The sequence below is a fragment of the Monodelphis domestica genome, chromosome 6 (assembly GCF_027887165.1).
Source record: "Monodelphis domestica isolate mMonDom1 chromosome 6, mMonDom1.pri, whole genome shotgun sequence".
Taxonomy (NCBI): domain Eukaryota; kingdom Metazoa; phylum Chordata; class Mammalia; order Didelphimorphia; family Didelphidae; genus Monodelphis; species Monodelphis domestica.
In genome coordinates this window covers 7283361-7334390 of record NC_077232.1, presented here as the reverse complement: position 1 = coordinate 7334390, position 51030 = coordinate 7283361, and the positions used below count along the sequence as shown (strand labels likewise).

Here is a 51030-nt window from a genome sequence, read left to right as displayed (position 1 = left end):
TCTGTGCCCTGAGAGTCTCCTTGGAGGGGTGAAAGACCAAGGGAGACACGGGGTAGTTCTTAGCATTGACATCTCTGGCATAGGGTAAGTGGCTTGTGGTAAATGTTTGAAAACTTGACCTGTCAGGGACTCTCTCCTCCAACTCCCTCGGTGTCTCTGGAACAGATAAGAAATTCATCTTGGCCCGGAACCCTGGATCAGACACAGCAGCGACGAGGGTTTCACTTGGGCCCCTTCACACGTGGCCCTCTTAGTCCTGCTGGCCCTCCCTGCCCTCCCAGCCACCTCTTTTTCCCTCGCTTCAGCTCCTCTAAGGGATTTATGGGGTCCACATTCTGTGGAGGGGCTTGGTTGTCTCCATGGAGACCCTTCTGTGATGTAGCAGCTGGACCCTTCCACCAGGACGTTCCCAGAACCCCAGAATCTCAGGGGCCCTCCAAGACCACCAGAGCTTATTTCCATCCCCAGCAAACTCTCGCCTATAGGATGCTCACAGCCTCCCAGCGACGGGGAGCTCAGCGATCATGGAGCGAGAACACTGGGTCCTCATGGCAGATCATGTGGCCTTAGACACTTATTAACTGTGTGTCCCTAGACAAGTCACTTAGCCTTGTGTATTCTCATTTCCTTATTATCAAATGCTGGGGAATAATAGCTTGTCCCTCCCAGGGATGGTATAAGAAAAATAGGAGATAATATGTACAAAGTGCTTTGCAAACCTTAAAGCACTGTACAAATGTTGGTATTATTGTTGTTGTTGTTATTACCTCTTGAGGCAGCTCTTCTAGACTGTCACCTGGCTGCCTGGGCTACCTCTTGGTCTCCCTTCCCCTCCTCCTCCGGGGAGTTTCTCACCCCATCAGCCTGAATCTGCCCCTTGGCAACTTCCTTCCATTTCTTCTAGCTCTGCCCTGTAGGGCCAAGCAGAAGCCTGCTCATCTCCCTTTCTCTAGGACAGACCTTCAGACTGTTGAAGAAAGCCATCCTTTTGGTCAAGGGACACCGATAGGCAGTTTTCAGATGAAGAAATCAAAACTATCAATAATCATATGGAAAAGTGTTCTAAATCCCTCCTGATTAAGGAAATGCAAATCAAAACAGCTTTGAGGTACCACCTCACACCTAGCAGATTGGCCAATGTGACAGCAAAGTTATAAATGTTGGAGGGGATGTGGCGAAATTGGTACACCAATGCATTGCTGGTAGAGTTGTGAATTGAGCCAACCTTTCTGGAAGGCAATTTGGAATTATGCCCAAAGGGCTTTAAAAGAATGCCTGGGGGGCAGCTGGGTTGCTCAGTGGATTGAGAGCCAGGCCTAGAGACAGGAGGTCCTGGGTAGACACTTCCCAGCTGGGTGACCCTGGGCAAGTCACTTGACCCCTATTGCCCTAGTCCTTACCATTCTTCTGCCTTGGAGCCAATACACAGTATTGACTCTAAGACGGAAGGTGAGGGTTTCTAATAAAAAAATAAAACTAAAAAAATAAAATAAAAGAATGCCTGCTCTTTGATCCAGCCATACCAACTACTAGGTTTGTAACCCAAAGAGATAAAAAAAAAAATATTTGTACGAAAATATTTATAGCTGTGTTTTCTGTGTTGGCAAAAAATTGGAAAATGAAGGGGGTGTCCGTTGATGGGGGAATGGTGGAACAAATTGTGGTATATGTTGGTGATGGAATATTATTGTGCAAAAAGGAATAATAAAGTGGAGGAATTCCATGGAGACTGGAACAACCTCCAGGAAGTGACGCAGAGCGAGAGGAGCAGAACCAGGAGAACATTGTACACAGAGACTGACACACTGTGGTATCATCGAACGTAATGGACGTCTCCATTAGTGGCGGTGTAATGTCCCCGCACAATCTGCAGGGATCAAGGAGAAAAAAACACTATCCATAAGCAGAGGACAAACTGAGGGAGTAGAAACACCGAGGAAAAGCAACTGCCTGACTACAATGACTGAGGGGACATGACAGAGGAAAGACTCTGAGCGAACACTCTGATGCAAATACTAACAACATGGCAATGGGTTCGAGTCAAGAACACATATGATACCAGTGGAATCACGCGTCGGCCACGGGGGGTGGGAGGGAGGAAAAGAAAATGATCTTTGTCTTTAATGAAAAATGCATGGAAATGATCAAATAAAATACTATAAAATTAAAAAAAAAAAAGAATGCTCTCTATTTTATCTTGTTCCCTATAGAACAGGTTTAATCCCCTAAAAATTATCAAGGAAAAATTCAGCAGAGTGAGATGAAGTCTGTGGAAAGTATTAAAGACTAGAATAATTAAGCAATAGAAGAAAGTAAGAGAAGTTGTGGATAAGGAAACGAGAAAGATAAGAGCCCACTGGAGAGATCTAAAAAGGAAAAGAAGGAAAGAAAATTTAATCAAGAAGAGAGGAGAGAAGAATGGATAGAAGTTAAATGAAAGTTGGAGTCATTGCACTAAAACCAGACTGAAAATTGTTTGGAGATCGTATCTTAATTCATAAATATTTATTAAATAATCAAAAATGGGCCAGAAAAAAAGCAAAAAGCACCGGTCACATGTATCTGGCCATTCTCTTTGCACCTGAGCTGGCAACGGCCTCCCCAAGCAGGTATCACACACGTGTCAGTTATCCCTTGGCCACCTCTTCTCTCCGTGATTCCAAGGCAAGAAGACCTTGCTTCCTTCCCTGACCCAATGTGTGCTCCGTCAGTTTCCCTTCCCAAGTCTCTCTGCTTTGGAGGACCCCCACTTCCGGCCACACCAAAAGTTGGTTTTCTAGACAGTAGGAGGGCCCCCCCCAGTGCTGGGAAGGCTTCTGCTAGCATGGCAAGGAAGACCATCGCCTCAGAGAGCTCTATAGTTCAGAGGTTCAGAAGGAAGAGCTTTTGCTTTGAAATCAAAAGCGTGTCTAGGGCTGCCACAAAAACGAGGCAACACGCACTGGAGCCTATTAAATCTCTACAACAACGTGAATGAAGGGTTTGGATATAAATGCTTTTAAAATTTTGAAAAGGGAAATTTGAGGATGGTTCTAAATCCCTCTGAAATTAAAAAAAAAATTGAGGAATTTTTAGAGAATCTTTCAAAGAATCTAATGACCCTGCGGTGACTCCTGGCATCTGGAAGACCCACTTATTGTCTAGACTGAGGTCAGAGTTGGCCAATTGGTGGGCAGCTTCCACGACAGCAACAGACTTTGGGGGTGGCTGAATCGGCAGCCAAGGCTCTTTCCTACAGATGGCAAGGCGCGCCGGACAACTGCTCAGAAGGAGATTACAGGGGTCCCTATGCAGGGTCTGGGTGCAAGACTTTTATCACATTGACTGTTCAAAGATCCAGGGCCTGGTCTTGGGTAGGCCATGGGCTCAGGGTGAGCACTAGCACACACCAGCATTGTGGCCAACCGTGGAGCAGGCGAGCCTGGTTGCAGGTCCCAAACCGAAAAGAGTATTTGGGTTACTCACACCCAGAGTACAGGCCAAGAGAGTATTAAACACACCTCTCCTTACATCATGGAGCCTCAGAAAAACTGAAAACTCATAGATACCCAGTGCTTGCTCTGAAGGCAGCTACACAAAGAATCTGTAGCTTGGAACAGTGTACCCTTCCCTACAGGTACAGAGCCCAACATTATGAAAGGGAAATTGCCTTTATTACTTTTATATTAGTGATTATATAAAATATAAAAATTTTATATAAAATATAATTTTATATAAAATATAAAAATATAAATTTTAATATAAAATTTTATATGAAATATAAAAATATAAAATTTTATATAAAATATAATTTTATATAAAATATAAAAATTTTATATAAAATATAATTTTATATAAAATATAAAAATTTTATATAAAATATAATTTTATATAAAATATAAAAATTTTATATAAAATATAATTTTATATAAAATATAAAAATTTTATATAAAATATAATTTTATATAAAATATAAAAATATAATTTTTAATATAAAATTTTATATGAAATATAAAAATATAAAATTTTAATATAAAATTTTATATTAAATATAAAAATATAAATTTTATATAAAATATAATTTTATATAAAATATAAAAATTTTATATAAAATATAAAAATTTTATATAAAATATAAAAATTTTATATAAAATATAAAAATATAAAAAATAAAAGGTCCTAGGTTCAAATCTGGCCTCAGACACTTCCCAACTGGGTGACCCTGGGCAAGTCACTTGACCCCCATTGCCTAGCCCTTACCACTCTTCTGCCTTGGAACCAATACATAATATTGATTCTAAGACAGTAGGTGAGGATTAAAAAAAACAAGGAATCACATATAATCCTTTAGGTAGGTGACTACAACTATGATTTTACAAAGAGTTAGACATAGTAAATCAACTGGGCATAAGATATCCATTTTAGTAATATAATATTAATAACTGTAGAAAAGATCAATACAGGGTGGAGTTGTAGGATATTATAGCTTAGCAAGAAAATTAAGAACTTCTATTATGAACTTTGGAATGTTAAGTGTACAGCTTGACCGAATCCAGATTATTGAGAAAGATAATGGAAAGAATCATTGTCAGTAGTAGATATTAGGAATATATACAAAGATAAGATGGTATTTGCTTTTGGGAATCATTTATAGTCACTCCAGAGTTTATGGTCCAGAGAGGCACCTTTGGTTTATCTTTAAGATTGAATTAAATCAGGCCTAGAGACGGGAGGTCCTAGGTTCAAAATCCGGCCTCAGCCACTTCCTAGCTGTGTGACCCTGGGCAAGTCACTTAACCCCCATTGCCTAGCCCTGACCACTCTTCTGCCTTGGACCCAATACACAGTATTGACTCCAAGATGGAAGGTGAGGGTTTAAAAAAAAAAAAGAAAAGATTGAATTAAGTCTGATTATGTCAGTCTATTATTTGTACTATCAATTAGAGATGACTGAAAATTGTATCCTGAGCAGATTCATTCATTCCCATATTTTCTGTTATTATTACTTTCGAACTGCAGTGATGAACGGTCCTTGTGACACCATGAACCATACACTCTAGATACTGTTATGGGGAATATTGATCTATTATTAAAAGGCATCGATAGTTAATGATAAGCTACTGCTTATAGGGAGATTCCATTGATGTCAGCTGAGGAACTTAGCTGGAGATTGGTTATAAAAAAACCAAGACAACCCTATTCATTTAACTATAGAAATTCAGGGAAAGGAGAAGGAAACAGAAAGGCAAGAAATACATTAATTATGGGTCTGTGTACCCCGATTCTAAACCCCAACCCCAATCTTTTCTGCAAGGAAATTCTTCTTCTCTGATGAAATCACATCTAACCTGACTTCCTACCTATCTATAATTAATTTCTCTCTTACTAGACTAAGCTAATTCAAACTTATAAGTAAATTCCTTTCTTTATATTATTCATCTTCTCATTCTAGGTTATCAACTTCACCTGAAGAATCTTCAACTGATGTTAATATCTTCTCCTGATGACACTTTCTTCACATGTGTGCAGTGAATCCAAGAAGCTTTTTTGGCTATCTTTATAGCAGTAGGTGTTGTTAATAATATGTGATATGGACCTTCCCAGGCCAGTTCCATAACTCCTACTCTGTTAAAGTTCTTAATGTATATGCTATTACCAGGATTTATATTGTGTCGTATAAAGTCTATAGATCCTGCTTGCACTAGTGTCCCTAGTTCTTGCAGCTCTTTGATTCTTATTTGTAAACTTTCATGTACTCTGTTATTATAGCGTCCCCAGCTAACATGGAATTATACACAGGGGTGAAACTTTTAGATTGTAATGGAGGGTGACCAAATAGCATTTCATACAGTGAAGTGTGCAGGTCACCACTGGGTCTGGTTCTTATGTAAAACAAGGCTAAAGGTAAATTTTAAATGTTAAATTTGACCATTTTAAATATGTTTCTGTGCAAATATCCCCTAGCATGGATTTGATTTCTGTTTAACTTTTCCACTTGCCCAGAACTCTGTGGATGATAGGGTACATGAAATTTTGGTGTTATTCCTAGGTTCTCATATAGCTGTTGTAATACAGTGTCAGTGAATTGTGTCCTCCTGTCAGAATCTATCCTTGCTGGCAGGCCAAATCTGGGTATGATTTCTTTTAATAATACCTATGGCACAAAATTTGCAGTATTCTTATTGCATGGAAAAACTTCTGACCATCTTGTTAATTGATCCAACATAATTAAGCAATATCTGTAGTTTCCTGCTTTTGGCATTGTTATAAAATCTATTTGCAAATGCTCAAAAGGAGTAAATGCTAGTGGCCTTCCTCCAAATGTTTTTTGCCTGAAAACAGACTGATTATACTGTTGACATACCTGACAAAATGAACAGGTCTTAGAAGTCATATTAGTAATACCAGGGGCTATCCATGACTTCTTCACTGAGCCTACTATGCTTTGTGTGTCAAAATGACCCTTCCTGTGTATAGCTTGACAGATTTGGCTGTAAAAAGCTCTTGGCAATATCAGCCTTCCATGGGATGCTATCCATAAACTATTTATCAGCTGTGCATTAAAATTTTGTCTCCACTTTTTAACTTTTCCTTCTAAGCTTTTGCCAAATCTGTTTCATCTATTACTGAGAAAGTTAAAATCAGTGCAGGACCTTTTGTTGCTGCCAGTTTTTCTGATGTGTCAGCTCTGTGGTTTCCTCTTGCTACAAAGTCTGCACCCCCAGTATCTGCCTGACAGTGAATGACAACTAACCTCTATGGCAACTGGAGAGTTGCCATTAATGATCTTTGCATTGGCTATATTTTTTCATGAAGATGTTAAAAACCCACACTGTAACCATAAACTTCCTACAGTATGTATATGCCAAAGGCATACTTAGAATCCATGTAGATGGTGACATTTCTATCTCTGGATATAAGATAAGCTTGCTTCAATTCAATGAATTCTGCTGCTTTGAGCACTCAGGTTATTTGGTAGGGAGGTAGACCAAATTACAATTCTGTAACCACCGCAGCACCAGTATACTATATTCCATCCCTTATGAAAGATGAGCCATCAGTGAAAACTATGAGAATAGCATTGTCTAAAGGTATGTCAGATAAATTTTCTCGAGGTCTTTCTACAATTTGCACTTTTCCCCAGTCACACAGAGGTTCTTCATTAGTTGACAAATCTGGCAATAGCATGGCAGGATTTAGAGTACTACATTTCCTTAGCAGTGACCATGAAGGCAAGTTCATAGGATCCTTTACAACTGAAATGGATTTTAGAGTATCTCTAGTCCCAGGTTTTCTCTCCCTCCCCCTTATAGGGCCTTGTATTTCAAGGTCTGAATAACCCACAATATTTTTCTCCCCACACCCAACTGCATTTATCTTTAAATTTTGATATAAGGGTACTTTTCTTGCTGTTAAGTATAGGACCTCTTTTAGGATATTTGTCCCAGATGCTGAGACAAACAAATCTGAACTAATATAGGGAGTTGGGCAAAGCAAAGAATATTATTGTAATGAGAAGAAAAGGAGATGAGAGAGAACAGAATCTACTATACCCAAAGATCATGTAAATCTGGCAACTTCTCTGTTACAATGGCTCCCTACCACTTATAGTAAAAAGGCCTAATTCCTTAGTTTAAGGATTTAATGCCCTCCAAAATCTGCCTTGTATCCTATCTTTCCTCTCCTCTCCTACTGAATGTTCTGCTTCAGCCAAATTGGTCAGCTTATTGTTTACCTGAAGACTATCTGGGCCTTCTTTCCTCCCTAGTATGTCTAATTCCTATTTACTTATAATTTACTTATAATATTGAGACATTTAACAGAGGCCCTGATCTTTGTAAATCCATCTAATGTCCAAATCAGATGCCTTAATTGGTGCCAAATCACCAGAAGGACAAGAACAAATAGCGGCTCCTTGTCTTAAACCTTTACTTGGAGTTTATTAACTCTTTTAGCAAATATTTCCTAAACTTTAGTAACATATTCTATACATTTGATTTTATTAATCACGTATACTAATTGCCTACAAAATAGATTGTTGTAAATCTAAACAAAATCTTTGCTACAGTCTGAGCAAGGTGAGACCTCCAGTTTGAATTTCCACAATTAATGTTTGGACCCTTAGTTCAGAATGAAGGGCCAGAGATTTATTTCTTACATTATTAACAGTTTTTTTTAATTAAAAGGAAAGAAAAAGGTTGGGAAATGAGCAAACAACCAAAAAAAGAAAAGAAACTCAACAAAGAAAATCATTTTGGAGATAGGGAATAACAAAACACAGAAGACAAGAAATCTATACTGCTGTATCTGAAGCCTCCAAGAAAAATAAAGAATTAATAGAGGAGCTAAACATTTTTAATTAAATAAGAGAGGTGGAAAAGAATTGGGAAAAGAAATGAGAATTATACAGAAAAATCAGAAAAAGATCTACAGTTTAGTAAAGAAGATACAAAAAATTACTGAAGAAATTAATAATTTAAGAAACAGAATAGGCCATTGGTAAAAGAGGCACAAAATCCAATGACCTATGAGCAAAGGGGTATAAAACAGTACAAAGCCTTTGACACAGCAATAAAATTATTAGGTTTGTATCCCAAAGAAATAAAGAACAAAAAAGGGAAAGGATCTATATGTACTAAAAAAATTAAATCAGTTCTTTTTGTGGGAACAAAGAATTAGAAAGTGAGGAGATACCCAACAATTAGGGAATTATTAAGTTATTGTATATAATTATATGCATATGATTATAATGGAATACTATTGTCTTGTAAAAAATGATGAGCAGGAGGAACTCAGGAAAAAAAACAACAACCCGGAAAGTCTTACATGAACTGAAGCAGAGTAAAATAAGGAAAGCAGAACAACATTGTACACAGTGACAGGAACACTGCACAATAAATAACTATGAAAAACATAGCTATTCTTAGAAATACAGTGATTCAAAACACTCTGAAAGGACTCATGTGAAAAAAAAAATGCCATCTGTTTCCAGAGAAAGAATTGATAGAGTTCTAGAACAAACCAAACTCTTTTCACTTTCTTTATTAATTTTTTTGAGTTTCCTTCCACAAAAGGATTAATATGGACAAATGTTTTACTAATTGCACATGTAAAATCTATATGAAATTACTTATCATCTTGGAAGGGATGGGGCAAAGAAGGGAGGGAATTCAAGATTAAAACTATTTTTAAAATGTTGGAAACTATTTTTCCATATCATTGTGAAAAAATTATATTAAATTTTAAAAAAAGAATTAGAATTGGACAAGGGGGAAACTAATGACTTTCTGAGATAATAAGAAATAAAAAAGCAAAATCAAAAGACTGAAATAGAAGAGAATATGAAACAGTTTATTACATAGATAACTGATGTGGAAAATAGATCAAGGAGAGACAATGTAAGAATTGTCAAACTACCAAAAAGATAGTCCAAAAAAGAGTTTAGACACTATACACCACGAAATTATTATTATTATTATATTTTTATGACTATTTTTCAAACCCTTACCTTCCATATTAGAATCAATACTAGGTATTGGTTCCAAGACAGAAGAGTGGTAAGGGTTAGGCAATGGGGGTTAAGTGACTTGCCCAGGATCACACAGCTGGGAAGTGTCTGAGGCCAGATTTGAACCCAGAACCTCCCATCTCTGAGCCTGGGTCTCAATCCACTGAGCTGCCCAGCTGCCCCCACACCAAGAAATTATTAAGGAAAATTGTTTGAATGTTCCAGAACTAAGGGGTTAAATAGAAATTGAAAGAATCCATCAATCACCACCTTAAAGAGAACCCTAGTTGAACTGCACAGAAATATCATTGCTAAGTTCTATAATTCCCAGGCTAAGAAGAAAATTCTATAAGCAACAAGAAAAAAAACAATTTAAATACAATGGAGTTATAGTTAGAATAACACAAAACTTAGTAGCTTTAGTATTAAAAGAAGGAAAGGCATGGAACACAATATTTCAAAGAGCAAAGGAGCTAGGTTTACAACCAAGAATAACATACTCAACAAAGCTGAGTGTTAGTAAACAAGGGGGGGGGAAGTATATATTTAATGAACTAAAGGAGTTTCTGCTATTCTTGGGAAAAAATAGAAATTAGTGGAAAATTTGAACAAATATCATAAGAAAGTAAACATAAAAAACAATTATATTAGACTGGACAAGGTCTAATTATTTATTTCTTATGTAGGAAAATGTTATCTCTAACTTTTAAGAATGAAATCATTTCCCAGCTGTGTGACCCTGGCCAAGTCATTTAGCCTCTATTGCCTAGCCCTTACCACTCTTCTGCCTTGGAACAAATACATAGTGTTGATTCTAAGATGGAAGTTAAGAGTTTAAAAAAAAAAAAAGAATGACATCTTAACTTGGATAGTTTGAAAGAACATATTGTGAAGATTTAACTCTTCCCAACTGTGAAAATGAAATTAATTAACTCTCCCCTGATTGTGAAAATTAAATTAACTCCCCTGCCCATTTTTAGATTTAATCACCCAAAGTATAAACACCCTACTTAAAGTTGAGTGGGGAGATCTGCCCATTTTTTAGATCTAATCACCAAAAGTGTAAACATCCCACTTAATCATTTAGTGGGAAGGTCTGTGACTCACATGTGCAATAATGTATGATGAATCAGAATTGACTGACTGCCTCCTGGGCAGTCCTAAGCAAGGCTTTTGACAATGATTTGTCTACATAAAATTAGAATTAGGGGAAGGCACAGGAAGTGATGCAAAAGAAAGTGTCTTTAAAAGGGAGTTACAACTTCCTGAGTGCATTTCTACTTGGAGTTCTACTTGGAGTTGAACTTCCTGTGAGAGACAGTTCTTCATTCTTTGAAGTTGAGACTGGAGAAGAATCTGCTGACTGGACCTGAAACTTTGTTCCTGGTGAGGCTGTTCTTAATATCTTCCTTTGGACTGACACATGGTGAGTGAAAAGGCTGACTTCTTTCCTGGCTTTTCTGAAAAACAAACAAACAAACAAAAAAAACTAGCCTCAGGAGAGACCTACCTCTTGAGAGAGACTTCCCCAGGTCCTGGGATTTGCCAAGACCAGCTAAAGACTAACTCTCCCTGCCTGGGTTGAGCCACCAGCTGGGAGTAAATTACTGAGTGCTTAGGCTAGATATCTTACCCTATCCTCTCTCTGATTTCCTACTTCATTCTTTCTATATTTTGTAAATAAGTTATAAATAAATCTTTTTGGAATAAATTATATTCCTGGTGACCCTATATTTAAATCTAATCCAGTCCAACCTTTTATAAATTAACTCCTTTCCCCCCTTACAATATATAGATAGAAGACTTGAAGTCAAGTCAAATATAATGTAATGAACTAAATTTGTAAATTTGAAAGTGATAAAATGGAACAATTATTTCATATAAACGAGGCCTGAATGGAAGAACTGTCATAGAGAAGGGGAGGAAAGGGTGGAGGGTTGGTAGTATTAAAGCCCTATCCTTATCAGAGTTGGGTTAAAGTGAGAACCACATCTACAACTAGAAGGGGAAAATTCTTCTTAATGTAGAGAGAAACAGGAAGGTGAGGGGATAGGATAAGAGAGGGACTAAGAGATTAAGAGAAGGGAGAATAGCTTAAGAGAAAAGAAGTCAAAAAGGGAGGGATTTCTAGAAGGGAGAGCATATCAAGAAACAGGCAAATAAGGAGAGCTGATAAGGGGGTCCTCTCAAGATAGGATAAGTGAGGGATTTTTAGAAGGAAATGTTTATTAAAAACTAAAAGACAAGGTGGGGGATAAGGGAAGGATAGAATAAGAAGTAAGAGGTAAGGGAGAAGTGACAAGGGAGAGACTAGTCTAACAGTGAGTTGATTTAGAACTAGGTGGAAAAGGGAAAAGGCTTTAAGGGAGGGCTTCTAAGAAGGGGTAGGAATTGAAGAGGTAGTGGATAGATGAAATTGGTCATCTGAGGAATGATATAGCCAAAGGTGAGGAAGAGGACAATAGTGAGGAAAAACAGAATGAAGGGAAATGCACAACTAGTAAATATAACGTTGAATGTGAGTGGGTTGAATTCACCTACAAAATGGAAACTAGCAGATTGGCAAAAACCAAACCCTGATAATATGCTGTTTATAAGAAACACACCTAAACCTGAAAGACTAATAAACTTTATAAGCAACTATAGGATAAAAAAATAAAGGGCTGAAGCAAGTTATACTATGCCTCAGCTGATACAAAAAAATCAAGGATAGCAATCATGATCTCTGGCAAAGTTCAAGCTAAAATAGATATAATCAAAATAGATAAACAAAGAAATGATATTATGTAAAAAGGTATATTATCAATACTTATATCAAACCAAATCATGTATGAAGATGTAGGGATAAGAAAGTCATCCAAAGGTCTCAGAGACCTCTTGTGAGGGTTAGAGATTTCTCAGAAATGGGAATTGGGATATACTATGTCAAGAATAACCTGTAAAGAAATTGGAACGACCCTCAGGAATTGATACAGAGTGAAAAGAGCAGAACCAGAAGAATATTGTACAAAGAGACTCATACACTGTGGTACAATTGAATGTAATGGACTTCTCTACTAGTAGCAATGCAATGATCCAGAACAATTCTTAGGGACTTATGAGAAAAAAAAATACTATCCACATTCAGAGGAAGAACTGTGGGAATATAAATACAGAAGAAAAACAACTGCTTAATCACATGGGTTGATGGGGATATGATTGGGGATATAGAATCTAAATGATCAGCCTAGTGCAACTATCAATAATAAGTCTTGGAAATAAGTCTTGATCAATGACACATGTAAAATCCAGTGGAATTGTGTGTTGGCTAAGGGAGGGGGGTGGGGGAATGGGAGGGAAAGAACATGATTCTTGTAACCATGGAAATATATTCTAAATTAGTTAATTAAATAAAATCCCCCCCCCAAAGAATAACCTATGAAGAAACCCAGGTCAAAAGTGTTCTTTCTGACCTGTCCATGATCCAGAAGTCACTATTACTCACAAGAGTGACCCCTTTAAGTCTTCATTCCCATTCAGTTACTTTCTCTTTATTCCTTTAAAAACCTGTCAATATCAATGATTAGGGTTCCAGATTTTCAACTGGGGAGAAATCTGCAGACTTCTGGCCCTACAATTTCTCTGTCATTTTAAAGCCAGATTATTGACCAAAAGGGTCTCCTAGCATCTTATATTTAAACATGCAAACCTAACTTCTTTTTGGTCATTGTTGTAAGAGAATATTCATATAAAACCAATTCCCCCCACTCCCCCCAAAATAACTTGAATAAACTAAAGTGAAAAACAGTACACTGTGATCTGTATACTAACACCAATAGCTTTCTCTGAATGTGGATAGTGTTCTTTGTCATAAGTCCTTCAAAATTGCCATACATCCTTGTATGGTTGAGAATAGGTAAGTCTTTCATAGTGGATCTTTGTACAATATTACTGTTATTGTGTAGAATGTGCTTTTGGTTCTGCTCACTTCACTTTTTATATGTCTTTCCAGGTTTTTCTGAAATTATCCTGTTTGTCAACATCTCATACCACAACTTTTTCAGCCATTCCCCAATTGATGGTTATCTCCTGAATTTCCAATTCTTTGTCACCACAAAAAAAGCTAATATAAAGATTTCTTTTCCTTATTTTTGATCCCTTTGGGATATAGATCTAGTAGTGGTATTACAGAATCAAAGGTTATGCACTGTTTTATAACCCTTTGAGCACAGATCCAAATTGCCCTCCAGAATTGTTTGATCAAGAAACTAGATAAATCGAACAAAAAAATAAATGATAAAGAAGTCAAGGAGATGAAAGGAATCTTAGATTAGTTAAATATGATAGATATCTGGAAGAGAACTGGATGGGAATAGAAAGGAATATACCTTCTTCTCAGTGATATATGGTACCTTTACAAAAACTGACCATATTTTACAGAACAAAGTCATTATAGTTAAATGTAGAAAAGCAGAAATATTAAATGCATCCTTTAAAAATCATAATGTAATAAAAATTATATAGCATGAGGTACCATGGCAACACCAAATAGAAATAATTTGGAGACTAAATAACTTAATCTTAAAGAGTAAGTGGGTTAAAGGACAAGTAGTAGAACAATAAATAATTTCATTAAAGAGAATAATAATAATGAAACAAAATACCAAAACCTGTGAGACTCAGTAAAAGTGATAATCAGAGGAAAATTTCTATCTCTAAATGTTTATATTAATACAGAGAAAGAAGAGAACAATGAATTGAGAGTACAATTTTTTTAAAAACTAGAAAAAGAAACAATTAAATACCCTCAACTAAACACCAAATTATAAATTCTAAATATTAAAAGTGAAATCAATAGAACTGAATGTAAGAAAACCACTCAGTTAATAAATAAATGTAGAATTTAGTTTTATGGGGAAAATCAACAAAATACAGAAAACATTGGTTAATAAAATTTTCATAAAGAGAAAAAAACCAAATCACTAGCATTAAAGATGGAAAAGGGCAAATATACCATCAATGAAGATGAAATTAAAGCAATTATTAGGAGTTATTTCACTCAATTAATATACCAACAAATTTAACAATGTAAGTGAAATGGAAGAATACTTACAAATACATAAATGGCCTAGACTACCAGTAGAGGAAGTAGAATATCTAAATAAACCTACTTTAGAAAAAGAAGTTGAATAAGCCATGAATGAATTTCCTAAAAAAAAAAAATTCATCAGGACCAGACAGATTCACAAGTGAATTCTACCAAACATTTAAAGATCAACTATTCCAAAATTAAATGTAATGTTTGAAATAATAGTAAAGAACAAGTTTATGAAACAGCCAGGAAACTCAAAAACAGAAAAAGGAAATTATAGACCAGTTTCATTAATGAATCTGGATTAAAACAAATCATAAATAAAATATTAGGAAGGAGAACTACAATAGTACATCACAAAGATTATACATTGTAACCAAACAGAATTGATATCAGGAATATAGGCATGATTTAAAATGAGGAAAACTATTCAACACCATTGATTATATTAATAACAAAAATAATAAAAATCATATGATTATATCAATAGATGCAGAAAAAGTCTTTGATAAAATACAGCACCCATTCTGACTTAAAAAGCACTGGAAGTTGGGAGAACTCCTTTTCATATTTTGTCAAATACTTTGTATAGTATTGGGATTAGTTATTCTTTAAATGTTTGATAGAATTCACTTGTGAATCCATCTGGCCCTGGTGATTTTTTCTTAGGGAATTCCTTGATGGCTTGTTCTTCCAAATTCCTTTTATGACACAAATATGTTACTGATTCCAAAGCCAGGCAGACCAAAAACAGAGAAAGAAAACTACAGACCAATCTCCCTAATGAATATAGATGCAAAAATCTTAAATAGAATACTAGCAAAAAAACTCCAGCAAGTGATCATGAGGGTTATTCATTATGATTAGGTGGGATTTATACCAGGAATGCAAAGATGGTTTAATATTAGGATAACAATCCACATAATTGACCATATCAACCAAACCAACAGAGATCACATGATTCTCTCAATAGATGCAGAAAAAGCCTTTGACAAAATACAGCACTCATTCCTATTGAAAACACTAGAAAGTACAGGAATAGAAAGGCCTTTCCTAAAAATAATATATAATACATATTTAAAACCATTAATAAGCATCTTTTGCAATAGGGATAAATTAGAAGCATTCCCAATAAGATCAGGAGTGAAACAAGGATGCTCATTATCACCTCTATTATTTAACATTTAACATTGGGGTGTATGGGGTGTTCAGGAAGGAGTAATATCTTTGGTATGGAGGGCTTGTTGTGCCCTCCTAGGGCAGATCTCTAGCCTCTGGCCCCCACCTGACACCCAGCTCTCACTTGTGGCTCCTAGTAGCTGCTAGCATGCGGCAGCGCCCACATCCCGGGCAACAGCTTCGACAGGCCAGCTAAACCTTGTGAGGGTAGCCATCGGGTCGTCGACCCCTGGTGAACTAGGGCTTTGCTCACCCAGCATGTGAAGACTGTTTCGGCGGAACAGGTGGAAGAAAACAACAAGAAGGTTCAACGGCTGAGATGGCGATACAGCAAGGCACTGTGGAGTGCTTAGGGTGTGTTGGAGCACAAAAGACAACACGGCCATCCAATGCAGCTGAGGAAGTCTCCAGGTGTAACGACTTTTTGTGCCACTGGTACCCAGGCTTCCAACGCCAAGAGGGTGGGACTGTCTCTGTGCATTGACTTTTTCCACTTAAATCTCCTTCACACACAAGTGTCTTTGTGCACAAAAACGCACAAAGACAATCATCATCCTCAATTACCGAGAGACTACTACAGACACACAGATTTAACATTGTACTAGAAACACTAGCAGTAGTAATTAGAGAAGAAAAAGAAATTGAAGGTATTAAAATAGGCATTGAGAAGACCAAGTTATTACTCCATGCAGATGATATAATGTTCTACTTGAAGAATCCGAGAGAATCAACTAAAAAGCTAGTGGAAATAATGAACAACTTTAGCAAAGTTGCAGGATACAAAATAAACTCACATAAATCATCAGCATTTCTATATATTTCTAACACACCTCAGCAGCAAGAGTTAGAAAGAGAAATTTCATTTAAAATCACCCTAGATAATATAAAATATTTAGGAATATATTTGCGAAGACAAACATAGTAATTATATGAACACAACTACAAAACACTTTCCACACAATTAAAACTAGATCTAAACAATTGGAAAAGCATTAATTGCTCATGGGTAGGATGAGCTAACATAAGAAAAATGACAATCCTATCTGAATTAATATACTTATTCAGCGCCATAGCTATCAAACTACCAAGAAACTTTTCTTAATGAATTAGAAAAAATTATAACAAAGTTCATTTTGAAAAACAAAAGATCAGGGATATCAAGGGAAATAATGAAAAAAAATTGCAGTATGGGGGCTTAGCAGTACCAGATCTTAAACTGTACTATAAATCAATGCTCATCAAAACAATATGGTGCTAGATAAGAGACAGAAGGGAGGATCAATGGATAGACTTAGAGTTAATGACCTCAGTAAGATAGTGTATAATAAACTCAAAGATCCCAGCTTTTGGGACAAAACCCCCACCATTTAACAAAAACTGCTGGGAAATTTTGAAAACAGTATGGGAGAGATTAGGGTTAGATCAACATCTCACACCCTACACCAAGATAAATTCAGAATGGGTGAATGACTTAAATATGATAAAGGAAACTAAAAGTAAATTAGGTAAACATAGAATAGTTTACCTGTTGAATCTATGGGAAAGGAAAGATTTTAAGACCAAGAAAGAGATAGAAAATATTACAAAACATAAAATGAATAATTTTTATTACATTAAATTAAAAAGGTTTTGTACAAACAAAACCAATGCAACCAAAATTAGAAGGGAAACAACAAATTGGGAAAAAATCTTTATAACAAAAACATCTGACAAAGGTCTAATTACTCAAATTTATAAGGAGATAAATCAATTGTACAAAAAATCAAGCCATCCCCCAATTGATAAATGGGCAAGGGACATGAATAGGCAATTTTCAGATAAAGAAATAAAAACTATCAATAAGCACATGAAAAAGTGTTCTAAATCTCTTATAATTAGAGAAATGCAAATCAAAACAACTCTGAGGTACCACCTCACTCTTAGTAGATTGACTAACATGACAGCAAAAGAAAGCAATGAATGCTGGAGGGGATTTGGCAAAGTTGGGACATTAATACATTGCTGGTGGAGTTGTTAATTGATCCAACCATTCTGGATGGCAATTTGGAACTATTCCCAAAGAGCTTTAAAAGACTGTCTGCCCTTTGATCCAGCCATAGCACTTGTGACAATGAAATCACTTTAAAAGACTGATATATATTAATTTAAGGTTGCCAAGGAATTCAGCTATGTAATTCCTAAATGAAAACTCAAGTCAGCCGTCAACCTTTTATAGAGTTTAATTACAAACAGGAGGAAGAAAGGAATTAGAGATATATAGAGAGAGAGGGAGAGAGAAAGGGGAGAGAAGGGAATAGGGCTTAAATACCCCTTCTGTTTAAGCTGGGCCAAAAGGCCCAAGCCCTTAGATAGCTGGGGCAAAGAAAGGAGATCAGTCCCTATTACTCACGTGACCAAAATGGAGAAACAGTCTCAGCGGCCTCCACCTCCAGCTTCCTTCAGAGCAAGCTTCTCAGAGCACCTCTCCAACCACTCAGAGCCAAAACTCTCCAACCCACCACCTCAGTCCTCAGACCCCTCTATCTTTAAGGAAACCATCCAAGTTCCCTCCCCTCAGTTCTCACATCTACCAATCACTGTCCATGTCTTCCCTGTGCCAATGGTGGCTCTAGCTTAACCCAGGACCGCCCAGAGGTTTGTGGCTTTGCACATGTCTGTTGAAGGTCATATTCTCAAATAATTAAATCTTGATCTTTTGCTACAGCCCTTCTTAAATCTTGTTACCCTGAGTAGGGTAGAGATTGGAATAATTAAATTTTGATCTATGCTGCAGCCCTTCCTAAATCCTGTTAGGACTGAGTAGGGTGGAGATTGCAATTTCCAAGACTTGGTTCTGTCATTCCAAGTATCTCCATTGTATCAATTCTAAAATCAATCATGACTCAAAGAAATTCCTGTTCTATGCTTAAGCATAGGTCAAAGTCCTTTCCATTGTTCAGCAAAAGGTTTCTGTCCTAAAGTAATCTTAAGAAGGGAGGAAGAAGAACCTCCTATGCCAATGGGGTTCACATTCCAATAGCCAAGACCCACTATCAATAGGAAATTTTTCAAGTATGAAATTTCCCAATGGTGAAATTTCCAACATTTATAAGTCTAAGAAATTTTAAGGTTTACACACTGCTGGGTTTGTACTCCAAAGAGATAATAAGGAAAAAGACTTGTACAAAAATATTCATAGCTGCACTCTTTGTGGTGGCCAAAAATTGGAAAATGAAGGGATGCCCTTAGATTGGGGGAATGGCTGAACAAATTGTGGCATCTGTTGGTAATGGAATACTCTTGTGCTCAAAGGAATAAAGAAATGGAGGGATTCCATGTGAACTGGAAAGACCTCCAGGAAGTGATGTAGAGTGAAAGAAGCAGAACCAGGAGAACATTGGACACAGAGACAGATACAGTGTGGCATAATTGAATATAATAGACTTCTCTACTAGCAGCAATGCAATGACCCAGAACAATTCTGAGGGACTTATGAGAAAGAAGCTATCCACATCCAGAGGAAGAACCATGGGAGTAGAAACGCAGAAGAAAAACAACTGCTTGATCACATGGTTCGATGGGGATATGATTGGGGATATAGAGTCTAAATGATCACCTTAGTGCAAGTATCAATAATAAAAAATTGGTCTTGATTAATGATACATGTAAAAGCCAGTGGAATTGCTTGTTGACTGTGGGTGGGTGTTTGGAGGAGGGGAGGAAAAGAACATGAATCATGTAACCATGGGAAACTATTCTAAATTAATTTAATTAATTAATTAATTAAATTAAAAATATAAAAAACACTGGAAAGCAGAAGTGCAAATTGAGTTTTTTTTAAATGACAAGAAGCATATATCTAAAATCATCAGTGAGTATTATCCATAATGAGGAGACACTTAAAGCCTTCCCAATAAGATCAGGAGTGAAACAAGGATGCTCATTATCACCATTATAATTTAGTATAGTATTAAAAATGCTAGCAATAGAAGTAAGATAGGGAAAAGGGAAGAAATAAGAATGGGCAAAAAGGTAAAGTTATCTTTTTTTATGGATGATATGATGTTATACATGGAAAATCCTAGAGATTCAATTAAAAAGTTAATTGGAACTATCAATAATTTTAGTAAAGTAGCAGGATATAACATAAACTCACATAAGTCATCATTCAGCATTTTTATATATTGCAGACAAAGTCTTGCAAGATGAGATAGGAAGAGATGCTCCATTAAGAAAACAACAGAGATAGAATAAAATACCTGGGGGTATATCTATCAAAACAAACCTAGGAGCTACACAAACATAATTATAAAGTACTTTCAACACAAAAAAGTCAGATCTAAATAATTGGAGAAATATTAATTATTCATAGATGGGTAGATTCAAAACAATTAAAATGACAATCCTTACTTAAACTAATTTACTTATTCAATTCATTCCCATCAAATTACCAAAAAATTACCTTATTGAGTTAGAAAAAGTGGGGGCAGCTGGGTAGCTCAGTGGATTGAGAACCAGGCCTAGAGACGGGAGGTCCTGGGTTCAAATCTGTCCTCAGACACTTCCCAGCTGTGTGACCCTGGGCAAGTCACTTAACCCTCATTGCCTAACCCATACCACTCTCCTGCCTTGGAACTGATACCCAGTATTGAGACGGAAGGTCAGGGTTTAAAAAAAAAGAGAGAGAAAAAGTAATATCAAAATTCATTTAGAAGGACAAAAGATCAAGAAGAGCAAAAAAAATTTTTTAAAAAGGAAAGGAAGGAGATTTTAAAATGTATTATGAAGCAAAAATGATTAAAATTATCTGGTACTGGCTAAGAAATACAAAGGTAGGTCAGTAGAACAAAATAGACATACAACACACAGTTATACATGAATATAGTTATGTGATATTTGACAAAATTTTAGATCTAGGGTAATGGGATAAGAAATTTCTATGTGGGGGGGCAGCTGGGTGACTCAGTGGATTGAGAACCAGAGATGGGAGGTCCTGGGTTCAAATCTGGCCTCAGACACTTCCCAGCTGTGTGACCCTGGGCAAGTCACTTAACCCCCATTGCCTAACCCTTACCACTTTTCTGCTTTAGAACCAATACACAATATTGATTCTAAGAGGAAAGGTAAGTAGTTAAAAAAAAAAAAAGAAATTGCTATGTGGTAAAAATTGCTGGGATGACAGGAAAGTAGTCTGGTAGAAACTAGGTCTAGACCAATATCTTACACCAATCATTAAGATAAGATCCAAATGGATACATTATCCTAATTAGGACTCCTTTTAAAAAAAATCACATTAACCAATAGTCTCCCTATTTCATTGGCCTTTACACAAAACTAGATCCTTATCTTATCTATTAGTTCAGTGATTTTCTTACTTTAATTTCTCCTTTGAATTTTAGAACTTCCAATTTGGTCTTTAATTGGGGATTACATTTTTTTTTCTAGTTCTTTTTTTTAGTCACCTACTCGGTTCATTGATTTATTCTTTTTTCCATTTTATTAATGTAAGCATTGACAGATATAAATTCTCCCCATAGTACTGAATTGACTGCATCCCACAAATTTTGATATATTGTCTCATTGTCATTCTCTTTAATGAACTTATTAATAGCTTTGATGATTTGTTCTTCCATTCACTCATTTTTAGGATTTTTTCCAATGAATTTTTTGTCTATTTTTCTGTTCTTTTATTGAACACACATTTTATTGCATTATGAAGTGAAATGGATGCATTTAAAAGTTGTTCTTTTCTGCATTTGGTTATGAGGTTTATATGCTCTGATGCAGGATCAGTTTTTGCATTTGTTCTTTGTGTTAATGAGAAAAGGCACATTCCTTTCTTTTCTCATTCCAATTTCTCCAGAGGTCTATGATATCTAACCTTTTTCAATTTCTATAAAGCTCCTTAACTTTTCTTATCTATTTTTTGCTTAGATTTGTCTATGTTTGAAAGGAGAATTGAGTTCCCCAACTAATGCCCCTTTTCTGTCTATTTCCTCCTGTAGCTAATGTAACTTCTTCTTGCCATACCAATCAAATTAGCAAAAAAATTTTATAGAGCTAGAAAAAATAATAACAAAATTCATTTGGAAAAACAAAAATCAAGAATATAAAGGGAATGAATGAAAAAAATGTGAAGGAAAGTGGCCTAGCAGTAGCAGACCTCAAATTATACTATAAAGCAATCATCATCATAACAATCTGATACTGACTAAGAAAGAGAATGGTAGATCAATGGAACAAGTTAGATACAAAATATTAAGGGGAAAATGACCTCAACAATCTAGTGTTTGATTAAACTTAAGGATCCCAGTATTTAGCATAGGAATCTATTATTTGACAAAAAGTGCTAGAAAAACTGGAAAACAGTATGGCAGAAACTAGGTATAGAACAATATCTCACACCATATACTAAGATAAGTTAAAAAGGGTACCTGATTTAGACAAAATGGTGATACCATAAGAAAATTAGGGGAACACATCATAGTTTACCTATCAGATCTATGGAGAAGGGAAGAATTTATGACCAAACAAGCCAGAGAACATTAAAAGTTGTAAAATGAATAATTTTGCACAAATAAACAATGTAACCAAGATTAGGAAGGAAACAACAAACTGAGAAAATTTTGTAACAAATTTCTTTAGTAAAGGTTTCATTTCTCAAATATATAAAGAAATAAGTCAAATGTATAACAATACAATTGACAAAGCCAATACAATTGACCAGTGGTTAAGGGATATAAATAAGCAGTTTTCAAATGAAGAAACCAAAGCTATCAATAATCATATGAAAAATATTCTAAATCCCTCTTGATTAGAGAAATGCAAATGAAAACAACTCTGAGGTATCACCTCACATTTTTCTGATTGGCTAATTTGATAGTAAAGAAAACTGATAAATATTGCAGGGGATGTGGCAAAACTGAGACATTGGTACATTGTTGGTGGATTTCTTGATTGATCCAACCATTCTGGAGGACAATTTGAAACTATGCTAAAAGGCTTATAAAACTGTATACCCTTTGATCCAGTTTAATACCACTACTAGTTTAAATAGCAAAGAGATCCCCCCAAAAAGGGGAAAGGACCCACTTGTACAAAAATATTTAAAGCACCTCTTTTTGTGGTGGCAAAGAATTGGAAACTGAGGGGATACCCATCAATTAGGGATTGACTGATGTGACCACGAAAATGTGGGTTTCAAGACTGTGAATTGCCAAACTGTAAAGATAATTTTTAGTGTCTTGATTTTATATTAAAAAATAAGTGGTCACCACGGGAAAATTCCCAAATATGAAAATACCCAAGTCAGCTGGGTTTTTATGGAGATTTTAATTAATACGAATGAAGGAATTAAGGGAAGGGAGAGAGACAGAGTAAGAGGAAATAGTAGGAAAAGGCCTAGGCCAAATGGCCTAGGTCTAAGCCTTAAGAGAGACTAGTCAGTCTTGTATCCACTCACCACAAGATTTTGTCCCAAGCAAAACTCCACCTAAGTTCAGAGAGCCAGCTCCTCCACACTAACTCCAAAATTCCAACTACCTTCAGAGAGAGACAGCTCCTTTTAAAGAGAAATTTCTCTTATGTCACCTCCCCTAAATTTTCACATCTACCAATCACAGTAGATGTTTTCCCCAGGACTGACCATTCTTAGTTTACATCTTCTTTTGTTATCACCTTCTCTGGGTAGACTAAAACTTCACACTTCTTTTGTTAAGCTTTCCTTTTGTAAATTGCTTGACCTTTTAGTGATTAATTTAACCTTTATAGGTACTTAGTACCCTTTTGTATTAGATCTAAAAATAGACCTAGCTTAAGGGTTTTTGCTTCACTTTAAGTATGAGTTGGGGACTTTTCATTGTTCAGTAAGGAGTTTACAATTTTATCTTCCCCTAAAGTATGCCTAAGTATGGGTGGAGTAATGTTAAAATTCCCAATACATTCCTGATAAAGTACCTTCATTTGTTACAATAAGATTCACACTAAACAAATTGTGGTATATGTTGGTGATGGAAAACTATTGTGGTATAAAAACAGGATGACGGAAAGACCTACATGTACTGATACATTGTGAAATGAGCAGAATCAGGAGAAGCTGTACATAGTAACAGCAATATTGGACAATGATGATGAACTTTGAAAGACTTAGCTAGTCTCAGGAATAACATGATCTAGGACAATTCTGAAGAATTTATGACTCTTTGTTATGTAACATTCTTTATGTACCTCCAGAGAAAGAACTACTGAAGATGGAATGTAGAGCAAAACATGCTATTTTATACTTTAGTTTATCTATGTTTTAGTTTTGGGATTTGGGTTTTATACAAGTATTCTCTTTGTGAAGATTAAATTTAACTGTCCCCTGATTGTGAAGATTAAATTGTAACCCCTCCCCATTTTTAGATCTAATCACCAAAAGTGTAAACATGCTACTTGAAGTTGAGTGGGGAGATCTGCCTGTTTTTAGATTTAAACACCAAAAGTGTAAACACCCTGTTCACACTTGAGTTGGGGAGATCTATGACCCACTTGTGCAATAGTGGGTGATGAATCAGAATTAAACTAATTTCCCCTGGTCAGTCTTAAAGCAAAGCTTCAACTGTGATTGGTAGATGTAAAATTAGGGGAAGACACAGGAAGTGATTCAAAAGAAAGTGTCTTTAAAAGGGAGTCACAACTTCCTGAGTTCAACTTCTTCTAGAGTTCTGAGTTGGAGACTGGAGAAGAACCTTCTGACTGGATCTGAGACCCTGTTCCTGGTGAGGCTGTTCTGAAATCTCTTCCATTGGACTGACACGTGGTGAGTGAAAAGGCTGACTCCTTTCCTGGATATTTTCAGAAAAAAACTAGCCTCCATAGAAGTGTACCTCTTGAGAGAGACTTCCCCAGGTCCTCAACTTTGCTGAGGTCCTAAGGACTAACTCTTCCTGCCCGGGTTGAGCCACTGGCTGGGAGTAAATTACTTAGTGCTTAGGCTATATATCTTGCACTATGCTCTCTATGATTTCCTACTTCATTCTTTCTATATTTTGTAAATAAATTGTAAATAAATATTTTTGGAATTAATTAAATTCCTGGTGACCCTATATTTAAATATAATCCAGTCCAATCTTTTTATATTAAAAAACCCCTATTTCCCCCTACATCTTACAACAATGAACAAAATGGAAATATATTTTGCATGATAATATATGTGTATCCCAGATCAAATTGTTTACCATCTCTAGGAAGAGGAGGCAAAGAAGAGAGGGAGGCAATTTGGATCTTATAACTTCAGAGGACATATATGGAAAATTGTTAATACATGTGCTTGGGAAAATAAAATATTTTTTAAGAAGTGTGGATCTTATACCATTTGGTGTGTATATATATTTAGTATTGCTATTACTTCATTTTCATGATAATTTTTATCAAGATGTAGTTTCCTTCCTTCTCTCTTAATTAGATCTGTTTTTGCTTTAGCTTTGTCTGAGATCATGATTACTATCCTCTTTTGATTTTTTTACATCAACTGTAGCATGAGATACTGCTTGAGTGCCTTACCTTTATTTTTTATTTGTCTCCCTGCTTCAAATGTGTTTCTTTTTAAAATATATTGTAGGATTCTGATTTTTGATCCACTATGCTATCCATTTACATTTTAGGTATTTCTCTCCATTCTATTTTCTACCTGTTTATTTTTCTCTCTCCTTTCATTCTGTCCTTCATCATAAGTGTTTTGCTTCTGCCCATAGCTTCCTCCAATTTTTGCTCTCTTCTATTAGTTCCCCCCTCTTTTCTTATCCCTCTCCCCATCTATTTCCCCATAGGGTAAGATATGGCTGTCATTCTCTCTTCAGTCCACTCTGATGAGAGTAAGTTTCAAACATAACTGCACCCATCTTCCCCTCCACTGTAACAGCTGTTTCTCATCTTTTCATGGGAGATAATTTATCCCATTCTACCTTTCTTTTCCCTCTTTTCCCATTCCAATTCCCTTTTTTACACCCCTACTTTTTTATATCATGTCCTCATACTCATAGGAATTCTAGAATTTGGTTTATTCTGAAACCTTTGTATATGTATATTCCTTCTAAATAAACTAATAAGGATAAAATTCTCAAGAGTTACAAGTGTCTTCTTTCCATGTAGGAATATAACCAGTTTCACCTCATTGAATTCCTTGAGTTTTCTCTTTTCCCTTTGTCTTTTTATGCTTCTCCTGAGTCTTAGATTTGAAAATCAAATTTTCCATTGAATTCTGATATGTTCATCAAGAATGCTTGAAAGTCTTCTATTTCAATAAATTTCATTTTTTTTCTCCTGACAAGTTACATTGTTTTGTTGGGTAATGATTCTAGGGTGTAATCCAAACATTTTTATCTTCCAGAATATCATATTCTTGGCCCTCTGATCCTTTAAAATACAATGTACTAAATCTTGTGTGATTCTTTTTTTCCCTTTAAATAATATTTTATTTGATCATTTCCAAGCATTATTCATTAGAGACAAAGATCATTTTCTTTTCCTCCCCCCCCCATAGCCGACGCGTGATTCCACTGGGTATCACATGTGTTCTTGATTCGAACCTATTGCCATGTTGTTAGTATTTGCATTAGAGTGTTCTTTCAGAGTCTCTCCTCTGACCTGTCCCCTCAACCGCTGTAGTCAGGCAGTTGCTTTTCCTTGGTGTTTCTACTCCCACAGTTTGTCCTCTGCTTATGGATAGTGTTTTTCCTCCTAGATCCCTGCAGATTGTTCAGGGACATTACACTGCCACTAATGGAGAAGTCCATTACGTTCGATTATACTGCAGTGTATTAGTCTCTGTGTACAATGTTCTCCTGGTTCTGCTCCTCTCGCTCTGCATCACTTCCTGGAGGTTGTTCCAGTCTCCATGGAACTCCTCCACTTTATTATTACTTTTAGCACAATAGTATTCCATCACCAACATATACCACAATTTGTTCAGCAATTCCCCAATTGATGGGCATCACCTCATTTTCCAATTTTTGGCCACCACAAAGAGCGCAGCTATGAATATTCTTGTACAAGTCTTTTTCCCCATTATCTCTTTGGGGTACAAACCCAGCAGTGCTATGGCTGGATCAAAGGGTAGAAATTCTTTTATTGGCCTTTGGGCATAGTTCCAAATTCCCCTCCAGAATGGTTGGATCAGTTCACAACTCCACCAGCAATGAATTAATGTCCCTACTTTGCTGCATCCCCTCCAGCATTCACTGCTTTCCTCTGCTGTCATGTTAGCCAGTCTGCTTGGTGTGAGGTGATACCTCAGAGTTGTTTTGATTTGCATCTCTCTGATTATAAGAGATTTAGAACACTTCTTCATGTGCTTATTAATAGTTTTGATTTCTTTGGCTGAGAACTGCCTATCCATGTCCCTTGCCCATTTATCAATTGGAGAATGGCTTGATTTTTTGTACAATTGATTTAGCTCTTTATAAATTTGAGTAATTAAACCTTTGTCAGAGGTTTCTATGAAGATTTTTCCCCAATTTGTTGTTTTCCTTCTGATTTTAGTTACATTGGTTTTGTTTGTACAAAAGCTTTTTAATTTGATGTAGTCAAAATTATTTATTTTACATTTTGTGATTCTTTCTATGTCTTGCTTGGTTTTAAAGTCTTTCCCCTCCCAAAGGTCTGACGTATACTATTCTGTTTTTACCCAATTTACTTATGGTTTCCTTCTTTAAGTCATTCACTCATTTTGAATTTATCTTGGTGTGGGGTGTGAGGTGTTGATCTAAACCTAATCTCTCCCACACTGTCTTCCAGTTTTCCCAGCAGTTTTTATCGAATAGTGGATTTTTGTCCCAAAAGCTGGGATCTTTGGGTTTATCGTATACTGTCTTGCTGAGGTCGCTTGCCTCCAGTCTGTTCCACTGATCCTCCTTTCTGTCTCTTAGCCAGTACCAAATTGTTTTGATGACTGCTGCTTTGTAATATAGTTTAAGGTCAGGGACTGCAAGGCCCCCATCATTTGTGTTTTTTTTTTCATTATTTCTCTGGATATCCTTGATCCTTTGTTATTCCAAATGAACTTTGTTATGATTTTTTCTAAATCAGTAAAGAAATTTTTTGGGAGTTCAATGGGTATGGCACTAAATAGATAAATAAGTTTGGGTAGGATGGTCATTTTTATTATATTGGCTCATCCTATCCATGAGCAGTTAATGTTTTTCCAATTGCTCAAGTCTAGTTTTAGTTGTATGGAAAGTGTTTTGTAGTTGTGTTCATATAGTTCCTGTGTCTGCCTCGGGAGATAGATTCCTAGGTATTTTATTTTGTCTAAGGTGATTTTGAATGGGATTTCTCTTTCTAGTTTTTGCTGCTGAGCTGTGTTGGAGATATATAGAAATGCTGATGACTTATGCGGGTTTATTTTGTATCCTGCAACTTTGCTAAAGTTGTTGGTTATTTCAATTAGCTTTTTGGTTGAATCTCTAGGATTCTTTAAGTAGACCATCATGTCATCTGTAAAGAGCGATAACTTGGTCTCCTCCTTGCCTATTTTGATGCCTTCAATTTCTTTTTCTTCTCTAATTGCTACTGCTAGTGTTTCTAGTACAATGTCAAATAGTAGAGGTGATAATGGGCATCCTTGTTTCACTCCTGATCTTATTGGGAATACATCTAGTTTATCCCCATTGCAGATGATATTAGGTGATGGTTTTAGATATATACTGTTTATTATTTTTAGGAACAACCCTTCTATTCCTATGCTTTCTAGTGTTTTTAATAGGAATGGATGTTGTATTTTATCAAAGGCTTTTTCTGCGTCTATTGAGATAATCATGTGGTTCTTGTTGGTTTACTTGTTGATGTAGTCAATTATGTGGATGGTTTTTCTAATATTGAAGCAGCCCTGCATCCCTGGTATAAATCCTACTTGATCATGGTGGATGACCCTTCTGATCACTTGCTGGAGTCTTTTTGCTAGTATCCTATTTAAGATTTTTGCATCTATATTCATTAGGGAGATTGGTCTATAATTTTCTTTCTCTGTTTTTGACCTGCCTGGTTTTGGAATCAGTACCATGTTTGTGTCATTAAAGGAGTTTGGTAGAACTCCCTCTTTGCTTATTATGTCAAATAGTTTGTATAGTATTGGGATTAACTGTTCTCTGAATGTTTGGTAGAATTCACTTGTGAATCCGTCAGGCCCTGGGGATTTTTTCTTAGGGAGTTCTTTGATGGCCTGTTGGATTTCATTTTCTGATATGGGATTACTTAAGAATTCTATTTCTTCTTCTGTTAGTCTAGGCAGTTGTATTTTTGTAAATATTCTTCCATATCATCTAAATTGTTGTATTTATTGCTATATAATTGGGCAAAGTAATTTTTAATGATTGCCTTAATTTCCTCTTCATCGGAGGTGATGTCCCCCTTTTCATCTTTGATGCTGTTAATTTGCTTTTCTTCTTTCCTTTTTTTAATTAGATTGACCAGTACTTTGTCTATTTTATTTGTTTTTTCAAAGTACCAGCTTCTTGTCTTATTTATTAAATCAATAGTTCTATCACTTTTGATTTTATTAATTTCTCCCTTAATTTTTAGGATTTCTAGTTTGGTTTTCTGCTGGGGGGTTTTAATTTGATTGCTTTTGAGTTTTTTTTTTTTGCATTTCCAATTGATTGATCTCTGCTCTCCCTAGTTTGTTAATATATGCACTCAGGGATATGAATTTACCTCTGATTACTGCTTTGGTTGCATCCCAAAAGGTTTGAAAGGATGTCTCACCATTGTTAAAGCTTCCTCAGAGGGGAGAGAGAAGCTTTAAGGTAGGAAGATAGAGAAAGGATAGAAGTTTTAGATACCATGAGGGGGATGACGGAGTCGAAGTAGAGATATGAGGTGGCAGGAATGAGTCTTTATTAATTACCAATGAGCCACAGCCAAGCTCTGATCAAAGGACCCTTCCAAAGGCTTTTACCAGTCCAGAGATTCAGATTTAATACCACACAGGTTGGAGAGGTGATAGAGAAAGATTAAAGATGGAGCCTGGCCAAAGGCCAGGCTCCAGCAAGGACAGGCATCAATGTGAGCCGGAAGGGAGCAAGAGCAGAAGAGGGAAAGGTGGAACTGGCTGAGGCCTATTTAATCTCTTTCATATGCAAATATACACAGTACATAGGGATGATCATCATTGGTTAATGACAAGGTATAGGTGTGGTTTCTCTTAACCAGGTGAGCACAAAGAAACCTGTGTTCCAGCCTAACCTGGGGGAAGCTGGGGTCACGGGTCAGAGGCTTTCCCAGCCACGTGCAAGACTGAGCATGCTCAAGACTGAGCATGCTCTCTTCTAAGGCAATCTGTACATACCAACTGTTCCCCTTGCCCATAGCTAGGGGTGGACTGCTACAATTGTCATCTTCCTCAGTGAAATTATTAATTGTTTCTATGATTTCTTCTCTAACTAAACGATTTTGGAGTATCATATTGTTTAATTTTCAATTAGTTTTTTATTTGGTTTTCCATGTACCATTACTGATCATTATTTTTATTGCCTTGTGATCTGAAAAGGATGCACTTATTATTTCTGCTTTTCTGCATTTGTATGCCATGTTTCTATGACCTAGTGTATGGTCAATCTTTGTGAATGTGCATGTGGTGCTGAGAAGAAGGTGTATTCCTTTTTGTCCCTATTTATTTTTCTCCATATGTCTATTAATTCTAATTTTTCTAAGATTTCATTCACTTCTTTTACCTCTTTCTTATTTATTTTTTTATTTGATTATTCTAAATTTGATAATGGTTGGTTCAAGTCTCCCATTAATATGGTTTTACTGTCTATTTCTTCCTTCAATTCTCCTAGTTTCTCCATTAGAAATTTGGGTGCTATATTATTTGGTGCATATATGTTGATTAGTGATATTTCCTCATTATCTAAAGTTCCTTTTAACAGAATATAATTCCCTTCCCTATCCCTTTTAATCAGGTCTATTTTTGCTTTGGCTTTATCAGATATCATGATTGCAACTCCTGCTGTGAATTTCAAAACTACTCAACCCTATTCAGACCATTCTTTAGAAGATGGGATTTAGCTATTTCCTGATCAATAACAATAGAGATACTTGGAATAACAGAATCAGGTCTTGGAAACTACAATCTCCACCCTACTCAGGGTAACAAGATGAGGAGGGGCTGTAGCAAAACTCAAGATTTAATTATTTGAGAATATGGCCTTCAACAGACATGTGCAAAAAGGACAGACCTCTGGGTGGTCCTAGGTCAAGCTAAAGCCACCATTGGCACATGTGAGAGAGAGGAAGTGAGGTAGAGGACAGCTCAGGAGTTCTGGGGACTTTCTGTGTGGAGGGAAAAAGGTGGTTGGAGCCTGGTGCTTGGAGTGGAGGAGCCCACAGACTGTTTCTCCATTTTGGTCACATGAGTGAGAGGGACTGATCTCTTTTCTTTGCCTCAGCTATCCAGGGCCTTGGGCCTTTGGCTCAGCTTAAGCAGAGTGAGTATTTAAGCCCTATTTCCTTCTCTCCCCTTTCCCTCTCTCCCTCTCTCCCTCTAATACTTTTCTTCCTCCTGTTTGTAATTAAAACACCATAAAAAGGTTGACTGCTGACTTGAGTTTTCATTTAGGAATTACATAGCTGAATTCCTTGGCGACCTTAAATTAATATATATCAGTCTTTTAAAGTGATTTCCATATCACACTGCCTTCTTTCTGTCAGTTGAGGCCCAGAAGGTCTTACTCCATCCTTTAATTCTGACCTTTTGGGTGTCTACCCGCTTCATGTGTGTTTCTTGAAGACAACATATGGTAGGGTTTTGGATTCTAATCCATTCTGCTATTCTTCTACATCTTATGGGTGAGTTCATCCCATTCATGTTCAAAGTTATGATTGTCACTTGTGGTCTCCCTGGCATTTTGATATCCTTCCCTAATTCTAATCTTTCTTCTTCAGCTCTAACTTTTTTTTTAAACCCTTACCTTCCATCTTGGAGTCAATACTGTGTATTGGCTCCAAGGCAGAAGAGTGGTAAGGGCTAGGCAATGGGGGTCAAGTGACTTGCCCAGGGTCACACAGCTAGGAAGTGGCTAAGGCCAGATTTGAACCTAGGACCTCCTGTCTCTAGGGCTAGCTCTCAATCCACTGAGCAACCCAGCTGCCCCCATAGCTCTAACTTTTTAATCCAGTGATTTATTTTAAATCAGTCCCCCTTATCCCCTCCCTTGATATATTTCCCTTTCTAGCCCCTCCCTTTTTGTTCCCTCCCCCACCCCCTCTTCTTCCCTCCATTTTTTATGTTCCCTCCCCCTCTACCCCCCTTGGTTTTCCCTTCTCCCTGCCCTTGTTGGGTAAGATAGAATTCAAGATCCCAATGGATCTGGATGTTCTTCCCTCTCAGAGTTGATTTCCCTGAGAGTAAGGTTTAAGTAAAAACTCTCTTTCTCTTCTTCTTATAGGAGTTTTCTTCCCCTCCCCTTCCCGTGTGAATCTTTGTGTGAGAAAGATTATTCTATTTGGTCTTTCTTTTCCCCCTATTTACACATTACATTTTCCCCACATATTAATATACATAGATCAATATAAATATAGTCCTTAAAGAAGAGAGTTTGAATAAAAGAAAAAGATAACATTTTTCTTCTTTTCCCTTTCCTTCATATTTATTTTTTCAGGTATTCCATGCTCTTTGTTTTTTGATATCGAACTTTCCACAGAGCTCTGGTCTTTTCTTTGCAAAAACTTGGAAATCTTCTATTTTGTTGAATGCTCATACTTTCCCTTGGAAGTATATAGTCAGTTTTGATGAGTAGCTGATTCTTGGTTGAAGGCCCAGCTCTCTTGCCTTTCTGAAAATCATGTTCCATGCCTTACGGTCATTCAGAGTGGAACTTGCAAGGTCTTGTGTGACCCTGATTGCCATTCCTTTATATCTAAATTGTTTTTTTCTGGCTTCTTGTAAGGCTTTCTTTTGCTTGAAAGCTTTGGAATTTGGCAATTACATTCCTGGGAGTTGTCTTTTGGGGGTTTAGTGTAGAGGGTGTTCTGTGAACTCTTTCAGTGCCTGTATTGCCCCCTTGTTCTAGAATCTCTGGGCAAATTTCTTTGATTATATCTTATATTACGATGTCGAGTTTGCTGTTTATTTCTGGCTTTTCTGGTAGTCCAATTATTCTTAAATTGTCTCTTTTCCCTCTATTTTCTAAGTCTATGACCTTGTCAGTGAGATATTTTATGTTCTCTTCTAATTTCTTGGTCTTTTGGCTTTGCTTTATTAATTCTTGCTCTTTTGCATGCTTGTTGTCTTCCAGTTGGCTGATTCTGACCTTTAAAGCCTGGTTTTCCTTTACAGTTTGGTCAAACTGGTTTTGTAGATGCGTGAATTTCTTTTGCATTATTTCTCACTTTTCCTCCCAGAAGGCTTCCATATTTTTTATCATTTCTGATTCAAATTCTTCATGGGTTTGTGGAGAGTTTCCATTTCCTTTGGAAGGTTTCGGAGCATTTGCTTGTGTTTCCTCTTCTATCTCCTCTGTATTTTGTATTTTTGCTCCATAAAATGTGTCCAAAGTCGCCCCCTTCTTCTTGTTTTTCTTGGAGTTTGGGGGCTTTTCTGTGCTGTTTGCCATCTCTATCTGAGTGGGGAGGTCTAGCTTTTCTTATCTCTATCTGGTGTTCAGAGGCTTTAGCCCCAGGCGAATTGTCCATTTGCAGGTGTTACTGCTCTCAGTTCCCTCCCAATGCTTCTCCGTTGCCTTACTTCCACGCTCTGAGCCTGGCTTGGCACTGTCCGCAAAGTATCTCAGAGCCTTTATGGGCCAGAAGGGCCTGCAGTCTGAGGGGGGAGGGACCAAGGCTTCCTGGAGCTCTGAGGGCTCCTGATAGGATTAACTTCAGCTGGGTTGGACTGAGTGTGTCTTAAAGCAGGGACCTTTCCTGAGACTTGAATGGAAGGATCCAGCCAGGGGGCTACAGGCTCCCCTCTGTCTCTCTATGTTTCCCTGCTATCTGGGTGCCCACACGACTGGCTCAGGTTGTTTTCAGGATGCGGCCTTCAGAATAGCCAGCCCTGAGGTCCTTTTGCTGGCTCTTAGGTTCCTGCTGCTGCCTTGGACTCAGCGCTCTGGGTTGGGGGGGGGGTCCTGGGACCTTCCTTCTGCCTACCCCTTAGATCCGGGTGATCTCGGGTTCTGGCTTTTGGGGGGCCATACCTTTTGATCCAGGTCCAGGAAGAGGGTTCCCGGGATCTATCCTGTTGTTTGTTTTGAATTTCGGTGTCCTAGGAGCATACAGTTTGAGATCGATTAGAAAGGGTTTCCGGAGATCTGAACTTTAGCTCTCTCTAAGCTGCCATCTTGGCCTGAAGTCATCTTGTGTGATTCTGACTGTGACTCCATGGTATTTGAATTGTTTCTTTCTAATTGTTTGCAAGATTTTCTCCTTGGTCTGGAAATTCTAGAATTTAGCTATATTATTACTGAGAATAGTCATTTGGGCATCTCTTTCAGGATATGGTGGGTGAATTTTTTCAATTTCTTTTTTTTAATATAATTTTTTCAATTTCTATATTGCCCACCAGTTCTAGGATATCATGGCAATTTTCCTTGATAATTTTTTGAAAGATAATGCTTACATTTTTTTTTCTGATCTTGGCTTCCAAATAGTCCAAAAATTCTTAAATTATTTCTCCTTGATTTTTTTTCCAGGTCAGCACATTTTCTTCAATTTAAAAAATTCTTCATGCTTTCAAGTTGAGGCTGGTGAAGAGGGGCAGAAGAATCTGCTGACTGGACTGACACTTGGTGAGTGAAAACCTGACTCTTAAATGCTGGATTTTCTGAAGAGACTTCCTGAGTCCTAGGCTTTGTTGAGGCTAGCTAAAACTAATTCTCCCTGCCTGGAGGGCCCAGGAGTAAATTACTTAGTGCTCAGGCTAGATATCTTACCTTATCCTCTCTCTGATTTCTTGCTTCACTCTTTCTACATTTTGTAAATAAATTGTGAATAAAATCTCTTTGGAATTAAATTCCTGGTGACCAAACTTTTAAATAATCAAGTCCAACCCTTTAAAAAATTAATCCCTTTTCCCCTTTACATAACTATCCCAAGTGAAAACTTACATGTGATCCTGGGCCACCCCTGGCAGTAGGCTTTCTTTGTTCTGTTTCTATATCATATCTGACCTGGCCTGGGATTGGTGTGGGGATCCACCCTGCTGCCAGCCAGGAGTGCCCTCTTGTGGGTAAACTCCTCAATGCCCCCAATGAACCTAATTAACCTTAATAAAATTGATTAATAACCAAGGTTTCATTGGACTTATCTTTGGCATCCCAGTATTCTCTGAAGAGTATCCTATCCTACAATGACATAATCAGTGCTGAACAGATATTCCCCCCTTACATTTAGAATAGTTGACAAGATAGTCTACCTTCCTCCAAATCTTGTGTCTTTACACACTTCTGCTTGGTTCTTTTTTTAAAGAATATTTTTCTATAGTTACATGATTCATGTTCTTTCCCTCCCCTCTTCCCTTCCCCCCTCCCAGAGCTGATAAGCAATTCCACTGGTTTATACATGTATTATTGTTCAAAACTTATTTTTGTATTATTCAGATTTACACCAGAGTAATCATTTAACACCAAAACCCCAAACATATCCCCATTGAACCATGTGATCAATCATGTTTTTCTTCTGCATTTCTGCTCCCACAGTTCGTTCTCTGGATGTGTATAGCATTCTTTTTCATCATAAGTCCCTCTGGATTGTCCTGGATCATTGTCTATTACATCAAAATCTATTACATTCGATTGTGCTACAGTGTCTCAGTCTCTGGGTACAACATTCTCCTGGTTCTGCTCCTTTTGCTCTGCATCAGTTCATGGAGGTCTTTCCAGTTCACATGGAGTTCCTCCAATTCATTATTCCTTTCAGCACAAGAGTATTCCATCACCACCAGATATCACAATTTGTTCAGCCATTCCAGAATCGAGGAACACCCCCTCATTTTCCAATTTTTTGCCACCACAAAGAGCACATCTAGAAATATTTTTGTACAAGTATTTTTCCTTATCTCTTTAAGGTATCTGCTTGGTTCTCTTGCCCCCGTCTCTTGGCTTTGGCTTCTAAATTCAGTGCTCATTCAACCAGTTGCATCCCTGACCTGGTTCTGCTCTGCTCCCTCCATGAACCTTCTTCAATCTCCTCTCTACCTTCCCACCATATCAGGGGACCAGCTGAGGTCCAGTTTGCCATCCTTATCAGGGTCATCCCTGGACATGGCTCCACTTCTGCCACAAGGCACCTTAGGGATGGAAATGCTGATGGCTAGAGCCCTCACACTATTGGCAACTGACTTGGGGCTGCTCCTTGGGGATGAGTGGGGCCCCAATGGCTTTCAGCACTGACATCTCTGGGCATCAGGTGGAGAATGGAATTTGCCTCAACACTTACCTGGCCCAGTGACACCTGACCCTTGGCCATTAGGGTGAGTCAGCAGACTTCTAAGGATGGGAGGCCTTGTTCCCTCGGGCTCCCCAGGCCTGAGAAAATTAGGGTTACTCCTTGTGAGTGGGGGGGAGGTGGTTGCCCTACACTTGGTTTACCAGGTAAGTTCAGGGCCACCGAATATCCCAGGCAGCTTCCAAGTCTCTGAAGGAGACAATGGGATCCACTTTTCATCTTGGTTATAGAAGAGCAGTCCAGCATCTCTGGAGGAGCCTCGGGCCTTCCTCATCCCCCTACGAAGGAGTTTTGCTCTTTATATGAGTTAACCACCAGGTGCCAACAGATGGATACTTGGAGGAGCCTCTTTTGGCTCCAGGCATCAGGGATGGAACGTCCGAGGTGCAGGCTTAGCCCCATAGTTGCTGATTACACAACCTTGAACTGACCAGCATCCCTGAGCGTCCCCTTGAAGAGCCCCTAGGAGAGAGCGAGCTCCCTCGCTCCTGCCTACAGCAGCCCATTTCACCTTGGAAATTCAGGGTGCTCGTTAGCAGCTGGTGGCTCAGTGGGTAGAGGACTGTAGCTGGAGTCAGGAAGACCCGAGTTCAAAACTCTCCTCAGATCCTTACTAGCTGTGGGACACTGGGCAAGTCACTTCATCCTTGAATGTCAGTTTCCTCATCTGTAAAATTCATAGCACCTGCCCCCCAGAGTTGTGAGGCTCAAATGGGAAAACAGTCATGTCTGGTCATGCAATTATGCAGTCCAAACCTTCAAGGCATAAATAAATGCTAACTTCAAAAAACAACACCTTTACCTTCTGTCTCAGAATTAATACTTTGTATTTGTTCTAAGAGAGAAGTATGGCAAGGGCTTGGGTCATATATCTAAGAAGTGTCTGATGCCAGATTTGAACCCAGGACATTCTATCTCTGAGCCTGGCTCTCAATATACTGAGTCACTTACCTGCCTGCAATTCTAACTTTTAATCAGAAGCTTTTTTAGGTGCTCCTCTTCCCCCAGCTCCTTCTCCCAGCTTCTCTCATCTCTTGCCTGCTTTTATCTGGGCTTTTAGATTGCTCAGGACTCTGGGCTCAGAAAAGGGAGGCCCTGAAGGAAGGAGGGCACCCAGGCCATCCCGGGCCCCCAGCTGGGTAAAAAGGCCAAGGCTGGATGCCCTCAGCAGGAGGAAAGGAAGCCCCTGGACAGATGAGTCTGAGGGGGCTGGCGTCCAGGGGCCTCTCCCATCTCTTCCCCACCGACCCCACTGGATTCCCAGCCAGTAAGGAGACAAGAGGATATAAACAGACTTCAGGACTCTATTGGGATTTGGGGGTAAAGGTCAGTCTGGTCCAGGAGGTTAATTTCTTCTATTCATTTTGTTGGAGTCTTAATGTATTGAATGGATTTTCTCCAGCCTGAGAAGGAAATGGTGGAGATGATCTCAGGAGGAGCAGGGCAAGACCCCCACCCCACCCATTTCTTGGGCCTGCGGTTCTCCATGGCCCCCTTCATGACACCTCCATCTCTGCCACCCTGCACCTACCAGGAGCCCCCATCCAAAGAGTCACCCCCCCAGGGATCCCCTGGGGTCCCCAGCATACTTCAAACACCGTATCAATGATCTCATCAATGATTGCTGCCTGGGAGCGAAACATCTGCTGGTGATGTTCAACAGCAGCCATCAGCTGGAGATAGTGGAACATGGTTTCCTTCTGTCTGTAGGGGAGGGGCATACGCCCTCAGCTGGGCATGCTCTGCCTCATGGCTAGGGGGGCGGGAGAACAGGAAGTGCCCCAACACCCCACCCTCCCCTGCTGCTGCTGCTGCTGCTCCTCTCTGGTCCCAGCATGATATCAATGTAGACTCCACCTTCTGGGCATTCCTCACAGCTCAGGCAAAGCTCCTTGACTCCATTGTGCACATGTAGAGTAGAAGGTCCCAAAAGAGGACAAGGAATGCCAGAGCTGGGAGGGACCTTGGGCTGGGGGTGTCTACAGGGACCTGGGGAGGGGGATAAGCATGTCTAGAGGCAGCAGAACTGGTTGTCTCCAAGTCCTCAGCTCCTGCCCTCAATAGCTTGGACCATGTTTGTGAGATGTGAGATGCTGCCCCCTCCCCAAAGCCTTGTCCTACATGGTGAGGGTTGGAGGAAGCTTGGAAGTGAGAGCATCAAAGGAGAGGTCAATGCACAGGGCCAAACTCCCCACTTGGCTGTTTCCTTTCCACTGAACTGATGTGGTTCAGACCAAATCCAATCTCTGGGTTCTTTATTGCCAGCTCTGATAGTCTATGTTCTGGTTCTTTGGTCTTTTCTAGGCTCTGTCATTCCCTGTTCCCTGTTCTAAGGATCCTCTCAGCCCTGACAGCCCATGTTCTGGACTCTAAGTTCCCTTCTAATCTCTCATTCTCTCTTCTAAAGGTCTTTCTCAGGGACTTCCTGGTTAAGATGGCTGCTGTGTAGAAGTAGGACTCTTACTCTCCTCACCACTGACCAATACAGACCACCTCAAAAAGCCAAAAAAAAAAACCCAAGTTCAGATGAACAAAGGGATCCCACTGTAGGGCACAGCATTGAAGGTATGTGGGATTTGGGCATTTCCATGCTCCAAGCTCCCACCAAAATTCTAGCTGATCATTGGTCTACCTGAAAACCCAGAAATAAACAGAAACATTGACATCACATTACAAGAAATTATTCAAGAAAACTGCTCTGATGTTCTTGAACAAGAGAGAAAAATAGACACTGAAAGAGCCCATAGGTCACCCTCTACACTAAATACTCAAAAGACAACCCCCAGGAATGTAATTGTGAAATTCAAGAGCTTCCAAGCTAAGGAGAAAATATTTCAAGAAGCCAGAAAGAGACAATTCAGATATCAAGGAACACTAATCCGGACTACACAGGATCTGGCAGCATCTGCACTAAAGGATCACAAGGCTTAGAATATGATATTCAGAAAGGCAAGAGAATTGAGTCTACAACCAAGAATAACCTACCTATCATCATTTTCTATATACTTCCAGAGGAAAGTTTGGGCATTCAACAAAATATATTTCCAAGTATTTGTAAAGAAAAGATGAGAACTAAGCAGAAAGTTTGACATCCAAACACAAAAATGAAGAAAAAACATGAAAAGGTAAATAAAAGAGGGGAAAGGAAGAAAATTTGTTTTTAAAATTTTCTTCCTTAAGGGCTTCAATAAGGTCAAATTGTTTATGTTCCTACATGGAAAAATGTTATCTGTAACTCTCAAAAATTGTATTCATTATTATAGTAATTAGAATAATTATTCATAGGTAGAGGTTGGGGTACTAAGTGGTCTAAGATGATATGCAAAAAAAGAAAAGGGGTGGAATAGAAGATGGCACCAAGAGAAACTTAAAGGAATAATAAAAATAGGATAATCTATACTACACAAAGAGGTGCATAGGAAGGGGAGGTTTGGAATAATACTATTATGAGAAGGAGAGGAAGAGAGTGTTAATAGGTAATACTTAAACTTACTCTCAGTGGAATCAATTCTGAGAGGGAAGAGCATCTAGATCCATTGGGGTATTAAATTCTATAATACCATACAGGGAAAGTGAGAAGGGAAAAACCAAGGAGGGGGCAGGGCAGGGAGTACAAAAAGGGAGGGAAAGAGAAGGGAGGGAATTTAATCAACTCTAAAAAAATAATAAAAGGGGAACAAAAAGGGATGGAGCAGAAAAGGAAGTAAAAAAAGGGTGGTGATTAGGGGGACTGATTAAAAGCAAACCACTGGTTTAAAAGGAAATAGTGAAAGAAGAAAGGGCAGAACTAGGAGAGAAAATCAAAATGTTGGGGAATACACAGGTGGTAATCATAACTCTGAATGTGAATGGGATAAACTCACCCATAAAACAGAAGCAAATAACAGAGTGGATTAGAAACCAAAATCCTACCATATGTTGTCTTCAAGAAGAACACATGAGACAGGTAAACACATACAGGATAAAGGTAAAAGGATGGAGCAAAATCTATTGGGCTTCAACTGAGAAAAAGAAGGCAGGTGTCATAATCATGATATCTGACAATGCCAAAGTAAAAATAGATCTGATTAAAAAAGAAAGGGAAGGTAATTACATCCTGATGAAAGGCACTATAGACAATGAGGAAATATCAGTACTCAACAGGTATGCACCAAATGGTATAGCACCAATATTTCTAAAGGAGAAACTAGTGGAGCTCAAGGACAAAATAGATAGTAAAACTATACTAGTGGGAGACCTGAACCTTCTTCTATCAGATCTAGATAAATCAAACCAAAAAATAAATAAGAGGTAAGAGATGTGAATGAAATCTTAGAAAAATTAGAGTTAATAGATATGTGGAGAAAAATAAATAGGGACAAAAAGGAATACATATTTTCAGTAGCACATGGTACATTCACAAAGATTGATCATGTATGAGGACATAGAAAAATGGTAAACAAGTGTAAAAGAGCAGAAATAATAAATGAAACTTTTCTAGATCACAATACAATAAAAATAATAATTAGTAAGGGTACATGGAGAGACAAATAAAAAATTAATTGGAAATTAAATAATGATTCTCCAAAATCAGTTAAAGAACAAATCATAGAAACAATTAATAATTTATTTGAAGAGAATGACAATGATGACACATCCTACCAAAATCTATGGGATGCAGCCAAAGCAGTACTCAGGGGGAAATTTATATCCTTGAGTGCATATATTAACAGATTAGAGAGGGCAAAGATAAATGAATTAGGCATGCAAATTAAAGGTCCTTCTCAGTTCCAACAGTCTATGTTCTGGTTTTTTAGTCTCTTCTAGGCTCTGCCATTCTCTGTTCTAAAGATACTTCCCTGCTCGGCTCTGCTATTTTCCATTCTAAGGGTCCTCTCAGCTCTGACTTTCTGTGTTCTGGCCTCTAAGGTCCTTCTGGTGTCTGTCATTCTTTGCTTTAAGGGCCCTCTGAGCTCTGACAATCCATATTCCAGCCTCTTTGGTCCCTTCTTGGCTCTGCCATTTTATGTTCTAAGGTTTCTTCCAGGCTGACTGTTGATGTTCTGGCCACCCTTCTCATCTTTGCCATTCTCTGTTCTAAGGGCCACCTCAGCACTGGCTGTTCATGTTCTGGACTCTACTTTCCCCTTCTAGATCTCATTCTATACTCTAAGGGCCCTCCTCATGCTGACATTCCTTGCTCTAAGGGCCCTCCCACCCTCACATCCCATTTGTATATTGTAAATTCCCTCCCATCTGGCATATTCGATAAACCATTCAAAGTGGTGAGGACCCCCCTCTTGCCCTTTGAGCTGTTAGAACTGTAAGCTGCTGGGCAATGCCCTCCATCTCAGAAGCAGGGCGCAGGGGAGCCAGGGCTGGTGAGGAGACAGATGAAGCCTTTACACATGTGCACCTCCCCCTCCACACAGCCTTCCTTCTTCAGCAGGCTGGAAAGTTCCATTTGACCACTGACTCTGAGACTTTCTCCTCTTCCTGACTTGGGGCAAATCTCTTTTGCCTTCTAAGAAGGACTTTGCTCCTTTATCAAATGAATCCAGGCTCCCCTCTAAGAGGGATCCCTGCATTAAGTTCTGCATCCTCAGGGACTTGAGTTCCTGATAGCCAAGGCCAAGGCTTACCTTTTCTTTGGCCCAGGGTCTGAGGACTCAAGAAACTGCTGTGCCATCAGTGGCCCCACTCTGGGGGGTGGAGGTCAGGAGTCTTTCCCCAGGGGCCTCCCACCTCTTTCTCTTCTTGCACACTGGTCCAGTGACTCCCCCACAGATTCCCCACATGAGAGTCAGGGTCTTCCTGTTTGGTCTCCAGGCCCCCTCTCACCCTCCCTAGCTCCAGGGGCTTCCCCTTACTTAGGAGTAAAGTGTCCATATTTTTTCTCAATAATATCCATTTGTAAAGAGATATCACTCTTCTGTTCTTCCACTTCTGTGAGGAAAGAGAATAAAGGAGAATGTGAGAGAAGGACTGTCCTGAGCTCAGGAGGCTGAGGGAGTGATGGGCAGGTATTTGAGCAGAGGGGAATGCAGCCATGCTAGCCAGGGCACTCAGGGAGGGGATTCTAGCCCGGGGCCAGAGTTTGGATTGGACATGCCTGGGGCCTCTCAGGTATCTCCTCCCTCTGAGCTCCTAGGAGGCATGAAAGGTAAACTGTGGCTCCTTAGCAGGGGGGCATGACTACCTTTATCAAGGTGCGTCAGAGACTCATCCAAAAGCTTCTCATGCATCCGGGCTACTTTCTAGGGAGTGAGTTGTGAGAGAGAAGTTAATTCTTCCCTCCCTGGACACCCCCAATAGACAGCCTCATCTATCCCCACCCTGACCAGATGCGGCATTTTGTTTTTAATAGATAAATGCTCACCTTCTGTCTTGATTCTAAGGCAGAAGAGTGCTAAGGGGCTGGCAATTGGGGTTAAGTGACTTACCCAGGGTAACACATCTAGGAAGTGTCTGGGGCCAAATCTGAACCTGGGGCCTCTCATCTCCAGAACTGGCACTCTATCCACTGTGCTACCCCCCTGGGCACTAATGCCAAAAGGAGAGCATCCACCCTTGCAGAGGCAGGGGACAACAAGGTGGAGCTTGGCAGAGCTGATCCAGTGCCCATGACGTGTGGGTACTTTTCTGTCTCTCCTTGGCTCTTTGAGAGGCTGCCTAGATTTGGTGATGAAGGGGAGACGAACCCAACGACTATCTCCACCCATTTTTGGCAAAGGTGGGTGTGGGCAGAGAGCAGAGGGCAGAGGGCAGGGAGCAGGACACTGCAGTTATCACCCATCTCTGACCCTCTGCTATGGTGGTTAAGGGCAGGCCAGGAGGCTTCACAGCTTCCCAAGATCTCATGCCCCCCCTCCAATGGTGAGAAGGTGCCCATGCAGAGAACAAAGCATTTGGCTATGTGAACCCCACCTGGAGCCACAGACCTCCCCGGTACTTGATTCTCGCCTCAGAGCCCACAGGGGGGCCCTGGTTCCTGAGGGCCACGTGTGTCCCCCAGCTTTGGCACAAGCCCTCCCGGTAGCTACAGCTCCGGGAGGTGGGGGGCATTCTTGGGGGATGTAAGCGTGAATGTCAGGGTGCCGGTGCCCACTCTGCCTGCTCAAGGCCTTCTCTAGGATGAAGCCCAGCTCAGAAACCAGCAGGGACCTGCTCCTGTCCCACCTGGCTACCCCGCACTGAGCAGCACATAGACTCACCCTTTCTCCCTTCTTCCCTGCCAGTCCCAAGTACCTGCTCTTTCGCCCTTTCCTGCTTGTTGCGGAGGACAATTTGGAAGTTATCCACCAGCACTGCTATCACTAGGCTGCAAGACAAGGGAGGGTGCGGCCTGAGACCCTGAGATCTGAGTCAGGGCCTGGGAGGGGAGGGCAACAGACCTGCAAAGGGGCTGGGGCGCCCCTGAAGGGTTTGTGGGCAGAGTAGGGGATGAGCTGGGCTTTTCTGGGGACCTGGGGCTTGAGGAAAGGAAAAATAGGGTTAGGGAAGCCTGCGGGTACATAGGGGAGGAGAGGGGAGCTGGGGTGCCTCAGGGTGGGAAGGAAAAGGAGGGCTGGGATTCTCACTTGAGGAAAATCAAGTATTGTATGACAATGTAGATCATGAGGATAGGAATGATGTACCAGGAATCTGGGGAGAAAAAACCCTTACTTTGCACTCTCAGCAAGAATCATAAACTAGGTTTGGGATAATGGGAAGCATTTCTACAGCTAAGTGGTGGGGAAACAGAAAGGGAAGTGAGGAAATACCTATTGTTTTTACATTAGCACTCTGAATTTTGCACTCTTGGCTAAAGTCCCATTGGTCCACCCTAGTTATTTATGGCTCTGATCCAAAGTTCCCAAGACCAATCTACAGAGAACATCCAGCCATTCAGGCCCTCCCAGGGTTCAGGCTGATTCTTTACTTGTTGTTCGTTTGTCCAAGAAGGTCATGGACCAGTCATCCAGTGTGAGCATGGTAAAGAGGGTGAAGATGGTGATAAAGATGTTCCCAAAATGCTTCGGATCTTCCTCATGGAACAGGGCTCGGAGCATCACAGAGAAGAAGACTGGGATGCTAAGGAGGCCCCAGGGGCCCTTGCAATGCTGCTGGAGGAACCGCTAGCTTCAACCCAGTCCCAGCCAGCCCAGCCCTACTAGCCTCCTCCCTGCCTGCCTAGCTCCTCCCCAGTGCCCCAGTCCCCTTCTTGGCCAGATACAAAGGCAGGTGAACATCAGGACAAGGATGGCTGTGATGGATGATGCTGATCTGGCCAGAGTCTCTGCCACCCCCTTGAGGCTGGTGAGGAACCTGCAAGCAGAGGGAGAGTCAGACAAGAGGGTCAAAGGACCAGGCAAGTTTTCTAAGGGAAAAGACTGCAGCTAAGGAGCAGCCTCTGGAGCCAGTGCTTGGGCACCAGGCAGGACTGGGGATCAGGAAGCTGGACTCTGGCCCCTGATGAGCCTCTGGCTGGGACCTTGGACTTCAAAGACTCTTAGGATTGGTCAGGATTTTAGGGTAAACAAAGTCAGAGCAGGAAGAGCCCTTAGAGCACTGGACAGAGAATATCAGAACTAATAGGAAGTCCAGTGGAAAAGCTGGAAGGAACCTCAGAACAGGACCTGATGACCTGGAATTCATAGCACCCTAGATTGAGAGTGGGAAGCAGCCTAGAGATCTTGTCCAACCCTTTCATTTGATAGATGGAGAAACAGAGGCACTTGGAGTTCATTCAGGAATAAAATCAGAGATTAGAATCTAGAAGAGACATGAAGGGTCATCAAGTTCCCTTCCCTTCTTAGGATAGGAAATGGAAACCCAGAGGGGAAGTGACTTGCCCAAGGTCAAGTTGAGCACTCTATCCACTGTCACTTAATGCCTCCCCCACCTCCACATTTTGTAAGGGGAGAAACTGAGGCCTCCAGAGAGTAAGGGGCTTCTCTGCCCAGGACCCAGCTGGACCTCACTTGAGTTTCCGCATCACCCTGATGGCCCTCAGGGATCGAAGGCCTTTAAAGATCTTCAGGACTCGGAAGACAGTTTTGCTTTGGGTCATTTTCTTGGCAGAGGAGAAGTAGATCTGCTTGAGCACGAAGTCCAACAGGGCCATGATCATGATGAAAAAGTCTGCGGGGCAGGGGCCACAGTGCCCATCTCAGGAGCCCAGCCTGAGAGGTTCCAGCCACTTAGCAGAGCTGACCACAAGTTCTCTGCCTCTTTGAGGCTGGCCAAGCACCCACCCCAGTTCTCTCCCTTGATTCTGCAGCCATTCTTATGTTCCTTCTACACATGAGGAAACTGAGGGGTAGTGGGGAAATGATTTGCCTGGGGTTTCATAGCAAAGTCATTGCCAGTGGCAGGATTTGAATCCAGGTCTTCCTTACTCAGGGATTTTGTATTCTCACCACTAAGCCATTGTGTCTCTATCAGAAAAGCCCCTTCCTCCTCGTAGCCCTCTAAGGTGGATAACGACAATAGCCACCATTTACATCATGTGCATTTTGCATCTGGTGTCTAACTTACTCTTCAGAACAAAGATTCTGTTCTCCCTGCCCTAGGAGAGACCATACATAGTACACATGTCCAACATCCCTAGGAGCCTAGCTCTAAAGTTGGAAAGACTTCAATGGGCCTCTAGTCTTACTTCCTCATAGTAAAGATGACCAAAAATGAGGCTCAAAGAAGTAACTTGACCAAGGTCACATGAGTAGCAAGCATCAAAGGTGAGTTTTGAACCCAGGGCCCTTAAATCCAGGACCCACACAGCTTCTAAGTAACAGAGTTGGAAGTAGAGCCTTGGTTCCTGATTCTAAGTGTGGCTTTCTTTACAAAACTCCTGAGCAAGGCACCAGAACCTCCTTTCCCTAAGACTGGATCCCACATCCACAAGGTGCTCCCACCCTGGGGGTGAAAACCACCCATTCCATTACAATCCTCTTTCCTGGATTGGAAGACTAAGCCCTGGATGACATGCCAACTCATCATTACTGCCCCTCCATGCCCAATCCCTCTCTGGCTTGGTCCCACCCTGTTCCCAATCTCAGTCATCCCACCCCTCTCCATCCAGACCAAGTCCCCAACCCTACCCACCTAGGTTGTCCCAGCTATGAAAGTATCCAGTTCCCAGGACCAGGATCTTTATAAAAGATTCCATAAAGTAGATGCAGAGGAAGACGGAGTCCAAAGCTGTGAAGTACCATTCTGTGGGAAGGCCAGATCCTCAGTTTCCCTATAGGCTCCAGCCTCCTGCTGAAGTCTCTCTCCCCACCTGCCTGCACCCTCTTCCCTCAGGTAAGGTTCCCAATAGCCTTGTGTTCTCAGGAACCCAGGAACCCCAAGGAATAGTCTTTCCAGAAAATGTCTCTATGAGTCTCCCCCCCTTTTGGATATGAAATCCAAAATGGCACATGAGCAGGATGACTTAGCAGTCACCACATTCTTTCTTTAGGACATTAGTAGGCTGAAGTTCCTCTCTGTTCTCCCAAGTTTCCCCAGTATCCTTTTATCCTGGAGAGATTCTAGGGCCATAGTCTTTTGCTCCTTCAGACTAGCATTTGTGAATCCCATTCATCCATCCATCTATCCATCCGACTATCCACCCACCCATCCATCCATCTATATATCCATCCATCCACCCATCCACCCATCCATCCACCCACCCACTCATCCATCCATTCATCCTTCCATCCAATCATCCATTCATCCTTCCATCCATCCATCCTTCCATCCACCCATTCATCCACCCATCCATTCATCCACCCATCTATCCATCCATCCATCCATTCATCCTTCCATCCATTCATCCATCCATCCATCCAAACATCCATCCATCCTTCCATCCTTCCATCCACCCATCCATCCACCCACCCAGCCATCCACCCACCCACCCACTCACCCACCCACCCACTCATCCATCCATCCATCCATCCATCCATCCATCCATCCATCCTTCTATCCACCCATCCACCCACCCACCCATCCATCCATCCATCCATTCATTCATTTTGATGCCTAAAATTTTTTCCATGTTACTATGATTAGGGTGTCAGAATGGGTGAGATGTGGGAGCATAAGACAGCTTGACTAAATGCTGCCACCAGCCTGCCTCTGAGGTTGGCATTCCTAAGTTGACCCTGACTGTGTAGAGGAAAAGCTGAGTCTGTTACAAGTCAGGGAGAGTTGACTGTGTCAGAGCAATAAGGTTCTAGGAGGTCTGCTGACCCAGGGGGTCTGTATCCTGTTGTGTCTGCCCTGGAGAGGGTCTTGTGGGTTGGGCTAAGCTTTGAACTGCCTGAGGTCTTAGATACAGGGACCAGCAAAGAACTTGCTGTCTGCTCTCTGACTTCATTGTCACAGTGGCATCCCTACAGTCACTGTCATCCTTTCCCAGAGGAGGGAACTGGCTCTGAGAGGGTAAGTGACTTGCCCACCATCATCACAGTGCCTGAGATGGGATTCAAAGCAAGTCTACTCAGCAAAGTCTCTTGATCTTTGCAGGTCTCAGTTTCCCTGTCTGCAAAAGGAGGAGGTTGGAGTCAGTGATCTCCAAGCTCCAGGCTTGGCCCAAATTCTGGGATTCCTAGAAATCATTTCAGGCAGAGAATCAGTCCCAACCATTAATTCAACACCTACTGTGTGTCCAGTGCTATGCTAAACTCCAAGGATATTCTTTGCTGTTCAGTCGTTTCAGTCTCGTCCTACTCTTCCTGACCTCTTTTGAGAATTTCTTGGCAAAGATACTGGAATGGTTTGCCCTCTCCTTCTCCAGCTCATTTTACATTGAGGTGCTGAGGCCTAGAGGGTTAAGTGACTTGCCCAGGGTCACACAGCTCATGTAAGTGTCTGAGGCCAGATTTGAACTCAGGAAAATGAGTCTTCCTGAGTTCAAGCCTAGCACTCCACCTAAGCTGCCCATTGTGGATAAAAGAAGGGTAAATTAAAGAAGGAAAAAGTCATCTCTGCCTTCAAGGAGTTTCCAGTCTAATGAGGGAGAGAATATGCCAACAACTCTGCAGAGACAAGATGGAGCCAGAAGTTGGAGAGAGGCTCAGAGGGCAGACGTGCCAATTGAGGGAGATCAGAGGAGGCTTCTGCTGTGGCTTAAAGGAAGCCAGAAGGCAGAAATGAGGCAGAGAGGAAAGGGTTCAAGCTTGGGAATCCCCCCTCCCTCTCATCTCCCAACCCATTTGTCAGGCAGCCATTTCTCCCTCTCTTTCCCAAGCTGGATCCAGTCATTGGGAGGCAGGCTGAGCACTGTGGCTTCCCTGGCAGCTTGGAGAGCTAAGAGGAGCCATTCCTGCCCTGTCCCAGAGGGCCCGGATGACCCTCCCCCCCGGGCCTGGCCCTGCTCTCTTCCTCCTCCATGCAGACTCTTGCAGGTAGCTGAAGGTGGCCCACTGGTTCTAACCTGCTCCTTGGTCCTCTCCAGTGGCCTCCAGGAGCAGCTCTGAACTTCCTGGGCCCAGGACATCCCCCCGGCCATCCCTGGGCTGTTGGGGTTCACACCCTTCCCGGGGTGCTTACCTCCCCAGATCTCCACCTCGGCAAAAGTCTGGATCACCAGCAACAAAGTGTTAAGACAGACCACGATGAAGATGAAGGACTCAAAGTAATTGCTTTTGATGAGGACTAAGAGCATATCTTGGATTCGGACACAGATTTTATGTATTTCACTACAAAACTTTTTCAGCAGATCTCCTATAGTCATGTGCTTCTTCTGGCCCCGCTGCATTTTGGCTACAAGGGGAGGCGGTGAGGAAAGAGGCGGCTCAGGCGTGGGCAGGGATGCTGGCGGCACCCCTCAGCCCAGGCAGGATGTCCAGTGGAGGGGCAGGACGGGCCCTGCTTCTCTCCCCCTCTCAGAACCTGGGGGGCAGCCACAGGGGCCGCCCCGATCGGACAGGGAGGAGATAAGCCGAGAGCCTGCTCTCTGGGCTCCCTCACCCTGGTTTGAGGAGCGGGACTGGGGGCGGGAGTGAGCTACCAGAAGGGCACATAAGAGCTGGGGGGCTGCCTCCCTGGCCTGCTCGCCCTCCTCCTCCTCCTTGAGGGAACAGGAACCCAGACCTCCAGGAAGTGCCCAGCTTCAGCTGTGCTGAGTGTGGCCTGAGGCCCCAGGCCAGAAAGCAGAGAGCCAGAGGCCTGGCCAAGGATGGGCCCTGTCTGGGGGTCAGCGACAGCTGGGCCCTTGGCCATGGCTTGGCCTGGGCTGGAGCTCAAGGGACCGTGGCACGTTTTCCCTGACTCAGCCCAAGGCCCGGCAGGGCTCTAAGGAGGGGCAGGGAACTGGGCTGGGGTCAAGGTTTGTCAGGTCCCACCCGGGAGCCCCCGGGAGTTCATCTTACATTTATGCTTGGACTTCTTCTCTTGCTCTTGCTCCCAGTCTCCTTCCATCGAGCCACTCGTCTTACTCCCTTTAGAGCCTCTGCTTTTAAGGCTGCCGGTGCCATAGGAGGTATGAGAGGTGCGAGCACCCACGGAGAGGTGTTTGCCAAAGCTAGATTTGCCCACGGTAGAGGAGGATCCCTTGACTTGTATCTTCTCAGTGGTAGCCTCCTTAGGCTCTGGGGACTTCTCTGGAACAGATAAGAAATTCATCTTGGCCCGGAACCCTGGATCAGACACAACAGCGACGAGGGTTTCACTTGGGCCCCTTCACACGTGGCCCTCTTAGTCCTGCTGGCCCTCCCTGCCCTCCCAGCCACTTCTTTTTCCCTCGCTTCAGCTCCTCTAAGGGATTTATGGGGTCCACATTCTGTGGAGGGGCTTGGTTGTCTCCATGGAGACCCTTCTGTGATGTAGCAGCTGGACCCTTCCACCAGGACGTTCCCAGAACCCCAGAATCTCAGGGGCCCTCCAAGACCACCAGAGCTTATTTGCATCCCCAGCAAACTCTCGCCTACAGCCTTCCAGCAATGGGAAGAAGGGGAATGGGGAATGATGAAACTCTTTCACAGAAAAAAAAGGCCTCAAAGAGGAGCTTTTCTAGTGGAGGAGAAAATGGGAGTGGGGGTGGGCATTGCTTGAACCTCAGTCTTATTGAGATTAGCTCCAAGAGGGAAGGGCAGAACATATGTTCACACTCAGTAGGGTGTAGACATCTATCTTGCCCAATAGGGAAATAGGAGGGGAAAGGGATAAGGGAGATGGGGTGGCATCAACAATAGAGAGGGAGTGTGGAGAGCCATTTTTTCATCCTGGGTCCTTTGGAATTGCCTTGAGTCATTGATCAGAGGAGCTGAGGCTTTCACAGTCAGTCATCATTACAACATTGCTGTTGCTCTACACAAAGATCTCCCAACTCTTCTTACTACATCTTACATTAGCCCTTACGAGCCTTGTTGTGTTTTGTTTTGGTTTTTTCTGACTCCCATCCTAGTACCAGATTGTTGTTTTTTAAAGCTATTTTATTTTCCCAATTACATGTAATAACAATTTTCCACATATGTTTTCTGAAGTTATAAGATCCAAAGTGTCTCCCTCCCTCCTTTGCCTCCCCTCTCCCACTCCAAGGGATGGTAAGCAATTTGGCCTGGATTACATATGCATTATCCTGCAAACTACATTTCCATGTTGTTCATTGTTGTAAGAGGATACTCATATAATACCAAAAATCCTAAGTAAAAACCCAAATAAAAATGGAGAATCATATACTTTGATCTGTATTCCAACTCCAATAGTTCTTTCTCTGGAGGTGGAGAGGATTCTTTGTCATAAGTCCTTCAGAATTGTCCTAGATTGTTGTCTTGCTGAGAGAAGAAAAGTCTTTCACAGCTGATCACCCTACAATATTGCAAAATTGTTCTTTAATCCTCTGGGGGTCTTTCTGTTTCAAGCATGTCTCTTGTAAACATTATTGGATTCTGGTTTCTCATCCATACTGCTACTTGCTTCCATTTTATGGGTGGGCTCATCCCAT

General features: G+C 40.4%; 2 protein-coding genes across 2 annotated transcripts in view; both read right to left on the bottom strand.

Moving 5' to 3' along the window:
- The window catches only part of LOC103094023 (cation channel sperm-associated protein 1-like), a 13754-nt gene extending 13430 nt beyond the window's left edge, over window positions 1-324 (bottom strand). The window contains exon 1 of the mRNA XM_056801309.1: window positions 1-324. This exon is cut by the window's left edge and continues 102 nt beyond it. Within this exon, the coding sequence (XP_056657287.1) occupies window positions 1-178 (178 nt within the window). The 5' untranslated portion in view covers window positions 179-324.
- A 37097-nt stretch (window positions 325-37421) lies between these two features.
- On the bottom strand, window positions 37422-49867 carry LOC100029796 (cation channel sperm-associated protein 1-like). The gene is made up of 12 exons (XM_007502672.2): window positions 49457-49867; window positions 48636-48848; window positions 46203-46313; window positions 45080-45239; window positions 44332-44423; window positions 44038-44181; window positions 43697-43760; window positions 43365-43437; window positions 42316-42373; window positions 41987-42062; window positions 37727-37841; window positions 37422-37540 (listed from the first exon to the last, which is right to left on the bottom strand). Exons 1-12 carry the CDS (start codon window positions 49707-49709, stop codon window positions 37493-37495), a joined length of 1407 nt encoding a protein of 468 aa, XP_007502734.2. The 5' UTR covers window positions 49710-49867; the 3' UTR covers window positions 37422-37492.
- Window positions 49868-51030: the final 1163 nt, after the last annotated feature.

Excerpts from the sequence above, each read along its gene's own strand:
- LOC100029796 (XM_007502672.2), bottom strand. The coding sequence starts at position 49,709 with ATGAATTTCTTATCTGTTCCAGAGAAGTCCCCAGAGCCTAAGGAGGCT. Across the intron at positions 37,842-41,986 it reads TATGGACACTTTACTCCTAA|ACAGAAGGAAACCATGTTCC; the intron begins GTAAGGGGAAGC and ends CCTCCCCTACAG. Across the intron at positions 37,541-37,726 it reads TCATTGATACGGTGTTTGAA|GCTGGAGAAAATCCATTCAA; the intron begins GTATGCTGGGGA and ends TTTCCTTCTCAG.